Genomic DNA, 72,089 nt, shown 5'->3' with positions numbered 1-72,089 from the left:
TCTTTTGATGCCAAAGAAAACACCAACATTTTCAAGCTGTATTTTAGAGCTGTAAGTAGAAATATTTGCAGCCTTGGTAGGGATGACAACGCGACAATGTTACAATCGATTTGTTGAAGAGTTTCAAGCGAAAAGATAAAAAAATGAAAACTGTTACAGTGAATAAGAAAATATTTCAAATGATTATGGGTAGGCGTTCCAAAACACAAAAAAAAAAAACAAAAAAAAAAACAAAAACAAAAAAAACAAAAACAAAAAAAAAAAAACAAAAAAACAAAAAACGAGTTTGTAGCAAAAAGAAGTAACCGGCCTACATAGATTTTGTGAGAAATATTTTCTTGTACGAGGGTTGCTTTCAGGCCCGACGAGAGGGGGCGGGATCGAGCACTCTTTACCTCGGGACCGGAGTTCTCAGAGGAGCCCGGACTCGAGGTTATACGTGTTTATATGAACTAGACATAATTGGAAAGGGCCCGCATTTGCAATTTCCCCCGGGGCCCAGATATGCTCTCTACGGCCCTGGTTGCCTTTTATATTTTGCGCTTTGCAACACCAAGTGTGGTGAGCTGTAACTCAATATTTTTATTGAACAGTTAGCTATTTTTAGCGTACATTTACATATTACGTATTCACTCTTTTTATTCTTTTTTCAGTGAGTCGAAAAATTCATCTCGCCTCATGAAAATTTTCGGCAATGATTTATTACGATTTTCAACGTGGAGTATCGTCGTGGAGTATCGTGGCAGAAGTGCATTGAGATCAATTTACTTCGACTGTACGTGTTGAAGCACTATAATTAGCTACTGTAAAACGCTGGTACAACGAGTTTCAACATGGCCGTCGATCCTTGCATGTTGATTTTCGTGAAGGCCGTCTGAAAACGTTTGTTGTGCTAGAAACAATCGGTTTTGTGCGTCAATTGATAACACAAGATCATCATGTGGCACAAGACAAGACATCCTTGGATATTAGCGGGCCCAGCATAAAAATTAAAATAAAAATTCATGAGCATTTGGTCGTCCAGAAGATATGTTCTCGCTGGATACCGTATAATTTGGCAATTGCCCTAAAAAGTACTCGTGCCGATTGATGTAAAGAAATGTTGAAGAAATTAAGCCGCGGTATTTAGAAGCACATCTATGACTTAATGAATCTTTGATCTATGCACATCAACCAGAAATGAAACAATAATCGATTGTATGGGTGTTCCAAGGTGAGCTAAACCCGACAAAAGTTATGCGCGTATAAAGCACTTCAAAGCAAATGGTCGGCTGTTTTTCGGGAAATCTGGTCATGTCACAACTGTACTACTAGAGAAAATTTAAACAGTCCATTCCGACTGGCACATAACCAGTTACTTGCCAGAAGTTTAAGGAAAACCAACCGCCGAAGATAAATCATCCTTCGCCAAGACAATGCGAGTTATCACACATCGGATCACACATAAGAGTTTTTGGGCAGTCAATGCATTGAATTGATAGGTCATCTGTCCTATTAATTTCCTTTTCTTTCAGAACATCAAAAATGAAATATGAAGTCAACGTCAGTTCGTTTTGAAGGTATCCACTTCTAATTGCGCTCTACATCGGTTTGCGCAGGAGTCGAAATATTCATCACATTTTTTTACTGCTCGATGTAATTTATTTGTGTATTCAGAGTATGCCATAGGTATATGACATATGTATCTGAAAAGGAAAAATTTATTCGATAAGTGTTGCTAGATTTGGAATATTTCTATAAATGATAAGTTTGAAAATATTTGAAAAATATTACGTGAGAGTTTCCGTTCAATTTGCGGAAATCTGTAGAAACGTATGAATCTTCTATCGGAATATTCAATTGCCTTTATAATACGACCAAAATACATATATTTAAAAAGTGTGATTGAATTTGGCAGTGATCGGGTAAGGAATAATAATGTCAAATTGAAAAAAAGTCTAACAATTTTAATCCGTTCTTTTCTATTCCTTTTGCATTCTAGTCCCTCAAAGGAGAATCGTACTGAGCTGTCATCACACCTTGCATAGAACACAAACAAAATCTAAATTCCTTTGCGAGACAACGAAGGCGGATACATACATACATACATAAATCCTTTGCTTGGCACTTCGCTACTTCTCCAACTCCTGGTGTCCTACAAATGCGAGACTCTACAGTCGCCTGTGGTTGGTTTCTCATGAGAAGACTTGACATTGCCTGCCGATCAGCAAATCATTATGAGGAAAGTTTGTTTTTTAGTTCATCTTTCATTCCCATTGTGGGCAAATATCGAATGCAAGACCAACCGAATGCTAATCATTCACAAGCCAACTTGACCACGAGAGTTGCCATAATCATGAACCCTAAGCCAATATGGAATATGAGTTATATAAATTTCATTTGTATTTTATATTTCCGGGTTCTTATCAACAAAAGCTGCATTTGCAATGCGAAAATAAAAAGAAAAACGCCTTGCACGACATGCATTAAGTCTTATCAGTAATTTAGTTTGCAAATAATTTACGTAAAATAAATTTCTATAATATTTGCTAGCGTATTAGCTGAGTGTTCAATGACTGTGCAGCGATCGCCTTGAACCTCACTTGATTTGCCTTATCAGTTATTAAAATCTTACATCCAAATGCCACATTCAATTTTATACTCTTAATAATAAATAACTCAATAAATAACCAGAATTCATGTTAAATTTTAATAGGAAGATTTGCCTTTGAACTTGCCTTCATCTGCTTAGATAGCTGAAGTCTGTGATTGATGATTTTTTTAAAATAATGGAAGATCTCTATCGCATTCATGATTTAATTTTATTTCATACAGCAAAATTGCTTGTTTGTTATAATTTTTTATAGGCAAGCAATTCGGTGGAAAAACAAATGCAGTTAGAATTTTTTCAGTTGAGTTTTACTCAAGAATGATAGAAAGAAGATTGCGCCCATCAGAGAGTGCGTGACGTCACGTTTGCCAAATAGTGCAGTGTTGCCAACCATTTGCTCTTCACAATAAATTTAATGCTTTTTTATACTCAAAATGCGACAATTTTTAAGTTTGGTGTTTGTTTCTTTTTGTTTTTAATTTAAGGCTACCGAAACTGTAAGTTAAAAAAATTTATTATTAAACAAAGGAAGGTTAAAAAAGGTCGCTCTGAGAAGATTTTAGTGCTAATGAAAATTTGTTGATTCTTATAAAATTTAGTATTTTGAAAGTGAAAATTTAATTTTTTTTCCTTTTGAGGTTATGTCAGAATATTAAATCTTCTTCTCTTAACTCTTCTTAACCTTGAAAACCTTTTAAAAGCATTTGAATTTACTGAATGCGAATGGAGATGTAATCGTTTCGTCCGGTCCTCATTCCTTAGTGGGACATAGGGCATCAAGAGGTGTATTCACAGTGAAAATAAGCAACAAAATGCCAGAAAATACTGAAAAAACCATAACGACATTTTTACAAAAAGAGTACTTTATTTTGTTACATAACCTGAAATACAGCACATAAGTTATTTCCTTAACAAAAGAGTTCTTTTACCAAAAAAAAACTCATAAATTAAATTGTACATTTCGATAACACATTTATTTAAAACAAAATGCACATTTTAAAGACAATTTGTCACGCATACAAAGTTTTTCAAGTAATTCAATAAAAATTTGGTATTTTATTTTCTTTAAATGCGTTTTTATATCCAAAGCTAGGCAATACTGCAATAGCGGGACATAAATTTGAAAGGAGAAGAAGAAGAAAAAGTTGGAAATTAAAAATGTAAATAGAGCGAAAAATGTCATATTGGCACGCTTTATTGCGGTTCTTACTATCACAATTTTTCACTGCACATTTCATTTTTCCTTATTTTTCACTTATACACTTTCACGAATTATCTTATTTTTGCGTAAATATTCAATAAAACGTTTGGTTAATTAACGCACATTTCAAAAAAGAAACGAATATTCATAAACATCAACAATAACCGCAATCATGGGCAATGTGACCAGATCTTAAAAAAAAGTAAAGTTAAATAAAACTAAGTGAATTATTGAACTAATTTTTAAAAAATGTATATTTTACAAAATTATAAACATTACATTTTAATTAGACCATATCACAAAAATTTCATGAAGAAATAACTAAAACTCGGAGACTAAATAACAAAAAAATTCTAAATCAAGTTACGAAAATATTAATCTGGCCATATTGGCGCTAAAATCACGTCACTCAATGTCAAATTCGCTGAGAGCAAAGTAACGGAACCACGATAGGCGCCATCTCATTATTCTCTCCATCGTGAGTTTTACTCAGCTTCTGATGGCTTTGGTAGGAAATTTATAAAAGCAGAAAAAACGACGCTTCAAAAGCCAGTCCCAAGCCTAATTACAAACGGAGTAGACATTTTTTTTATTTATTCTTGGCTGTAAATTTGACGATAAGTTAGCAAATTCGAAGAAGTATATTGCTGGCTCTCCTATCCTAGCTTTGCAATACAATATATAAAAACTAACTACACCACCAAGCAAGTGTTGCCTGTTTTAGTCCGCAAGTGGTATTTTCTTTCCAAACTACCCTGCATAGCCTTTCCACCATGAGTGAAAACCATAATGTTACCTTAATCTGGGTCCCGCGACCTCGGAACATTGAAGGTAAGAAGGAAAAGGCAGATAAACTGGCAAGAGGGGGCTGCCATGAATCGCTATTTACACCATTAGGTCCAGTCATGAGTACAATTTCCCAAAAATGCCCCCGAATCGCGAATAGTAGATGGAGAGACCAGACGAGACGCAAAATTAGCAGAACGTTATGGCCCACCTACAACCTCAAACAATCATCAATATTGTTAAACATGAAACAACGGGACGCCTGGAGGCTAACGGGCTTTTGGTTTGCCGTAGAACAAGCAGCCAAAATGGGCTTCCCTCACAACACATACTGTCACAGTTGTAAACAACCGGAGAGAAAGGGAACAATCTTCCACTTCCTCTGTGAATGCCCCGCCCTATAGAAAGACAGAATGTGAACCTTGGGCAAACTGTTGTTCGATGGTCTCGAACAACTCTTTGGCTTAGATGTCAACAACCTAATAAGGTTCTTAAACTGCACAGACTGGATAGAGTCATGCCGTAAATAACTGGTAAACAAGTTGGTAACGAGGATGTGGCAACAAAATGGTGCGGAAGCGCTAATTGGATTCTGGATGAATCACCACTCTAACCAACCAACCAACCTTGCATATCTGCGGGGCGTTCCCCTATCCACCATCTGGGGACACGACCGATGAAAGACAGGCAACTCCACACTGTTAATGTATCACATTCTGTGAATTATGCAATCTTGTAATAGTTGCTTTAAATAATAAATTCTATGAATCTAATATTTTCTAAAGATGAAAATTCACTACTTATGACCGTAGACAATAGCATACTGGCCCTCATATCCTTGAAACTGGCCCTCACATCCTCCAATTTGTGGTGATTTCGTCCGACATATAGAGGGCATCGAGTTTTATGCCCACTTCGAATGGCAGAAGTTTTGTATGAAAATCATTTCTTAGCAAAAATGTAGTCGAAAGTTTTCCAAAGCATACCGAAATAAACTCGCTTTTAGAAAAAACTTCTCCGTTTTGGTGACAGGAGTTCAGATAATGCCCTCGGGATCACAACTATCTCCTAAGATATCAGCCAGAAATCCACCTTGGAAAAAAGTAGGCTGGTCTTATGAGTCTGCTGCCATTCGGAGGTAAGTAAAGTTTCTCTTAGAGTAGGGAAATCGTTTGTTGCCAATGGCTACCTAGTGGTAGTAAAGATCTTCTAGTAAATGCAGCGAATAAAGATACAGCGGCTCCACTGGCTCAATCATGTCGCCCAAATGGATACAAACGCTGTATTCGATGCTGGTAGTAGCAGAGGAAGAGGAAATCCTGCTTTGCGTTGGAATGGTTAGGTGGAGAACTACTTCCTTTCACTGTGCCGAATTGATGTCAGTTAGCATGAGTTAGAAAGAACTGTAGACTTTGTTAAACTCGATTAAAATTGCTTAAGAGATTAAAATTGCTTAAGGTTATAACGCCAATCAAGAAAAAGGAGATCAGCATTACTTTTGATAAAAAGATATTACAACGAGGGTAATCTGTAGTACCGAAAAAGGCACTTCTATGAATTATTATTGTACTTTAGCCTAGTTAAAAATTTATTGGTTTAAAACATTATCTGATCTTCAAGTGATTTTCCGCATCACAGACAATATACAAATTTTTGTTACTGTACTCAATCTTGTTGTAGCTCAACCTGACTTGACATTTGCCAACCTAAATTGGCATTTCCTACAATCACGATGGTGGTGCAGAAAAATGCATGCCCATTAGAGGATCACTGCGATCACTTATGCGAGATAGTAAGAGTTAATCAGCAACTACCTACTTAAAGTATTAGAGATTCATAAGATCCCCAGCTAAGGACAGCAAGGATTATCGACTAAGGGTGGCGGCATAGGTATTTTGAACCTGTAGCAATTTGGAGATTTTAAGCCTTCCAGGAAGTCCTTGAGTAGGTATCTCTAACTTTTTAAAGTGAACTTTGTGTCGTAGATTCACGATAATTTCGGCATTCTAGTAATTCCAAAACGTATTTTCATATACATTAGCAAACATTTCAATTACGGCCTGTAAAAATAACAAACTTAAAATTTCTATCTTTTCTTTCTATTCCACTACACGCGGCACTGCTGTAAAAACATCACTCAGCACAAATTTTTGTTTATATTCCTGCGAAAGAAAATGCTGCTGCAAATGAAATCCTGTCTCCGAAATCCCGGCGCAAAACAAGTGCGATGGGACACGAAGCAGCGCAAAGAAAACAAGTTGACAGCTGAAATTCCGGCACTACGCACGAGTATTTCTTCGCTGCTCTTTTACCCGCATGTAAGTAGATATTTTGAAAGAAATCAAAATAGGGGCATAAGAAAAACTGAAAATGTTATTTTTATAAACATTTAATAGCGTCGTTAAGCCCCGTCTTAAGCCCACCAGCAACTGCAGCAAACCCACAGTCTTTGCTATTCAGATTTGCTTCATTCTACTTTTGTATTGTTTCGGCCGCAATACTGGCTTTGCTTTTGTATTGCTACTATTGAAAACGACCTAATCTGTTTGCGCCTGTATGTGTTGTGCTGTGTCTGTCTGGCTGTTCGCCTGTCTGATTGTATGTTATGACAAGATCATGAGCTCCGACAGCATTTAGGCAGCTATTAGATTTAGTAATATGCAGCAGGTAGATAGAACGCCGAGCTGAGCGCACGAGCTCTCTCTATCCCTTGATTTCTCTCTCTCTCTCTGAAACCCTCGCTTTACCGATCGTGCTCGCTCTCTATTTGGAGGGGAAATGTCTCACACATACTAAGCCAGCGCACAAACACAAGCGCGTTCCAATTGCACGCACACATTGACAAATTTCGCTCGCCTACACTGCCGTCAACTAGCGCTCACTCGCTCGCACTACCCGGCCTATCAATTCTTTCTTGTGCTTCCATCTCATTTTTCATTGATCGCACTTTCGTGCACGCACACTTTTGTAAGTTTGCGCCTCAAGTGCGGCGCTCTGCCGCTCTCAGCGGTAAATTAGTGATCTCTATTAAAGTATTTCACACTTGGACAGCGTACAATTTCCGCTGCCTCGGTCGCTGCGCTGCCCGAGCTATTTGTCTCTCCTTGTATTATAACTATTGGATTGTGCATCTGATGGCGTAAAGTTATCTTGTTCTTGTTATTTGTTGCGGTTGAACTGCATTTTTGTCATTTCGAGGTAAAAAGGAAAAAATGCTGCGTCAACGATTTGTGGTTTGCGCTATGATGCGCAGACGGAAGAATAATAGATGGCGCTGGCAGGCGCGTTTGCGTGCGGGAATTTGCGTAAAGTTATGTTGGTTAGAAGAATATTTAATTCAGAATTTATTGATAAAGGTTGAAAATGGAGGCAAATAATACTAAATAATTTACTTTAGTGGAATTTGCTTAAATATTTTTTTTTGTTTTTTTGACAGTAAATGAGCGATCTTGGAAAATTATTATTTTTTTATTAAATTTGTGGAACAAGTTTCGTGCAGAAAACTGACTATCTGAGGAAAGCTGCGCTCACTTATGGGAGTAGGAGTTGGTAAAAGTAAAGTATCTGGTGTTTTTTTAAGAGCTTGGGAACCTAAAATGATAATACAAAACAGAAATATGAAAGAAATGAATTTCTTTTATTATAGTCTAGTAGATTTTTTCATGGTATTTATTTTATTTTTTGCTATAAATCTAAATAATAAATTAAAATGAGTCCAATCAGTAAAAATGCGACGCAAACGATGGTCGTTTGGCGTCAATTCTTGAGCGAGCTGTATTTTAAGCCAAGGTCGTGATCGTAAAACGTGAATAGGCCATTGAAAACGACCGAAATCGATATTTTTGCATTGTTGTTGTTGTAACGTAGAACCGACTGTCGTGCGCGTATTATTCAACGCTTCGCTCTATGAGCTTTGCAAACAGATTTATTTATTTATTTTTTTCAAAGAAAATGCCAACACAATTTGGCATTTTCAGCTGCCAAACCATAGTTATCGATATCGATAGTTTTCATGCAGCAAAAAAAAACACCCTATAGTGTCTATCTAAGATACACCCCGCGACAAAATGACATTGTGACTATTTTTTGCAAGTTTTGTTTTTAATTTCAATAATTTTTTTTTAAAGTGTAGCTCATTTTATAAAAGGGCCATATAAATCCAGTTTTCATATTTCAAAGATTACAAAAATTCCACAAACTTTTCATCACAATTCCGCCGTTATTAATTAGAAATTCTGGAAGGATTTTTGGACATGCTGCTTTAGAACTTTTTAAATTCTAGTACAAGAAAAAGCCAGTTTCAAGTTGCTAAAAATCTCGCTGACTTTTTTTTAATTTTTTCCTTTGCGGTGTTGCGCATTTTCGCCATATTAAAAATATACATATGACGTGCATGAAAAAAAGGAAAATAGTCAAAACTGGTCAAAATGTTGATGTACTATCTTTTGCCGCGCGCTGTAGATCAAGAGAGGTATGCTCTACATCGTCGTATCTACCTAGTCAAGGTTTAAAAAATGTGGCGCAAAATTAATCATAAAATTTTGTTTTTGAATTACTTTTTTACTAAAATCACTTTAAGTGATGGAAATCTGTATTTTGACCTTGGCGTACTTCATTGCTTCTCTACAGCAGCTGTATAGTTCACAATATTCAAATATGATTATTTGCAAAAATTATCTCCCGACAGGGCTATTAATTTTACGCCACTTTATACTGAGTTTATTTTTGCACAAGAGCAGGTCATTGACTAAAGCTCACTGAATATGTTTCAGTGTGTAAACTTTTCTACTGCAGGAAATTGCCTCTAGCTTTCCATAACGCATTATGAACCAAATTAACTGGCAATAACTGACTTTATTCGGCACCAGAGCTCCACTTGAGAGCGATTTCACTGAGCTTATGGGTTGATCACTTTTTGATATTGGCATCCGGTAAATACCTCCTGGTCAACTATGAACGAGACTGATTTAATAAAACACAAACGGTTAATTATTGTTCAATTTTTATTTTATCTCCTTCAAAGTAATCACCGTTGGAGGCGATACACATATGCCAACGTTTTTTCCAATCATCATAGCATTTCTGGAAGGCCGATTTCGGTATGGATTTCAGTTCCTTTCAGTTCCTCTCTTATTAAACTAAGAGCCAACTTTTATTACCAAATGGACAAGAGGGGTCAACTTTGAGCTTAATATTTGTATTCAAGCAGGGCGGTCAATACATACCGAACATAATCTTAAGTTAGTTTGTTCTCTTTTTATGCGAACATCACCCCGAGCACAGAATCATTCACGTTACAGTCGATTCGAAGAACGTTAATGAAATACTCCTATTTATATCTGTTCAAGCACTTTTATTTCAGTGCTTTTCCAAAAATATTATGTATGGAGAAGTTTTTATGCAAAGAAATGCTGTTACAACAACAACAACGTGCCAACCTCTCTCAAGCTATGTACATATATAGCACTACTTCAGTAGGGGGGTACTAGTAAAGGACTAGGACACAGCACAGTGGGCCACAGAGTTGTCAAACTACTTCACACAGCAAAGCAAACTGATGTCTTCTGAGGTCAGCAGAGTATCATATATTGAGGCACGTAAGTTTTAAGACGCAAAACGCAATGAGTCGCCGATGTGACTCTATCGTAGAGATATCCTCAGTAGAGATCAAACAGTCAAAAGGTGCCTCCTTGAACGCACTGACTAAATCTAGAAATGCATCCGAATGCTTATGAGTCTGATGGCATTTTGACAGTCCACAAATGATATTCATAGAGGGACTATCGCCACTTTTACCAACTCTCGTACCACGAATGCCGTAATCGGAAGTCAATCAGCATCATTTGCAAACGAAGTGCTTCAGTTGCCGCGATCTAAAGTGGAAAAATTACGGGCTGAATACTTTACCGGGTAAAACTCCTCCCAATCATGAGCTGGCCTTGACTTGAAAAACAGGTATGCTCTGCTTATGAATGAAAACCGCATGGCAATATGCACTACTAATGCCACAATATAATTCACTTTGATTAACATTCGGTCAACCTCTTTATGGCACATAATACGCAAACATACATTTTTTCAAATATGTAATAAAATAATATTAAACAACATTTTCTTTATTTTATTTGCAGCTTTGAAATAAAAAAAAAAACATATGCACTAGTAATTTTTGTAGACGCTTTCTAGTACGAAGTGGAAAACATCTGGTAGAAATTCTCATCACATCTGTAATATTTTATCGCTGATCAGGAAGCACAAACTGCCAGCACTTGATTATTTATAATACAGCAGCCATGCACATTTTTCTGAGCAAAAGCAGGTCTAAAGCTGTGTGCTGAAAGTTATATAAAACAGATATTAGTTAAATTATGAATACAAAATAATAAAATACGGACAGAATATTAAAGTTGTGATATTTTGACTAGTTTCGACTACTTTCCTTAATTTTTTCAAATTTCATTATTTTTGTATAAAAACATGGCTTATTCTATAACAAATACCATACAAATAAAAGTTTCAAACTTTGTACAAAATTTACAAAAATTCGATTTTGTAGCATATGGACGGCATTGTTATTGTGTGAAGAAAATACGCAACACCGTCAGGAAAAAAAATTATCATAAATCAACCAGAATTTTGAGGCACTTTAAACTTGGCTTTTGTTATCGCAGAATTTGATGCGCGATAAAAGTTCCTACTTAAAATTTTTCTAAAAATTGTATATAAAAAATTAGAAATTTTAAGGGGTAACACCACTGTACACGCGTAAAATAAACACATTTTTAAAGAAATTTTTTGTATAGAAGGAATTTTTTTGTATATAGGAAAGGGGAAACAATCACTCTGATTTGGGAAGTTATTACTTATAAACTAAAATACAAAACTACAAAGTTTGATCGAAAAATTTTACAAAATGGCGGCATTGGAGACATTTTTGTAATGTGGTTTCTCTTGAAGGAGCTCCGCGGCACGCAGCACAGAGGGTGCAAATTTTAATCTGGAACAAAGAAACATTTTTTTTCTTAATCTAGATAAGAATAGCTAGAGAAACACGTAGGGGATTTAAAAATATTTATTTTTGTGGAATTAGCAAGCATTTGAAGGAAAAAACTCTATTATAACAATCGTTTAAATTAATCTATCGAAAATCCTCTACGCTCTTCTCTTAAGAAGGTTATTATACAAAATATTTAAAATTGTTTGAGTTATGCTGCGTGCCAATTTCAGAAAACGTGTTTTGAGAAAAACGCGTTTAAAGTTTGGAAATTTGGAGAAGTCGTTAGGTAGCACTCACTAACGCTTGGTTAAAAGCTTAAAATATTTATGAAATAAACTTCGGTAACGTATAAAACTTTTTGTTCTGTATTTTAAAAGGTTCAAAGAATTTTTTAAGCTTATAAAAAAACAAAATCAATTTTTTGAAATTTCTACAGTGGTGTTACCCCTTAAGGAAAATTTGTTGATTTATTTTTGCTGGACATTTTGAAATTTGAATTTATTATTAAGGTTTTGAGGAGAATCTTCACAATTTTCATAAAAAATGTTTAAATTGAATAGTTAACAAATAAATTGTCAAAACTTGTCAATAGGTCCTTGTGCTAGAGTTATTGCATTGCTCTCCTGATCTCTTCGTGGAGTATAGGGACTGTAGATCGCAATCGCACTCTATTAGGTGCTGCACGACAAATTTCATTGCAGTTGCAATTTCCGGTGACGAGTTCCTTATCAATGATTCTGCAATGTTCGTTGGTACGTTGTTATAAATCTTTGTTATAATATTTCTTATTTTATTATGTTCTTATTTTTTCCGGGCATCTTATACGAAGTATTCTGGTAAAAGTTTGTTAATAAATGTGAAAGAATTTTCGATGCGGGGAGGGAGCCTTTCCAATATTATTAAACCCACAGTAACTCTTGAATGAAGTCGAGAGCTTTAAGAATTTATGTGAAGTATCGGTGAGTTATTTAGAGTAAACTTCAAAAATTTATTTACATCCATATAAATACATATTTAATGCTCATGAAATACATATAATATTATAAAAATTATTTTTATTTTTATTATTTGCTTTAAGCTTAGTTCACTCTTCTCAAAAAATATTTGAAAATATTTTCTTTATTTCGTAGTTGGGAAAATTTCTTGTCGAAATAATGGAATGCGCATTTTTTCCTGTCAAATCAGAGTTTCTTTATACTCGAATATTATTTTCAATAGAAACCTAAGGAAGAGGTAGTGGAAAAAGCAGATTATATCTGGAAAGCTGTGGCTTACCTTCAAAAAATTTTACATAAGCATATTTCTTGTGTGTTTCTTGAGAGTTTTTTTATGGGGTATTAAAAATGGAATGTGATATTTTTAAGGAGTTTACTTGCCATATCTTCAAAACGTTTAGTTTGCGGATACAAGTTTTCTTGGTCCATGTTTCGTTTGATCCATACTATTTCCTCCTGAAATATTTTACATTCCATTTCAACACCTTTTATAAGGACCTTTTGCTTTTATTGAGCGATGCCCAGTAAGCTTTAGACTCTCATGAATTTTTCATCGTGAACTTTTCAAAAGCACTCGGGTGTGAAATTTGGAGCAAAAAACCAAAAATTCCGGAAAAATTTTATAATTAACTACGAGAAGAGTAAAAAATATTTTGTTGCGGTATGTAAAAAAAATTAACCACTGACAAATTGATAAACCACTGAAGTGTATAAAATCAAAAAGCTCCAATAAAAAAAAACAAATTACTGAAACCAAATTGCAAATACCACAACTAAAAAAACGCAACGAGGGCAGGTGAGTTTACCAAAATAAAAAACAAAAATATGTAAGTACAACCACAAAACCAACAACAAACACAGGCGCAACTAATGCCACACATTAACCACCAACGGTGCAACACTTTTCCTCATTTAACTTCATTTTTGCTTAATTTAACACAAAAATGCAATTGCCGCATACAACAAAAAAAAAATACAAATAATAAATAAATAAAAATAAACGATATATAAAACCGCTTACCAGCGCTTAGTCTTGCGGTAAAACAAGTTAAGCAGAACGTGCAAAGCGGCGGCGTTGCAGCAGCAGAGTGTGCAACTTGAAACTATCGATCGACGTCGGTGATCGCTGCAAGTTGATTGCCTCGCTGCGACACGATCACATTTCACATGAAAGCAAAATAAACGACATTTTACGATATTGTCTTAATCAATGAAAGCCAAAACTAACAACAGCAACAACAACAATCACCACAATTACCAGCATTGTTAACACCAGCCAGCGACAAGCAGCAGAAGCGGCAGCAGCGAGTGCGAGAAGGAAGTGCAAAAAAAAATTAAAAATGAAAATCAGGAAAAAAGTTTGCGATTGCGAGCAAGAAATTCACACCATCCAACCGCTCATTGGCAGCGATAAAAGCTTAGCGCAGTAAGGCAAGCCAGGCAGAAGGAGAGCAAAAGCCGAAGAAATTAAACCTTAACCGCAAACAATAAAACGGACGAGAAAAAAACAACAAGTAAAGGGAAATAGAAAGAAGCGAATCGGAAAGGGGCGCTGAGTGAATCGAGTAACAAGAAATGGCAGGAGTAAAAGGGGCTTAGCTTTTGGAAAGTTGGGATATTGAAGCTGCTAAGTGAGTGGCTAACGGGCTAAGCCGTTAACTAGTTGGTTAGGTGATTGGCCAACTTGAATTGGTGCACTAAATGACCGTGCAGCCAGGCGCGCAACGGCTGACAGTTGTAAAAACAAGAACGGCAACACGGCGCAGGCGCCAAGTGGCCACCACGGCGAGAGGACAAACAAACGCAGAGGTGAATGAATTGGAAAAATCGGAGTTATAAAATAGGGAAGTTATAGAGTGGTAGAATAGCGCAATAAGAAATGGGAAAATAAAAACAAATTTATAGCGAAAAGCAAAGCAGAATGAATGAGAATTAAAGTTGCCAAGGAAAACCAAAAAAACAAAACAACAACACGCAGCCGAAACACAATGCGCCAGAAATTCGCCGCGCGGCTACTAATAAAGTTGCTAGAGATTTAATAGGCCCACTGATTGCGTAAACAACAACACTTACAACGAAAGCAAAAAACAGCAAATGTAGGCAGTGGTAATAAAAACCTGCAAAAATTACTAACTAAATTACAAGAGTTGTTAAACAGTGTTGAAAACCAATAGCACGTAATTTTTTTTTTTCGAACAGCGTTTATTTACAAACTGCGGCCTAAAAGGGCGTGAAAAATTTCTTTCACGAAAAAAAATTTTCCAAAAAAAATATTTTTAATCTAAAGGCGTCACAAAACAGGCATAAAAAATGACAAAAAATGTTCTTTTTTTCAAAAAAAAAAGAAAAAAATTATTTAAAAAAAAATGTATAATAACAAAACAAAAACGGTTTCTCAAAAAAAATTTTTTCAAGAAAATAAGTATTTAAAAGTTCTTTTTAAATAAACTGCACAGACAAATCGAAACAAAAAAAAATGTCTCAAAATTTTTTTTTAAATTTTAACAGGCGTAAAAAATTTAAAATATCAAAGAAAAAAAATTTCAAAACAAAAAAAATATGCATAATTTTTATTAAACTGCAAAATGCGGCCAAAACGGGCGTAAAAATTTTTTTTACAAAAAAAAGTTATCAACAAAAAAAAATTATGTTAATCTAAATGTGTCACAAAACAAGCGTAAAAAATTTGAAAAAAAAAATTTTTCTTTTTGCCACAAAAAAAAAAAATTATCTCAAACAAAATGTCGTAACAAAAAAAGGTTCTCAAAACAATTTTTTTCAAGAAAGCAAATATTTCAGAACTGTTTTTTAATAAAATGCACAAAGTGGGAGCAAAAAAATTTTAAAATTTATTTCTCAAATAAATTTTTTTTCATTTAATGCAAAACAAAACAAACGTAAGAAAAATTAAAAAGAAAATCTCAAAATTTTTTAAGTAAAATGCGGAAAAGACATAAAAAAAAAAAGTTCCTGAAAGAATGTTTTAAATTTAATGCGTCACAAAACAAGCGCAAAAAAATCTAAACTTCAAAACACTTTTTCAAAACAAAAAATATTTCGAAATTTTTGTTAAAAAAAAATTCATAAAAACTCGTTACAAAAAAAAATTCAAAAATTAATTTCTCGAACAATTTTTTTTAATTTAATGCGTAACAAAACAAGCGTAGGAAAAAGAAAATCTCAAAAAAAATGTTAAGTAAAATGCTCAAAAAAGTCGTAACAAGCAAAAAAACTAAAATCTCAAAACAACTTTTAAGTTTAATGCGTCACAAAAGAAGCGTAACAAAAATTAACAAAAAAATCGCCAAAAAAAATTTAACTAAAATGCAAAAAAGTCGTAACAAAAAAAATGTCTTAAAATAATTTTTTTAATTTAATGCGTCACAAAACAAGCGTAAAAAAAATCAAAAAAGATGTTTCCATAACAAAAAAGATGTCAAAATTTTTGTTAAAAAATGCGCAAAAAAGTGTAACCAAAAAAAATTCAAAAATTGATTTCCCAAACATGCGGAAAAATAAAAATAAAAAATCTCAAACAAAATTTTAAGCAAAATGCACAAAAAAGTCATAACAAGCAAAAAAAAAACAAATATAAAAAAAATTTTAATTTAATGCGTCACAAAACATGCGTAGAAAAATTAAAAAAAAAAAATTCTCAAAATTTTGTTTTAATAAAGTGCACAAAACATAGCAACCAGTGTATGGCCTTAAACTTGCCATGTGATGAACATCACGGAAAAAAACTATAAAAAAGCTCAACGAGATTTTTCAGAAACTTCAAACTTGCACTTGATATATTTATACAAAACCGCATACTAAAAATCCTTCTAGAAATTCTAATTAGAATCAAGTGAATTGGGATGAACACTTTCTAGATTTTTTCGAATTTTTGCAAAAAATCAAAAAATTTCATTTATACCTATAGGTTTTGTCGTAAAATGAGCTATACTCGCTAACAAAAGTATTGTGCATTCAAAAAACTGCAGAAAAAAAAAATGGAAATGTTGATGTACTACCATTTTGGGGCACGATGTATTTCTAGGCTCTACTCTACGCATGCGTTTGGCTCTGACTTTTCTAATCCGTGCACTCTGAAACTTCTAAGCACACAAGCACACAGGTATGCCCGTAAGGGTACATTTCTCGTTTGAGCAAAGGTGTATGAACATATTTGGAGTCCATGTACCGAATGTCATATTGTAGGGTTAAACGAATTAAAAAAAAAAACTTGCTTATTATTTGCTCCCCTTTTTTACGCATTGTTGAACAAATTTTATCTCACACTTCTAAATGTTTTTTATCCTTCTTAAATTACTTCCCGAGCAATGAAAATTTCAGCCATTGAAGATTCCTATAATCTGTATTGAACCTTAGAAGATGAATGCGTTTCGGAAAATGAAGTAGTCGACGAGTGAGCGAGGAAAGGATCTGAGACAGAATTGTGCGAATTAAGTGCAAGATCCCTACTATCTGTACTGGATCTCAGGAAGCAGTTGTGCCTTGAAAAATGAAGAAGCAGACCAGTATGCTACGAAAGGAATGTCTCAGCTACTTATCGTAGGAATCAAATCGAAATGTTAAATTCACTTTGAATTCTTGAAAGTTGAGTAGTGGTTCATACTAACCTCGACCCACTACCAACAGCAGGTGGACTAGGGGGAAATGGCACACTTGTTATTATTTAATCAAAGGTTAAAGGAAATCTGACACTCGCCTTGTTCAAAGAAATCACCTCGACAGTGCGCTGCCCAATTGGTTCATTAGCCTTGCAAGCCACTGCAAAATCGCCGTGAACTGCCGCTCACATCAGTTTGATGAGGCAGAAGTGCAGCGAGCAGTGATCACGAATTTTGTTCAGATGAGGTAACGCTTTTTCAAATGTGGTAATTGCGAGCTGAGATCAAGCGTGCATGCATGCTGAGTGTTTTTTGATATGCATTTTAATTTAAAAATTTAATTAAGTGAACAAAAAATTCAACCAACGACCTTGATGTAAAGATTTTTCAGATTGCATTTTATTACCGTAATATTTTGTGTGTGAAACTAATTTCCTGCAACTATTTGCTTTGACCTTTTTGTTCAAAATTTGAATAGAGAACTTAAAAAATCAGCTAACTACTTTTTGGAGCATTTCATAAAATATGCAATTCGTAAGAAAGGTTGCTTGAGAAACTAGCATCAATTAATTTTGTTTACTATACAATTCACAAAATGTAATAATATTTATTGTTTCATGGAAATTGAACAAAAAGGCTCGGTAAATTCATTGTCATGACAAAGCATTTTAACTATTCATAGTCAAATATTTGACGTAGATTTCAAACAGTGATAAACGGCATTAATGAAACGCTATGTTAAGCGATTTTTGGCAAAGCCATTAATACCAGTCAAAAAAATAAAAAAAAAACAGTTAAAAACAAAGCAAAAGCTACAACTATATGAAAAAACGAAAAAATCCAGAAACTGAAATCAAAAGTGTAAAAAGGTGCAAGTAAACATTTTACAAGCGAATCAGCAAACAGCCACATAAAGTCAGTCCAGCAGGTAGCAGATAAAGTGAGGCGAAAAAGCAAATAACAAAATAAGCAACAGGTAATGCCACGAAAAAATTAGTAGCCATCGCAAAAGCACAGCCAAATTCAAGGAAACAATAAAAATGTAAACAAAAGACTTTTGTAAAACAACAAACTTGGACAACTGGCCGGATAGCCAGCTGGCAGCGTGAGCCACACCGGCCAACTGATGGCCAATAAAGTTTTTATAAAGCACTTGTTTTATTTTGTACGACGCCAGAGACGATGTGAAAAACAATTCGCTTAAAAATATGCAGCGCTGAAAATGTTAAATGAAACACCTACAAAAAGTGCCAGCGTCAGCGAAATTAATTGCAATTTATGAGGCCCCACACACACACACCCAAACGTAAGCGAATAAAAGGCAGATAGGCAATGAAACAAAAACAACAAAACACAAAATAACGCAAACCAAAAATTCCCTACAAAAATAAGCCACTACAACAACAACAACAACAAATTGGCCGAAAACGTGCTGACGCTAATTAAGTTGTAAAAAATCGCTGCAGCACCGCAGCAAAGTCTTACAAAATCAGTCGATGACGAGCTGTCGATACACGGCAGCAGCAAAAATGTACGCTGCTATGCAATGCATACACCGCCGGCTATTTGTTGTTGTTCTTAGTCTGCTTAAAGCTTTTATAGCCTTCGAGGAAATCATCGATTTTGTCGTCGACTAGCAACTACAACTAAAATGCAACGCATGCCGCCAATCCTTATGGGGAAGTTCAAGAGCAAAGCTTTTCGTTGCTCATCGTCCCCTCTCTTTTTTGTTATGTCATTGCAATAAACTAATTTGTTAATTGACACTGCCCACTGCGTAAACGTTGACAATGTAGCTGCTGCGTGGCAATAAAATGAATTAACTTCGTGATGACTCTTTTAGGTAAATGCGCGAATGAGTAGAGCGTGAGAAGGTAGCGTTAAGCGGCTGGCATCGAGAATTGTGTGGCCAAAAGTTGTAGGTGCAAAAATGTAATGAGCTGCAGCTCGTAAAAACAAATTTCGAACGGGCAACGAACAACGGAGTGCGGGTATTTGTAATTTCTTGTTTTTTTTTTTTTTTGTTTGAACGTAAGAAAACAGCAAATTCTTAGGATGAATCAGAGATTCGTGAAATTGTCTCAAAGCCTGCCATATTCCGAATTCTTAAAATGGTTATTTGTTTTCTCGTTTCTTCCCACAAAATGATCGAAGCACGATTTAATATGGTTCTACATCTCCAGGGTATAGGTTTTAGCGGCCGCCATAGCCGAATGGGCTGATGCGTGACTACCGTCACGAAGTGCGTGAATTCTAAATAAAAAAAATTATAGAAAATATTTTTTCTAATAGCGGTCACCCTCGGCAGGCAACGACAAGCCTCCGAGTGTATTTCTGCTATGAAAATGACCCTAAAAAAATCATGTGCTTGGACCCTCCTTCCTTCACATCACAAATAGGAGGAGGAGCTTGGCCAACCAACCAACAAAGGATGGAATGTCTTCTCAAATGAGAATAACTTCCATGCCTTATCTCTTTTCTTTTTACCTTTCTGATGTGTCCTCATGTAGAATGATGGTAGTTGCTGATGATTCCATTAAGTTATTTTGGTGCTGTGCGAATGGGCTATCGGCAAATCCCGCCAAGACTGGTATTGTCCTCTTCAGCAGAAGGAGGAAGCTTGGTGGACTCGTTATTCTTAAGCTAAAAGGAGTCACAATCCAGCTATCCAAGGAAATTAAATATCTTGGAGTAATCGTCGATGGTAAGCTCCTTTGGAAATCACACGTTGAAACAAAGACATTCAAAGCACTGACAGCTTTCTGGCAGTGCAAGGGTGTCTTTGGGAAAACGTGGGGTCTTTTTCCTAGCAAGGTCCTATGGATCTACATGGCTATGATAAGACCTATTATTACCTATGCATCAGTGGTCTGGATGAGTAGACTCTCTCTCGTGGGAGTCAGGAGGACCTTATCGACCTTACAATGCACTGTAGCCATCTGTTGCCACTTGATGCTTTCATCCAAGGAGAGGCCTTGAAGGCCATCTGCAGGCTGAAACAAAATGGAAACTGGTACAGCCCCTGTCCGCCATTGGAAAAAAAGAGAAGGTATGGACGTCGATCCAACGATTCTCTCCATGCCCCTTGACTCCTTCCCATCAAGAGTCGTACTTGAAAAGAGATACAGTGTAGTGCTGCCAGAGGCTCAGTTGTGGTCAAACTCAGAAAATGAGTCCGGCAAACACTGTTTTCGCATTTTTACGGATGGCTCTAGGACCTAGTATGGCTCCCGCTCTGGGGTCCACTTGGAATCCAGCGGGACAAAACTGCACTTTGCTCTTGGAATGCATGCATCTGTGTTTCAAGCGGAGGTTTATGCAGTTCAAGAATCGATGAACTTTGTTGTGGAAAACCGATGGAGAGGCAGATCTATATGTGTCTGCAGCGACAGCCAAGCTGCACTAATGACCTTAGACAGCCCCCCAACCGCATCAGGGGTAGTCGAGTCCTGTTAATCCAGGCTAAACTATATCGGTAGACATAATAGCCTGATGCTAACATGGGTCCCGGGACACGTGGGTATCACCGGTAACGAGACCTCTAACTCCTTAGCTAAGATGGGCTCTGGGCCAAAGAAGTTGGCCTCAGAACCCATCGTAGCTCATCAGAGCCCGTTTAGGAGTTGTTCGCTTATGAGAAAAGTGTAAAAAAGTTAATAATATGTTGAAAAAAAGTCAACGTGTTATGGGAGGGTAGCCCGCAAAAGATTATAAACATTTTAAAAATTCTTAAGGCGTGTATTGAGATGCGTTGAAAAGAGTGTCCGCTTATGGGAGGTATCCGGTAGGAGAAAGCACACTGTATTGACAGCTTAGTGGAATTTAAACAAATTTTGATACTTCAGAGACCAAAAATAGTAAATATCTAGTAACAAATTAATCAGCTGCTCTACTGCTATTATTTGTTCAATGTGCCCTGGATAGCCTACAAGCCTCAAGAAAAAAACACTAATTTTTCTGCTATCTTTTTTAAGTCATTAAAGAAATAAATGCACGCTCTACTATTCGGATAAAAGGATTTTAAAGGGTACGATATAGTGGAGGTTTTTTCTTGCCTGTTTTCTTCAGAGGTGAGGACTAAGCTTATAGCGATAAAAAAATATCAGGTCAGTCCATAAGTTCGTGCGTTTTTTAAAGGTGGTTTTAAAATTAATAAAAAAGGTGTTTAAAGTATTTATTAATAAATAATATATTTTCTTTCATTACTTACAATGTCTTCCCAACGTTTAGGCAAACAATTTTTTGTCCTTGGAACCAAAATACGCTACGATATCCCTTTTTATAGCTTATTTTGAGGAGTAGTTCTGGTTACTCATATGGGATTGAAGTCGACGGTAAAGGTGATAATCACAAGGTGCAATATCCGGAGAGCATGGGGGATGCGGCATTAGCTCCCATCCGAGCTCGTTCAACTTGCCTAATGTTTGCCTTGCGGTATGAGGTCTTGCGTTGCCGTGGTGAAACAACACTTTGCGTCTATTCACTAAACACGGTCGATTTTTGTTAAGTGCCTCATTCAGGTTTGATAACTGATGGAAATATTAATCAGCAGTTATCGTCTGGTTTGGGTTCAGAAGTTCATAATAAACAATACCGGTCATATCCCACCATATAGACAGGAGAATATTCTTGGGGTGAAGGCCATCTCTATGGGTCGGTTCTGGTGTTTCATCGTTATCTAACCATTGGCGTTTGCGAACATGATTAATGTAAAGGACCCAATTTTCATCACCAGTAACGATACGGTACAAAAAACTTTAATTTTCAAGTCGTTGCAGCAGCTGAGAACACACATTCACTCTCTGCTGAAGGTTGGCGACGGAAAGTCTATGTGGAACCCATTTTCCGAGCTTTGAAACCTTTCCCAACTGAACCAGGTGCCTGTGAACTGTTCCATGCGATGAATTTAACCTCTGAGCTATCATATCGACTGTCAAATTTGGCTCAGCTTCCACGAGTTTGAGCAAGGCGTTGGAGTTGAAGACTTCAGGACGACCAGCGCGCGGGGCATCCTTCACGTCGCAGTTACCACTTCGGAATTTTGAAAACTACTTTTGCGCAGTCCTTACACTCACGGTATCCTCTCCGTGAACAGTGTTTATTTCTGCAGCAGCAGTTGTTGCATTTTTACCACTTTTATAAAAAAAAATACAAAATATGCCTCTTATACGCGTTCGAAGACTCCATTTTATTTTTTAACAACACGTGCTTCTATCTGCGATTAAAATCACTTGTTGAATGCGTAATATATCAAAGAAAATATAAATAGTTTCGTTATATTCCGCGCATAATTTTTTGTAACCAAAAATCGTACAAAAGTGGAATTATGTGTAAAATACGCACGAACTTATGGACTGACCTGATATTTGCTGAAAATGGTGAAACTTCTTTTACTATAATTTTTTCTTTTATCTTAGCTCAACCTGACGTTTAAATATTGTATTGAATTGTGTTATGTCATATAAGCATCATATCGAGCTTGTACCGAGGCAACGTCGAGTCGAAAGTTCACCCAGCAAATTGAACTCAGTCCAACCATTTCTGTCAACTGATTCCTAGTTGAACAAATTTCATTAATGACTAGAAAATTAAAAAAAAATTGCTCTCTTCCTCATTTCTGTTGAAGTTACTCCATTTGGGTGCAGGTGTCAAACCATTCAAGCAACAACAGCAAAGCGATTCACTTCTCACGCTGGAAACTAAATAAAAACTTAAATGCAATGCATGAGATGCTGGAGCTAAATCCTTTGAAGCGGCGCCGATTTCAATGAAAGGCGCTAATAGCAGACATTAAAATACCACCAGAGCCCATTAAATTTGATTAAAAATGCTGACACCCAAGCACCACCAAAAACAAAAACAAAAAAAAACATCGTAAACGACAGTGTAATTAAATTAAAAGTGATAGGATAGAATGCATTTCAAAAGCAAATACTTGTAGTTACAGCACAAAAGCAGACCACAAAAGGAAAAAATATCAAATAAATAGAAGTAAAAAACAAATATTTGAGATAATCCAGCGTAGAAGTCAAAGATTTGGCTCAGTTATTTGAAAGGCATCGTAACTTAAAGGAAATAAAAAAAAAACGAATTATTGTCAAACAACCAAAATCAGGAAGCCAACTAAAAAAAAAACCCTCTTAACACTGAAAATACATACAAATGTGCATACAAACATGCTCGCACTAAAAACAGGGCAGTATTTGACAAGTCACAGTAGTAGAAAGCTGCTTGTTGGAGAGATAAGAAGATGCTGGGGATGGCACAGAAAAAAATCATCAAAGAAACAGCAATAAGAAAAACTCGTACTGATAAGCAAAGAATAAAACCATGTGATAATTTTCAAAAAAACAACAACAAAACAAAAAACAATAAAAAAATTAAATGAAATAAGAACAGGATGCGCGTAAATTTATTGTATCAAAGAAGAGGTAAATCAAAATGGGAACGGGGTAATAGGTGTAATGCAGCGTATGGTCAAAGGTCTCATATGAAGAACTATCAGGAGAAAAAACCCCTAATGTGTATAAAAAAAGAATAATAGTGAATATGTACATATAAATATATGGCAGAGGTATAGTAGAAGGCAGTCAAGCTAAGAACATCAACAAAATGTATCAAAGCACCAGTAGTTAGTTGCTGCTATAAAATATACAAAAAAGCAGGCTAAGAGCAATTTTCTCACCTTACCGATAGGGTAGCTTTACTTACCGCTACGATGAATTGTTTCTCACTTTAAAACGGCCTTTGCGCATTCGTTGTATGAAGGAAATGTATAAGAAGCCTCCAAAAAAATTTTTTTTGAATATCAAGAAATCTACGCGATTTGTGAACCCCTTCACACTTTCGCATTATTATACCAGGCTACAATGGTAATAAAGCTACTCAAAATTATAACCGAAAAGTTTGCAATGTTGATGAAATTTTTTTAATTTCTGTTTAATACAATATTTTTTTTTTAATTTGCTTAAAATTTGAAACCTGGATTTATTTGGTTTTTGGAACATAATCAACTTATATTTTTATTAATAAAATATTAAAATTAAATAAGAAAAAAAAGACGGCAGCCATTTTCTTTCATATAAAATAATTTTCAAGCGTTCTTTGTATGGAAGAAAATGCGCGACACCGTCAGCAAAAAAAAAATTCTCAAAAAGCAATGATATTTTGTAGCAACTTGCATTTTATCCATTCGATTTTAGTCCAATAAAGTGGACTAAAATCAAATGGATAAAAAAACTGCATACAAAAAATTATCCTGTAAATTCTGATTAAAAAGTTTGAAATTTTGGTTGAACGAAGGCCAACTTACTACTGTGGGCAAAAAGTAAGATGAATTTATTTGTCAAACTTCGCGGGATTAAAATTTCGCTCTAGTTATTTTTTTCATGAGTTGGCAGCACTGTTAATAACATCTGGACCAACCTTCATGTGAATGTCATTATCAGTAATATATTTACGCTTGTGTTTACCAAACGACCAAGAGTGCATTTTTCGATTTTAACATTGTCTGATTTGATTGAGCAGAGAAGTGCGATCAAATTTTGTTTGCGGAATCAAATTTCGGCTGCGGCAACGTTTAGCATGTTGGAGAAGGCATTTGGTGATTCCACCATGTCGCAGAAAAATGTTTGTAAGTGGTACAAAGACTTCAAAGAGAGTCGAAAACGTGTTGATTACTTGGAGCGCTCCGGACGACCATCGACGTCAACAGATGACCAACACGTCAATAAAGTGAAGGAGTTAGTGCTCAAAAACCGTCGGTTGACTGTTAAAGACCTTACTGATATGATCGGAATATCAGAAGGATCTGTGAAAACCATTTTGAAAGACCATTTGGGCCTACGAAAAGTCAAATCTCGTTTGGTACCGAAAACTCTCAATTTCTTGAAAAAAAGTCGTCGCGTTGATGTGTGTGAAACAATGCTTTCAGACTATCAGGACAAGCTCAAGTGTATCATTACGGGAGATGAGGCTTGAATTTATGCTTACGACCCTGAAACAACCGACCAATCAAGCGAATATCGTGCTAAAGGCGAGGCCAGACCGAAAAGAGCACGTCAAAGTCGTTCAAAAATAAAGGGCACGATGACAGTTTTTTTCGATTTTCGTGGTGTGGTGCACTATGAATTCCTTCCACCTGGCCAAACTGTTAATAAGGAATATTATTTGAGCGTTATGCGTCGTTTACGTGAAGCACTTCGTCTAAAAAGACCAGAATTATGGGCCAACGACTCTTGGTTTTTGCATCACGATAATGCACCGTCTCACACTGCACTCGTTCTTCGTGACTATTTCGCCAAAAATTCCACGCATATCGTTCCGCAACCACCGTATTCGCCTGATTTGGCTCCGTGTGACTTCTGGCTATTCACAAAACTCAAGAGACCACTCCGGGGAACGCGTTTCGAGTCGATTGAGGAGATAAAAGCTGAATCGAAGAAGGTGCTGATGGCCATACCGGAAATGGACTATTTGGCATGTTTCGGCGATTGGAAACATCGTTGGCATAAGTGTATTTCATCGAGAGGGGATTGTTTTGAAGAGGATGAAATTGATTTACAAGAATAAATAAAGATTCATTTTACTACCAAATTCGCCTTACTTTTTGTCCACAGTAGTATAGTGTACAGAGATGGGTCTCATTTTTTGACTTAATGGCTACGTCAGTAAGCAAAATTGTCATATTTGGGCTGAAGATCAACTCGAAGAAATTCAAGAAGATTATGGGTCTATGGGTTGGAGGAATCATCGGTCCATATTTCTTCAAAGACGAAGCTGTCGCCAATGCAAAAGTAAATGGTGAACGCGATCGCGCCATGTCAAATGACTTTTTGATGCCGGAAATTGAAGTTCGTGATCTCCACAACATTTAGCTTCAACAGGAGCTACTTTCCAAGAAAAACATTTTTCTAATAGCGGTCGCCCCTCGACAGGCAATGGCAAACCTCCGAGTGTATTTCTGCCATGAAAAAGCTCCTCATAAAAATATCTGCCGTACGAAGTCGGCTTAAAACTGTAGGTCCCTCCATTTGTGGAACAACATCAAGACGCACACCACAAATAAGAGGAGGAGCTTGGCCAAACACCCAAAAGGGTGTACGCGCCAATTATATATGTATATATATATACTTTCCATAAAGCCCTTGCAACAATGATTTACTGCACAGCTGATTAGCAGTTTATCTCTCGTCTCGGACCAGTAGATTGGCCACCAAGATCGTTTTATATCACAGCTTTGGAGTTTTATTTGTGGTAGCATGTAAAGTATAAATGCTCTGTGAAGGAACCTGCTTGGATTGAGGCATCACTAAGCTTTACTAAAGTTTTTCACGGTCGAAGCCCCCCCCACGAGTCATTCAAAATTGGTGTTTATGGATGGCCGAATTACGGTTCAGTTGCGGCCAACTTTTGAAAGAGATTATCTTTAAAAAGTAAATGTCATAAATGGTTTTACACAAAAGTAATAAATATTGGCCAATTAATTTGAATTTTTGTGTTTTATTTGAATTTAAAATCCGATACCTCTAAATTGATCACCCTTTCCTTTTCTTAATCGCCAATTCTGATCACTGCTGGCCAATTGCCTCCTTCAACCTAGTGAGTTGATGACAGTCTTCTCGGCGCTTAAGTTAAATTTGGCGATCAATCGGTCCGTAATTTGACTAAGATCTTTTGCTGCTATTCTTCTCATATGTGAAATATTTTCAAACGCCAGTTACCAAGTAACTCACAAATGAGTCGATTTCGTTACGTTACAGCCAAGAATCACAGTTTCCAATTTCAGGTTCAGAATTTTCTTTTGCGTCAATTCGTGCGGCATCTATAAATCGCGCTGCCTCTTGCGACAAACCTTAGGCAAATGGTTCCAAATGGTTTTCTGGCTAAAATCAGTACTTGGTTATTGGAGTAAAAGCCCACCTGCTGGTAAGATTCCACGTGATTCATGATTTCATGATTTTATCGGAATTCCCGTTGAGTGGCCTTATTGCGAACCATCATATTCCCAAAATAAAAAGTTTGAACTGAAAATATTATGATATTGCGTTCTGAACTGCATTTTGTACAAAAATAAGACACCTTTTTTGGCAGCCTGCTATAACTTTTCATCTTGGTCATAGAGATACTGAAGATTATATCGAATTTTGCCATTTTTAGCTAAATTTTTGAGCGCTGTTATACGGAAGTGGCTTCATTGTATTCCAAACTAGCCAAGACCTGTTTTGGAGGCATAATATCACCTAAAAACTTATTATAATATAGGTACGCTCAATGGAATGTGTATACCAAGAGATATGGTTCACTAAGGGCAACTAGCGAATAATGGCCAGAACTTTTTACTTTGCCTATTTACTTTACTCAACATGGCAACAGAAGAGGAACACACGGATATATTATATTTTAAGAATATATTTTAAAATCATGAAATGTTTCTTTGCTTTTTAGGTTTCTTAAGTAAATAAACGAACTATAAATGAATAACATAAATATATCCTTTTATCCCTACTTTAGTAGACTTCGAAATTCATTTCTTTTCCTCTACATTTTCAGCTATTTTATGTGTCTCTTCCAGCTGACTGCCAATACAAATTTTCTAGCCATTCAGTAGCTAACGGCTAGCAAAGTAGACCAACGTACATTAAAGGACGGACAGGCACCTAATGATTGGTAAGGCGCAGTAAAATTGAAGCACGACGCTGCGCTTTCATGCACCGTCAAGCGGAAAGTGGTAGACCAAAACGGCAGCCACCAAGATAATAAAAAGGACATTTGCTACCACAAAAAGAATGATAGCGGCATTAAAGGATACACTGAAATTGCAGGTTGCAGAGTGATTATATTTTTTTCTTTTTTCATGTATACTCCGCTCAAAAACCATGAATGGAAAGGCGGCGGACACAAAAACTTTATCCATATAACAAAAACCTTGATAAGCAAGCAATAAAAAGTGGAGTGAAATACATATTTATGTATGCATGTAGCCATAAAAAGGCTAAATTTGGAGCAGCATTAGATTACTTGGAAAAGGTGTTGCTGTATAGGTGCGTGCATAGTTTGCCTTTGTGGTAATAGAAAATTTTCCTACTGTCCGAAAATACCATAAAACGGACATTGCGTGGCGGCCGCTGTGCTATTGTCGCTCTCGGCGCGATTAGATAACTCCTGTGAATGTGTGGCAAACGCTGCATGCTGCAGCAACCGTTTTTGGATTATTTGGTGGCTGCTGGTAGTGCTTGAAGTGCACAGGACCTAAACTAGCCGGTTTTCGAAAGGGTGCTAGTGATATCTTAATTTCAGTTTATATTTTCCTTTGCTTGAGATATCGACAGCATCCACTTTTAGCTATGGGTCAGCATTAGCTGTAGAAAAAAATGTTTTTATTTCCTTTTTTATTGTTTATGTACGCCTATTTGCCTTTTTCGTATTACTTCTCGGCTGCTTAAATTGAAGTGGACCTTGCATTGCTATACAGGTGGCTCGAGGGCACCAGAAGACTTTGGCGCTGGAATAGATGGCTCCAGAACCAAGCGTTCTGTGACGATGGATAGTTTTCCAAGCAGCTTCCAAGCGGAGATATACGAGTATGCCATCTGTCTATGTGCAGATATAAACTTAGACAAAAATTTCCGGAATAAGCGAAACGCCCTTCTGGGTGACAGTGAGGCGGCACTCAAGGCTTTGCCATCTTGTGGGATTAAGTCCTTACTGGTTTCTGAGTGCATTGAGAAACTGAATCTACTAGCAACATTCAATCGCACCGTGCTAATTTGGGTACCATAACACAGAAGTATAACTTGAAACGAAGTAGCGAACGCAATAGCGAGAGAGGCGGCGGTCCCACCATTAATATGACCGAAGCCCTGCCTTGCTAAGGGACAAAGCACCATCAAGGAGAGGCCTAGGAGTGAAGAGCTAAGACTAAGGGAGGTTAGCTGGTACCAAACGTAGTCATCGGCACATGCTCGAGATGTGGTCTTCTGATACTTCTCATTTTTGTGAGCGACTCCTAGATACTTCAATGCACTTTCTTCTTGAATGCAGCGTTATAGCGCGGAGAAGGTTGATATATCTCGGCTAACTGCAGCCAGTAGAGGGGCACATATGCTCAATGAAACCCAGCTCTATCTTGAGTTTAATAAGGGAACTATGTGTGGATGAGGTACTGCAATGAGTAAGGGGCACAAAAGACCATGAGGTCTTATTTAATAAGTTATAAGCTTAAGGACGATCTGGTGAGCTCCATGGGTAAAACGATCAGAGACTCAAAAGAATGAAGCCGCAACTAGCCTGAAGAGCAGATTCCTTTTGCAGTCGCTCGCTCGAAGACGGAAACTGCCCACTTCGGGCGGCCCTCAAATTGTATGTGTCAAGGCAGCCCAGGAAATGATGATGATGATATGGTTTTGTAGAAGAACGAACGATATTTTCATAAAAAAAGAATAAGAGACAAAGAAATTGTCAAAACTCGTCAATAAACCCTCGTGCTCTAGTTATTTGACTCACTGTATGTGCATGTGTATGTGTTATACATTCACTTATATGCATATATTTGTTTCCATTTACTCACTCACCTTACAACAGCAAACATTTACTTAATAGCTACGCCTAGTTTGCAGCAAATTTCACATATTAAGCAAATATCCTGTTAAAATGTAGTTATCCTGCCGCCAGCAGACTGGACTCATGTTGCTGAGCTTCAAATACGAAATAGTATAAATATGTATAAAAATACCAACATCATCGGTGCACTTGAGATTTTCCGGCACGCTCAGGTCGCAGGTTCCTTGAACACACAAACATCTGCACATCTGCGAGACTGTTTGTTTGTATATTTTTTTTTTGACAACCTTAATACAGCGACGGAATGCCTTTTAATGATGCAGAAAATCGCTATATTTGCTTTGGCTGCCGACAGCGTCTAGCAAGATCAAAGATATTTAAATTTGTGTGCGCACACACACATACATACATATGCAAGAGTATATAGATGTGCGCTCGTGTGTCAATCGCTCCAAATAAAGCAATTCAAGCTGTCATACATTTTCATTTTAATCGTTGTTGTTTATATGTATGTATATATGTACAAGGGCAGTTATGGGCAATGAAGCGTTACAGCTGTTTGTTGTTGTTGCATTGTGCTGCATACTTATTTGTTTTCCTTTCCGCCCGCTTTGTCGTTGGTTGCTGTTAGTTTAGTCAGCTACGCGTGTAATTTGTGTGTATGTGTACTTGTGTGCGCTTGTATGCATGTATGCATCTCAGATCGTGTGCTCGCTTCTTTAGTTCTCGTTGTATCTACGCTCATTCCTCTTCTCGGTAATTTGATATGAATTTTCCTTTTTTTCGCCACATTGACTTTTTCTGCAAGATGGAGCCCGATCAATTGATGCAGGCAATTGAGCAGATGTAATGAGCATTGCACCAGGTAAATTCATACATGGGTTTGTGTGTGTGTTTATGCAGTGCATTACTTGATATGCAGCCGACTTCCAAATAAGCTGTATCCGCATTTGGCAATATAGATTTTATCCTCGAGTCCTGGTCGTGAAATTCTATACCGGCCACTTTAGATCCTCAAACGATAAGCGTCTGCTCTAAACTACTGCCAATCATTAAACTACTTCCTTCCTTTTTATTTGACATTTCTTGTGACATTATTTTTCAAAAGGAAATTTACTGGAGCATTATTAAAAGTTGAGAGTTGCCGGCAAGGATCTTTAACTGCTTGAAATAGAAACGAAATGTAAGAGAATCGCGTAGATGTCAGATCACTTTCATTTGTAATAGGAAATTGGAGGATTGCATACAATAGGTAATTATGCCTAAATGAAATATTTCAACAAACAGAATTATATAAATAAGAGAGCTGATCTTCAAATAAAAATGGCTGACGAATGCTGAATGAAGCAGAAAAATTATAGCACTATTTTCTTCTAAAAGCGATAATCTTTCAATAGGCAAACTGCGAGTGTAATTCTGCCTTGAAAAAAGCGACTTAAAAAAATGTTGAACATTCTTATTCTTCCCCCATAAATATAGGGCAAATGGAAAGGATATCTCGAGGTAGCCCCACACAAACAATGCATAAGAAATGTTGAGGTTTGAGAGAAGTGAGTCGATTATCCCGGTACGCGCACTCCAACATAGAGTTTACTGTCAGTCCAGGATCATATATGCGTGATTGTAATCGATGCTGGGAGTAACTTGAATCTGCTGGTGTAAGTTTAGCAGCTTTCTATCGAAAAGTCGAATAAAGGGACTTTCAAAATACGTGCTTAGATGCTGTTGTAGAATAAAACATGTAAAAATCTAGATTCTTTCAAGTTTCACTAAATCTCAAAAATATTCAAAATACTGCTCTTAAAAATTACATATTAAAAATTGCTTCATTTCAATGGCAAATAAGACCATGTCTACAGGAGAAATCCACTTAACAGTTGATTTATGAATTCCTAATTGCTGAGAACTTTGAGATATCGACGTTGAAGATTGCTCAGCAACACTTTGCGCTGCATCCTTTGATACATCCAATGAGTTTTCGATAACACCAGCTGAGCTTACGTTCATGATAGCTTCTACTATTTGAGCGAAGCACCATTTATAGTAGGAAATACCCTCTGCGAGGTTTGAAACCATGTTTTATGTTTATGTTGGGAGTCCTGTTAGAGTAACGTAGTGGACCATGCAAATTTTACTATCAGAACAATGAGTTGCCATCTCATCTACCCTTTCATTTACTAGGTTCGGGAATCTAGCAGAGTATGGCACTAAAACAATCAAGTGACATAAAAGAAGTGGCATCCATCGTTTCTTCCTGAGTTCATTACATTAACTCTTATTGATTTACATTTTAAACCCCCAACCATATGACTTGTAAAAGGAGAGGTGCCTTCTTCATAGCATCAAAGACCCTCATCTGGAAAACACTGCTGCTACTTGGCTGAGCTCGAGTAAGAGCTCGAGTATATACTGGCTCTGTTGTTACTTTCATCAACAAGTTATCCGTGTGCACCTCTTTCTGTTGGCAAACTCGCCTATCGTTCTTTTCAAGTCGGAAACTCAATAGGCATTATAGTCATTTAATCCGCGGTAGCGCCCAAATTAGAGGTATAAGTTACTGTACCTGGAATTATTAAAGCTCCATAGTATTTCACCTACAATCCTTGTAAAGATTCTGATACTATTTATTTCAGCAGAGTAGTTCACTTTTAGGACCATTGGGTGAGACGTTATTTGGAAGTTATAGTTTGTAAATGATTCTTTAAATCTTTTCGTTTTCTGACTCTCCTGCTTACATGCTGAGTGCTTACCACTCTAGGGTTTCCATCATTTTAACTACATACCAGAGTCTCTTCCATCATTTCCATTTCTTTTTATTATAATTACATACCAGGTTATCAGAGCCTCTTCGACGTTTATATTACCAGCATGGAATATTTGGAGTCACCGCTTTCCTCTTTTATTCGATACTGTAATGGGTCAATAAACACCACAAATTTGGCAGGATGCTTTGACTTTTCCGTGAACTATGTAGTGGTATTAAAGAACGAGTTTGTTTAAGCAAAAGACAAAGACTTGATTACTCCGATGCTGTACAAGTACTAAATTTATTGAGCGTCTCATTTTTCAATAACTGCTTAAAGCTAACTGTTTAAAGCTAACTGTGCATAGATGAATTCGAAGAAATAATACCAATAATGCTATAAATTGAGGTGGTGCCAGACTGGACGAATTGATGAACATCTTAAGGTGGTGCCAGACTGGACGGATTCTGAACATCCTGCCCGGTTGAGGCGCTGGCCTCAAAATGCTCTGCGTCCAGAAGCCGGCACAATTTCTGTACCGCACGCGTCATCATACCGTTCGCCGTCTGAAGCGTGACATTACGTATTAGACCATTGCTGCCCGGATGAACCGCAGTTACGCGCCCTAAGCGCCAATATGTTGGTGGTAAGTTCTCATGTCTTACGATGACTATGTCTCCGATCTTTACGTCTCTTGATTTCGTCTGCCACTTGTTTCGAGTTTGAAGGGTAGATAAATATTCCTCGCTCCATCGTTGCCAAAATTGTTGATGTATCTGACGCAGCCAGAGCCAGTGCTTAATACGGTTCGACGGAATTGTTCTGATGTCAGCTTCAGGGACTGCAACCAGTGGAGCGCCAACCAGAAAGTCGGCAGGGGTCAAAGCTAACTTATCATTGGGATCATCGTATATAGGTGTTAGCGGACGAGAATTTAGGCATGCTTCAATACGTGTCGCCAAAGTCTGAAGTTGGCTATACCATAATGACTGCGCTCCAACGAGGCGCACCAAATGATATTTGGCAGATTTTACCGCAGCCTCCCAGAGACCACCTTGATGAGGAGCGCTGGGAGCGATAAAGTGCCAATGAGTACTGAGATTCGCCAAACTTTGTTGGTTGTTGTCGTTCTGCCAAGCAGCCAAGTCTTCTTTAAGCAAACGGTTAGCACCTGTGAACGTAGTACCGTTGTCACTATAGAGATCTCGACATGGACCTCGTCTACTTGTAAATCGCGTAAATGCATCTAAGAATGCAGGTGATGAAAGATCATCAACAACTTCAATATGCACGGCCTTGGTCGCCATGCAAACAAAAACAGCTAGATATGTTTTGATCGTTGTACGCGATCTTTTTGTGCCGATGCGCACTGTAAAAGGCCCGCAATAGTCGACGCCTGAAGATATAAATGGCCGTGCTGCAGTAATGCGATGCCTGGGTAAGGATGCCATCTGCTGAGATAACGTTACGCCTCGATGTCGTCGGCAAATAACACAAGTCTGCACGAAGCTTCGGACTGCTTGCCTTCCGTTCAATATCCAGTACCGTGCGCGAAGAGCTTGAAGAGTGATTTGCGCCCCACCATGAAGCGTGGTTTCATGTGCGTGTCGGATGAGTAAGTGTACCAAACTCCCATGCTTCGGTAAAATTATCGGAAAACGTCGATCTTCTGGAAGGTCAGCGTGACCAATACGACCCCTGACTCGCAATATGTCGTTACAATCTATGTAAGGGTTCAATGACCTTAGTTTGCTGGAGCTGGATATTTCCGATCCCTTCCGAATCAGAGACATATCAGTCGCAAAGGTATATTGCTCGTTTCGGATTAGCACGTTAAGAGCATCGTCCATTTCTGTAGGATTGACGATCAGTCTTCGCAAATGTCGGCGAACTGGTAGCCACTGAAGTACGATTGCCACGGTACGAAGAAGCTTTTGCAATGAACTAAAGCGTTCGCTTAATGGAATTATTTGGCCGTCTAGACGTCGAGTTGTAAGAATGCTCGCGTGGGCCGTCGTTGCTACAAATGATGACACTCTCTGTTCACCACGTACAATGTCAAGCTCGTCATCTTTTAATTCGATCCCAAAGGAAATTGGTAGCTGTTTGTCCATAAGCCATTTTGGCCCTTGCCACCACAACTGATGTTCAACCAGCTCTGATGCTCGGATACCTCTACTGGCACAGTCTGCCGGATTTTGTGCAGACCGTACATAATGCCAACGATCTGGTGATGTCAGCTCTTGAATGTGACGAACACGATTGGAAATGTACTGCTTGAGAGTAGTTGGAGGTTTACGTAACCAACATAACACGATTCGCGAGTCGGACCATAAATGATAAGAAGCGTCCGTTAGACGTAAAGCAGTCCGCACACTGTCAAGTGTGGATGCGAGTAAATGTGCCGCACAAAGTTCTAGGCGAGGAATCGTTGCACCCTTGAGTGGCGCCACTTTGGTGCGAGCTGTTAGCAATGATACAGTTGACCGACCTTCACCGTCTGTTGTCCTAGTATAGAGGACAGCCGCATAGGCAAGTGGACTTGCATCACAAAACCCAAGTAGCATAGTAGTCTTACCCTCAGCCAAACCTAACCATCGTGGTACACGGATACGGTTTATCACGTCAAGTTCTCTGTAAAATAAGACCCACGTATTTTGAAGTGCATCTGGGAGTGGTGCATCCCATTCTAAGCCAGCAGACCACAACTTCTGAATAAATATCTTCCCGGCAATAACAATTGGAGCAAGCATGCCAGTAGGATCAAATAGTTTGGCGACCTCACTTAAAACCCGACGTTTTGTGAGACATCCGATGTTCTGGTTTAGATTCGCTTTGAAAAAGATCTCATCTGTTGTTGGGTCCCAACTTAGACCAAGCACAGTTGCCGTCGATGGTTCACTTGCTAACTCTACGATTGAGGAATTGTTACTAATTAAACGCTTTACAACCTCACCACTATTAGAATTCCATTTTCGTAAACGGAATTGTCCGGCCGACAAAATCGCACTCACATTGACAGCGAGTTCGAAGGCTTTATCCTCAGTGTCACAACTGATAAGAAAATCATCTACATAAAATTATGACAGAATCGCATCGCGCGCAACAATCGACTGATGGCCATCTGCGACTACGTTGTAGTTATCATAACTGCATTGATTGAGTGCGCGAACTGCGTTGTACGGGCTACAAGCCATCCCATACGTCACTGTAGTTAAACGGTATACTGCTAGGTCAGTGTCTGGTGATTCTCTCCAAATAATGCGTTGGAAATCCCTATGTTCGGGAGTTATCAGAATTTGACGGAACATTTTCTCGATGTCTGCTGTTAATGCTACGCGAAAACACCGAAAACGAAAGATGATATTCACAAGTGGTTCTTGAATCGTGGCTCCCACCAACTGGACGTCGTTCAGTGAGAGGCCGCTCGTGGTCCGCGCTGAAGCATTGAACACAACGCGGAACTTTTCCAGAACCGCATGGTGAGGGATGTAGTAGTTGACCCCCCCATCTCCAATGTGACTAACGGGTTCCATATGGCCGAGGTCCGCGTATTCGCGCATGAAGGCAATGTATTTTTTCTTGAGCTCACAATTCGCTGCTAGTCGTCGTTCAAGAAGGTGAAATTGTCGTAAAGCATGGGCGTATGAGTTGCCCAAAGCCGGTGCGTCAGGATGAAATGGTATATGAACCATGTAGCGCCCTTCCCTTGTGCGGGAGTGTGTGGTCAAAAAGATTTTCTCACATTCATCTTCGCCGTTACAATCTTGTGAAGGCACTTCCTCTAACTTCCAAAAGCTTCGTACGAGCTCCTCCAAGCGTGCGTCCTCTTCGCCTTGCTGGGTGCTGAAGGAAAGAGTTGGCGGCGTTGCTGGCTGCGCTGCTGGCACTGGACCGAAGACAACCCAGCCGAAGCGGGTTCGCTGGGCGTGTGGCTCATTGAGGCCACCGAGTCTTATGTCCCCTTCGACTGCTTTTCCCCATACATCCGCACCAATAAGAATGTCGATATTGCTAGGAATGCCGAACTGCGTATCGGCCAATTCTAGACCATTCAAATGCTGCCACCGTGTCATGTCAATATGCACTGTTGGGATGACCTTAGTAATTGACTGCATGACAAGTGCAACGATTTCCAAACTGAAACTGGAATATAGCGATTTTAACGTGAGTGTGACACGCCCACGTGTACGTGCGTAGGAGTAAGCTCCGATTCCTTCCACCGAAACTTCGCATTTGCTCCTATGAAGAGACAAAGAGTTAGTTAATTTATCTGTTATAAAACTGACCTGTGATCCGGGATCACAGAGCACCCACGCCAGATGTCCATCGGTAGAGTTGCCGCATGCGTATACACGCGCAGTTGCCAATAGCACTGTTGAACTCGCGTTGGCAAGGCAACCTACCACAGCAGGCTCTAGTCAGAGATTCGAATTTCTGGATGCAATAGCAGTGACGGCTCCTTCCGGACACGTTGACACTGACTCTGATGGATTCTTAGATAATGATTCGCGGCAAAGTAATGAGTTGTGCTTACGACCACAGTGACGGCAGTTCCCCCATGGGCATTGTTTTGCTGAATGACCTTGCTTTAGGCAGTTAAAACAAAGCTTTGTAGCCTTTGCAGCAGTAATTCTGTCTTCGTATTTCATCCCAAGAAAGCGTGCGCATTTCATAATACGATGTGCACCTTGGCAGTATGTGCATTTACCCTCCTCTGCAGATACGACGTGTGATCTGACAGCTCTTGACGGACCACCAGCGCGTTGATGACTCTTGGACGTAAATTCAACCCCATTGCTCCATGTGACAACTGTTGTGCTGAGGCTATGAGCCCGCTGACCCAAAAACGTAAGCAGCTCATCGAGGCTCGGAATTTCGGTGGGTGAACAGCTCATGTTCCATTCGCGCTGTGTAGTTATCGGAAGTTTCGAAACTATTATCGGTACGACCACAGCATCCCATTCGGCCACTGGTAGACCCATGACATGTAAAGCTCGTAGTGATTCATGTACCGTGTCGACGATGAACAGTAACGCAGTTGGTGTGTCCTCAGTTGTCGGCTTGATATTGAGTAAGCGTGACACATGAGTCTCAGCCAGTTGCCTTCTATTGTCAAAACGTTCTTTAAGCGCCTTCCATAAATCAGCGTATCCCCCAGAATATACACTCCCGACGAGCGGTACAGCACTTGCGCTTACTGCCTGCCGCAACTTGCCTAACTTGTAGGCCTCAGGATAGTCTGTATTGTGGACAAGCAATTCAAAAACGTCCTTAAACGCCAGCCAATTCTGCATAGTTCCATCGAACGTTGGAATTGCAAGCGGTTCTAACTTAACCTCACACTCTCGCACAAACATCACAGCAGACTGACTCGGTTTTGCACCCATGATTGCACGGTTCAAGTGGGTACATGCATTGTTGTAAATACCTTCAACCTCTTCCCATAACTTCTCGTGGGCCTCCAACTCGGCGTTTGCTGCATTGCCCACCAACAGCTCATGGTTGGTCACGAAACGTGCATAATGTGCTGACAATGATTTCAACTCTTGCTCCAGATAAAATTCATCAAATGCACCCTGCTGGAATCCACTCACCCGATCGTGTATGCGTTTAATGGCCTTTATTGCCGAAGCGCGCAAATTTAATTCTGCCATTAGCTGAACAATAATTTAATTAAACGGTTCTATTTCACAATTTAATTATTTGTCCTCACAGGAGGCACCAAAATGTTTAAGCAAAAGACAAAGACTTGATTACTCCGATGCTGTACAAGTACTAAATTTATTGAGCGTCTCATTTTTCAATAACTGTTTAAAGCTAACTGTTTAAAGCTAACTGTTTAAAGCTAACTGTGCATAGATGAATTCGAAGAAATAATACCAATAATGCTATAAATTGAGGTGGTGCTAGACTGGACGAATTGATGAACATCTTAAGGTGGTGCCAGACTGGACGGATTCTGAACAGAGTTGAATGTTTTTTTTTTCACCTCCATTTCGAAACATTGTTACCCACATCTGGCTTGACCAAATATAAAGCCGTATAATAACTTTCAAGCGTAATACCACCTCTAAGTCACCGTATGGAATGCCCCGACACAATTTGTACATCGTCTGATATGCCTCGCTGAAAATATCTTGCGGAAAGCACTCAGCACTCAACACTCAGCACTTTTTACTTCTCTTAATACTATCCATCGTCTTTCTGGGCTGACTAACTTCTCTTGTGATCTCGTTATGGAATCTGTATAAAACTTAGTATTTAAACCTTAGCGCTAATACTCTTATAAAACTTTCGATGTGCTATTCTACTAAGCTCACAACTGCTATGATGCCGGTTGGCAGTGGCGTTCGTGTTCTTTCAACTCACCGGCCGTGAGGCGAGGCTTTTATCAACTCTAGTATTCAAGCCTTAATGCAATATACTTAATAATTCATAGCGTTTAAAAGCAGCCGTCAAAAACGCCAAAGTGCGAAACAATTTCCAGCACTCAGCGGCAACTCTGCGCTTCGCTTTTATGAATATTACTCAAAATGAGTTTCTAATGCTTCGCGGACCTGCTCGGACGCTTTTAACTGCATTGCATTCACAATTCACAAAAATAGTTGCAAATGCAAATGCCAGTATACAACCGGGTCGGTTCATGCAACATGCAGCAACTCGCTACTGTTTCGCTCCACTTGCGTATTCATACATACATAGTTAATTGCAGCAACAAAGTCGGCAAATTATGAGCGAATTTTAAAAGCCATACGGCGTGTTGAAGAAGTGAAGTAAGCAATAAGGAAATGATGGGCAGTAAAATTACAAACAAACACACATAGGAAGGAAGTCAAGGCGTGATGGCGTGATGACGCGCGCTACCAGGAGGCCTTTGAGGGCATTAAGGTAGAATGATTCCATACAGTGAATGCCAATCACTGAAAGGCCATTTGCACGCGTGCTAGCAAATAATAGCAAAAGGAAAAGAAAAAAAATAAATAAATAAATAAAAAAAAACTAATTGGGTTAACTCGCTAAGTTGCTGAGCTTATCTCGAAGGAAAATTACTTAAAAGCGCTAAAGTGCCTTCTGGTATCGTGGCGTACTTTCAGGAGGATGGATTTTTTCCATTTTTTTGTTTTAATTTTTTAGGTAGCTTAGTGGCCTAAGTACATTCAAATGCACCTGCGCTAATATTACGCGAACGCATGCAAATTTTTCGCTGTTGTACTTAGTAAAAGCTGCGCGCCTAAAGCAGTTCTCGTGCAGCCTAAGTAGGCGCAAATCGAAAAATTCCGCTTGTTTTGCATATTTTAGCATTTCACCCGCTCTACACTAAAGGCTGGCGCCTAATCACAGTGCGCGTCCATTTTCCTAAACATATTTTTCTTGATATTTCCCATTACTAAAGGGTCTTTCAAGCGTGACGCCGAGCTGCCAGTTGCGAATAAGGGTGCGAGCAGAGTGAGCGCTGATGCCGAGCGGAGCCGAGCCGAGCTTATTGACGCTTATTTTCATGCGAGAAGAAAATTTGTATATAACACAGTGAATGCGAGAATCAGCGCTGAAATTCTGTTTATTCCATGTGTTTTGCTCTTATGCCATTTAGTTTTGTTGTTCATTTGTGTTTATAAAATTGCTGTACACGGTAATGGATTCATCTGATGAAGAGTATTTTGCTTCTCCTAGTGTGATTAATGCAATTATTAACACAAAAGAGTTTGGAAAACATCCAATTACACTAAAAAGGAATGAATTTGGTGAATTTCATCATTTATATAATGATTTAAGAAAATATCCAGCTAAATTTCAACAATATACCCGAATGAAAATTGAAACATTTAATTAGATAGGTGTGAAACTAAAAAAAAACTGGACACATTTTATTAAGGTGCCAGCAGGGCCGTAGAGAGCATACCCGGGCCCCGGGGGAGAATCCGGGCCCCGGGGGAAAATTGCAAATGCGGGCCCTTTCCAATGATGTCTAATTCATATAAATACGTATAATCTCGAGTCCGGGCCCCTCTGAAAACTCCGGGCCGGGGGAAAAAGTACCCGATCACTTGGAAGAAGTTGCAGCGCAATACTGGAATTTATGGAACTTCCCAAATTGCATTGGTACTATTGATGGAAAGCACATACGTATCAAGTGTCCAGTAAGTTCTGGCTCAATGTTTTATAATTAGAAACATTTTTTTTCCATTGTGTTACAAGGTATTTCCGATGCCAACTGCGAATTTATTGCGATCGAAGTTGGAGGGTATGGAAAGCAAAGTGATGGTGGTACTTTCAGTTCTTCTCAAATTTATAAACTTTTAAAAACTGGGGAACTACAGGTACCACGAAGCACAAGTCTACCAAATACTAAGCAAACTTTGCCATATGTTTTTCTTGGTGATGAAGCCTATCCCCTTTTGGAATGTTTATTACGGCCATATAGCAGAAAACACTGCACTGAAGACCACGAGTATTTTAATGCGCGCCTTTCAAGGGATAGAAAGTGCATTGAATGCGCTTTTGGACTTATAAATGCCAAAATTAGAATTTTATGGAAACCGATAGAAACCGATCCTTCCCTTGCCGAAGTAATTATTAAGGCAATTTGCCTACTGCACAATATTATCATTGATCGAGAGGGTTTGGATGAAAACTTGAGAGAAAAAGTTGAGAAGCAAACCACAAAAGAACCGCAAAATGAATTCAATAAAACTAGCATCAAGAATGGTAGATTAATTTGAGATCACTTTTGTAACTATCTATGCCTCAATAAACTCAAATAATATGTAATATTACTTACTTGGTACTTTTATTTCTGCTGCAACCGATGTCCACAGTTTTTCCACACAAACACGATTGTGATACAATTTGTTTTTTTGGTCCCACAAAGCAGGCCGGGAAAAAATTTCACTTATTATTTGATCGACATCCATTTTTTTTTTTTTTTATTTTTAAACCATTAAAAACCATAACTGCACTCTAAAAAGTAAACATCAACAATGCTGAAAAGCGCGCAAAACGCTTTGAAACTGTTTTCTCGCACTCATTGGCTTTGCTCTCTGCTCTTGTCGGCGTTCACTGTGTTATACACAAGCTTATTTGTATTGACTTGTATGTAATCAGTTTTATCGCACTGACAATCTTTATCGCACTGACAATCCCGGCTCGGCTTTCAGCGCTCACTCTGGTCGTCACCTAATTCTTAGACGGTGCCTTTTTTATGCTATTTTTGACATTTATCAACTAGGCAGATGTACAATTTTACACAATAGAACAACTTCTTAAAATTACTGAAACTTATTACGAAAATTGCCGACTTTTAAGAACAGTATACCACGAAATTCGTTGGGTTTTTGGCGGAGATAATCGTCCGAATGAGTTGACAAAGCAAAGGTTGGTGAAAAAGTTTCAGCAGCTGATTCTCTCGAGTAGAGGAAATGGACTGGCAGACCAAAAACGAAATGTGCTGTTGAAAATATTCCTGCTATAGCGCAAAGTGGGGGTGATCAACCTTCAACATTCATATCTCGACGTCCTCAACAATTCATGACATTCACGAATCGACTGTTTGGCGGAGTTTACCTATAACGGAGTTTCATAGTGGACATTTAAATTATGTCAGTTTTCACAAATAATTGTTAAGAGCCGTATTTTGAATCAAACTTGTGAAACCTTAAAGAATCTAAACTTTTACATTTTTTATTTTAAAACAACATCTAGGCGCGTCCGTTAAAGGACCCTTTATTTACAATATTCATATGTTGTTATATGCATAAATAGTTCCCTGTGGCACGTGGCATAAGGAGAATAGTCACTTGCGTGTCAACGTCATTGCTAGCCGTAGTTAGATTTTTTTTGCTTTTTTTGAGTTACTTGGCGTCACTGTCGTTGCCGGCGTCTGTCGTTGAAATTAGCATTTCAGTTAGCAAGCTGCTAAAAGGCGTCCATTATTCGTGCCACTTTTTAACGCTCGCATAAACAAATAATATACAGGCTAACTGTACACAACTACATAGTCGTCCTAGCAAAGTTATTCATACTTTTTGTTTTCGCATGACTAAGCTGTGTGCACATGCATGTGTGTGAGTGACAGATGTTGTTGCGCTTTTCCACAGTCGTCAACACATATCCTTTATAATTTATGAGCCATTTGTGTCGCCATATTTCATACATTAACCAAATGACCAAATAACTGCATGTAATTAAAAGGAAACTATGCGGCAAATATCTTTTGCAAATCTGTTGATGAAGGACCCCATATACTTTGGCTTGTGGGCATAGCTACAAATTTAATTAAAACAAAGGTTAACAGTTTTTGTTGTCAAATAGCTTGAAAGAGATTTTTGCATTTAGAGTCCTTAGCGGAAACGGAAATCTACTAAATCTACGAAATTATTAGCAGTCTTTACCGCATGCCCTTCAGACTTGCCCTAACCACTGCTAGTTCGTGCCCCTATAATTGGAACTCATATACACCGCGTTGCAAAATTTTAAGCACAGTTTTTTTTTTTGTTTTTATAAAAATAAAGCTCATACTACAACAAAAACATATACCTCCTTTAGTTACTGTCATTCGATTAAACTCTGTAACTTTCTTGTAGTTCTCGTCTCAGTACACCAGGCCGTTTCAAACTTCACTTCAAATATTTTATTATTAGAAAATTAATGAAAATAAAATTATTGTTAGCCAAATTCTAAAAGTAAAAAAAAAAATATTGACTTGGGCAGATAAACACATGTGAACACCGAGTTAACCCCAGAACCAAGTTGCGATAGTAAATTGAAATCTTTAAACGCTAACTTGCACGATGTCTCATTTGAATATCATTAACCGGGCGGTATGCAACAATCAATCGATGTTGAGGCTTTTCGGTTCATGCCGCATGGTGCACTATGGAACAAATTCAGACAAGAAATCAAGTTTAAGCGAATTTGACGACGGTTACTATTACCGCAATGGCGAGGAGCGCTACGCGCAAACGTTGCGCAATCGACAGGCTGCAGTATTGCGCTTCGACGATCTCTATTACAAAATGACCCGCAACAAACGTGTCTTCAACAAAACCCACATAGACTTTCCGAATTGCACCTGTGCGGAAGATTTGGAGGTGTACGAAAAATCACAAGCAAAGTTGCCACGATCGGAAACTGCTGCTCCAATGAAGGACTACACTCGCCTGCATCATCTCTAAGCAGAAATCGTTTAAATGCTGTGGTAGAGTGGAAAAGATTTGAAAGAAAGAACAGAGCTCTGAAGATGTTCGAGTACTGGTATGATGTTTAAAGGAAATAATCGTCTAAGAAGGCACACAAACAGCAAAAGTTTATAGGCGAAAAAAAATTTTGTTTTTTGAAAAGTATTCAAATTTACTGTTTATGTCAATAAATCAAAATCTGTTACAAGCAAAGTGAAAAATATATGGACAGATAATGAGAAAAAACAATGAATGAAAAAAAACGATTTTTTTTTGTTGAACGGGGTAGACTTGTATTTGCGCCGAACTTTAAAATGATTTGCGGACAATCCTTATGGAGTGTCGCATGATTATTTAAAAGTATTCATACACAAGTCGCTATAGAAAATCGTATTCCTTCTTTATCAAATTGAGACAAAATTAGGCAGATAGTATCAGATATACTGTGAGCGTCAAAATAAAGTGTACAAAGCATTTTGTTATAGTATGGATTTTATTTCAGTCTTTTATAACAAAACAATATATTTTAAGTTCATGTTTTTTAAATTAGTATTTTGATTCTCTACTAATTACTAGAAAACAACAAATAAATAAATTACAACAACAAAAGTTGTAAGACAGAAACAAAATTTAGTGCATATTTTACGCGTCAAAATAAAGTGTACGGAGATATGTATATTTACAAAAATTATATCGATTTAATATTTTGTTGATTCCCCTTTTGCTTTGATAACGGAAGACAGTCTTCGGGGCATCGACTAAACTAGTTTTTTTGTCACATCAGATGAAATTTTATCCCACTCTTCCTTTATAGCGAGTTTCAGCATATCCATATTGGTGATTGTCCTTTTCCGGATTTGGTGGTCTAAATGCTCCCACACATGTTCAATAGGGTTTAAGTCCAGTGACTGTGGAGGATGATCCAATGTCTTAGGAGTACGATAAAGCAGCCATTCTTTTACTATTTTTGCTGTGTGCTTGGGATCATTATTTTGTTGAAAGATCCAAGAACCCTGCAAGTATAATTTCTGTGCACTGGTTAGTAAATTATTTTGTAAAATATTCAGATAATATGTTTTGTTCATTGTACTTTCAATAAAAACCAAATTGCTAACTCCGCTTGCCGCCATACATCCCCACACCATCACCGAACCCCCACCGTGCTTAACTGTGGTTATCAAATTTTGGACGGCATACTCTTTATTTTTGGTTCTCTAGACTTTAACCGGTTTTTTCTGCCCAAATACCTCGAACTTACTTTCATCGGTAAACAGGACATTATTCCAGAAAGAAACATCCCGATTTTCGTATTTTTTTGCATAATCGAGACGTTTTTTTTTATTAACTGTCCATATTAGCGGCTTTTTCCGTGGGCGACGACCTACATGGACCCATTTGCGTGCAACGTGCTTGACCTATTGTACTGGCACTTACGCTAGTATCTGATGCAATTGAAACTTCTTGTGATATTTTGACCGCAATTTTAAAGGGATTTTTCTTCACATCACGCACTATAAACCTTACTTCAGTCTCATTTAAATTTTTTGGACGGCCTGCACCTGGGCGATTTGCTACTTTGCCGAACTTTTTGTATTTGTCAACTATTTTTTTCACAGTATTATGGCTTCTGTTGACAATAGAGCCAATTTCACGAAAGGTTTTACCTTCATTGCGAAGCTTTAGTACCAGTTCTCTAACATCAGTCGAAGTTTGTTTACCCATTATTAAAAAAACTAAATAATAGAATTTAATTTACACACAAACTTTTCACTCTGCCGATCACAACCAATTAAAAAACAATATGAAAAAAGTTGCAATGCATCGAAAAAGGAAGTAAACAACCAAATATAACGATATTTTTTAGCGTAAAACATCCCTAAAATGCTATTGATGTACGCTGTACACTTTATTTTGACGCGTAAAATATGCACTAAATTTTGTTTCTGTCTTACAACTTTTGTTGTTAAAATTTATTTATTTGTTGTTTTCTAGTAATTAGTAGAGAATCAAAATACTAATTTAAAAAACATGGAATTAAAATATATTGTTTTGTTATAAAAGACTGCAATAAAATCAATATTATAACAAAATCCTTTGTACACTTTATTTTGACGCTCACAGTATATAGATTTTATTGGCGCGGACACCCTTTTTGGATAGTCTCAGATAGAGAAGTTATAAATATAATCTGGTTTGTTTAAACTCTGCTTGGAATTATTGGAGTTCCTGGTAAGTATCAGCTGATTTTGACATTCAAAACGCGAATTCGCTAAAAAAAAAATTCACACATTTTGTGACTTTTTTCAATTTTCGTGCAACAAGTTACACCACAACTTAACTTCACGCGCCGCAATCTACTCAAATTGCGCAACTAATCGGAACGTCTGAGAACCACTTCATATGTCGTCCATGTTGTCTAAGAAAATATAGCCAAATATTTTTTTGGTAGAAAAAAGCGAAGCTTTTCAATTTATTGGCTAACTTTGTGGACCTATAAAAATAGTTAAAATTATTTCTTTTATATGTAGGTATTTTTCATTACCCAATAATAATAGGTTTGCTGAGTAAGAAACTTTCACGTTCCCTGTTGACAAATTCGCTCGCTTAGCAAGACACTGTGTTCCAGAAATTTTGAGTAAAAGTGGAGGAAAAGTAAAATGTGTAAAAAGAACATTTCGCTTTCAGCAAGAAAGCTTCGCTTATGAGCAAGAACCTGCTCGGTATTTCCAGACCCAGCACGGTAAGGAATATATTCTGGCATACATAGCATAACTAATTCTTCCACATTCTTCATCCTTCTTAAATGCAACCTTTTGTAAGGCGGTACCAAAACTCAAATGCCATAAATGAATAAACCATTAATAATTGGATCAAGGCGAATCTATTAAAGGTGGTATCGGCAGACCAGCTGATTTGTCAGTTTTCTTTCGCCGTGTACTTCCGGATGACAGCATAAAATGAATTGACGAAAAGCGCTTCCATTCGCACCTTCGTCGTATGCTTCCAGCTCCAACTTTATGTCGGCTGTGCAACATAGTTCGTCCTTTTCTATTCTACTTCCTTTTGTCGCAATATTTCTATGTACCAAACCACTTCTAATAAATGCGCCTTGAATTGAATCATGGATATTCTCGACTTTTACTTCATAACGCCTCAGATCGTACTTGCTCAACGGCTCAAATTATCAAGGAAAATGAAATGTTATCTCAGTAGCTAGTTCAAAAACAAAAAAACTTCAATTTTAAAATCCTAAATTTATTCTAAAATCTAAAGTTTTCTTTCACATTTATAAAAAACAAAAAAAAAACAAAAAACAATATAAAAAAACGAAATTATTGCTTTGAAACCACGAAATTCAAAATTTTAACGCATCTCCAGCTACTGACTAAGTAGTCGGCATTCATATTTGAAATTACTTGAATAAGTATTAAAAATGATGCTCTTCCGCACGATTGGCAATAATCTCTTACAAACCATTAGAACTGCAACAGTTTCAGATTCTCTGACATGTTCTCTGGTACGTTCATTGACCACGAAGTCCCAACATCCGGGATATCGCTCTAAGTGTGCTTCCGAAGAGCCCAGGTGTAGCGAAAAGAGTCTTCAAGAAAAGAAAGACAAAGGCGAATGTGAAACGAATAAGCGTCCATCTATGTGGCTAAACCCAGAATGTTGTCTGGATCCATGTCCTGACATAATGCCGCGTTTCGATGATCTCTACTACAAACCGTCCGATAAAGCAAAGCGTAAGTATACGCAGACCTGGAACGAATGTCCGGATATCAAAATAGCGCCAAAAAAGATTTGTTGTTTTCAAAAAGTTAAATTGCCACCGATGGAGAAACGTAAGAAGACTGACTGTCCGAAAACAGCCTGTGCACACATAACCAAGGAGGACCCAAGATCCTGTGCAAAAGGGAATAAGCGTTGTGTAAAAATTCGTTTGCCTTGCTGTCTACGAGCACGTGACCCACCCAAATGTAGTGTTAATAAATCACCAGCCAACTGCCGCAAGATTTGTACGCCGTACCCAGCATTTTCTGAATGCAAGAAACCCAAGGCGAGACTAATACGTCCGATCGAGTGTACTTGTCTATATGTGGGTCCAATTTGTCCATGAAATTAGCGCAACAATTAAAGATATGGAACATATTTTTGCACGATGAATGCTTGATGTTTAGCGACTGTTAGGATTGCTAATATGACGTATGTGGGTGTGCACCGAAAGTTCTTATCTGGAGGATTGCCCAACTCCATTGAAAGTTTCATCTTTCAGTTACTTGCTTGAAGCTGATCATGACATTGAAAGCTGAAATTATTCAAGCAGATTATTGAGTTGACGAAAAAGGCAAATGAAAAACTGCATTAAAATTACAAAACAAAAAAACAAGTTCAACCATTCAGTCCGGTTTCTAAATCATTTCCAAACACAAAAAGCTATGTAAATATGTATATGCGAAAGAATGGGAAACGCTAAATTACATAGATAATATCAAGAAGCCACAATGAAGTGATGTTTGCCTACTTATCTTCTTAGAGTACAGTAATAGATTTCCAGACGTCAGCATGCTCGGGTACCAAAACTCGATACAGGTCTAGCGCTCTAAAATCTACGGGTATACATCTACAAATCTGGTTGCTAAAATTTTCACCACATGAGAGGCTAGCAAGATCAGAGCCAGCACTGTGCTACAATAATCAACAATCAACTTTTTTTGTTATACAGGAAAAATTTCATAAACACGAGAAACTGTAGAATTTATGTAGTAATACTGAAACTCTGTTCTTCATTTTCACATCAACAAAAACTTTTAAATGGCTTAAAAATTTCAAAAACCAAATCCTTAGTTTCCATTTTCATATTTAATTTTAAATTCAAAACATACAATTTTTGGCAAATTTTCTTTTATCAATTTTTATTTTTTTAAGTTTTTAGGATAAAATATATATTAAAAAAATAAATTATGTATACAAAAAATTTATTTTTGAAAAAAAACTTTGTATGTATTTTTGTTAAAAATTTTTGTGAAAAAAAATTATTTTGGTTACTTTTTAAAATACAAATCATTCAAAAAATATATTTAAAAAAAAAAAACTATAATATATATACACTTATATATTTTTTAAAACCTTTGGTTTCAATTTTTATTACTTTAAATTTTGAGGGTAAAATATAATACAGAAAAATAAAATATGTATTCAAAAAAAATATTTTTGACAAAAAAAGATACATATTTTTGTTACAAATTTTGTAAAAAAATTTTTGTTGCTAATTTAAAAAAAAAACACCACATATCTCGAACAATATATTTTTGAGAGGAAAAAATTATATAAATAATGTATTTGTTAAAATTTTTCGGGGAATATTTAAAAATTATTACTTTTTTAATCTATAATTTTGTAAGTTTTTTGGATAAAATATACATTCCAAGCAAGAAAATTATATAAAAAAATAGAAAAAAACTATGTTTCCTTGTTTAAATTTGTGTAAGAAAAAATTATTTTCGAAAATTAAAAAAAAACATCAAATATCTCGAAAAATATATTTTTGAGAAGAAAATTTTATATATTTTTGTTAAACAATTTAGTAAGTTTTTAAGACGAAATATACATTCTTGTTAAAATCTTAGTAAGAAAAAAATTATTTTGTTAATTTTGGAGAAATACCAAATATGTGAAAATGTATATTTTAGGCGGTAGAAAACAGATTTTTTTTTTTAATTTTTTAAGTTTTTGGGCGAAATGTATATTGAAACAAATAAATATAGTTTCGAGAAAAAACTTAATATTTTCGTTAAAAGTTTTTTATTTGTTTTGTTTTTCTTTGGTAGTTTTTGAAAAATAGCAAATAGCTCATAGCACATAAAGTGTGAGAAAAAAATTATATTGAATAATTTTGTTCAAAATTGTGGACAAAATTGTTGCTCATATCTGAAAAATTATTTTATATATTTACTAGCGTCCCCTCGCCCGCTTTGCTAGACGATAAATTCAATGATTTGCTGAAAGAGAATAAAATTAATACGAAACAAAGCAAATTCTTTGATACAATTTCATTCGAACTTTATTGTAACACTTTTTGGTAGACAACGTTTTTGGTTTTTTCATCTTTCGCGTGAATAATGACGATGGTTTGCCAACTCGTGAGCAAGCTGCATACAATTGTCCATGAGAAAAAATTGGGTATTCTAAATTAATACCGCACATATGTAGAGACTGTCCTTGCGCCTTATTAATTCTCATAGCGAAGGCAAGGCGAATAGAGAACTGCAAACGTTTGAAATCGAATGGTAAATCCGCCGGAATCAGTGGAATTCTGGGAATCAAAACGTCTTCTCCTTTGTACTTCCCTTTGAAAATTGTTTCTTCGATAATGTTACCCATTAGCTTCTTCACAGCGAGTCTGGGACCGTTGCAAAGTCGGGGCACATTACTATTGCGCAGCATAATAATCGGTGCTCCAATTTTTAATCGCAAATTATGAGGTGGTAAGCCTGGCAAATCGAGTGAGTTTAAGAATTCAGTTGGATAATTTACGACCTCATCTTGATCAGTAATAGTGTCCATTGACTTATACGCAACTATGTCACCAGGTATTTGATCTAAAATAGCTGAATTTATATCATTGACGTCCTTATTTTTCCCAGCTAAAATTGCTCTTTCGCTGAGTCAATCATGGTTTTTGTAATGTTGAACTATGTTTGGAAATACACTCTGTATCAATGCCTCTTTAGACTGTGCAAAAGTGCAGAAATTGTTAGGCAATGTTATCATTCCTGTTGTTTTTGAAAAAAGGTTTATTTTTTTTGGTTAAAAAGTGTTTTTTGAAGTTTTGAAAAACACTTTGCTCTAACAAATTTCTTCTCAGTTATTTGCTGAAAATTAAATATTTTGAAAAAACTATTTTTTTTTAATTTAACGTTTTTGAGAAAATTTTGTTCTTGAAAAAATTTCATACTTTTGTAAAAGTTTAAATTGATTGGTTAAAAAAGATTTTTTTCCGCTTTGAAAAACACCCCCTCGAAAAAATGTATTCTCTATTAATAGTGGAATATGAAATGCTTTGAAAACACCATTTTTTTTTTTTTAATTTTGTTTGGTTTTGAGAAAATTTTGTTTTGAAAAAATTTCATACCCTTGAAAAAGTTTTATTTTATTTTATTTGTTTAAAATTTTTGAAATTTTTTTTTTGTAATTTTAGAAAAACACCTCTTCGAAGAAATTTCTTTTATCTTTTTGAGGAAAATTGGGTTTTGAAAAAATTTCATGCTTTCGAAATTTTTTTATTTTACTTTATTTCTTCAAAATTTTTGAAAACAATTTTTTTTATAATTTTCGAAAAACACCCCTTTGAAAAAATGTTTTCTATGTGTCATAGTGGTATTCCATTAACTTTTAGGATTATAGTCAAATACTTACAAATATCTACGCTTTCACAAATAGCAACAATAAACAAATTTCCTCAAAACCAAAAAATTTACTTTTTTTTCTAAAAAAATTCTAAACAAACAACGTAATAAATTTAGAATTTTGTGTTCACGAGGAAACAGTATTGTTTTTATTGTATTAACTGAAAACCAAAATGTTTCAAAAAATCAAAACAAAACTAAATTATTTTTTTGTGTTCATTTGGTCCATATGTTCCATAAAAAGTTGATATGGTAAATAATATGCAGGGTCTGATACACGCAAATTTCCATTGACCATTATAGTGACAAAATTATCGATCACCAATTCCAACAGGATTTCAAAATCAGAGTTGGAATGAGTTGTTGTGTGGTGTACTTCTGGAAAAATGAGAAATAAACAAAATAAATCTAAAAATTCGAATTCTAACTTTATCTTGTGTATGTTCTTATTACCTTTGAATTTTTCCAATGAAGCAGTTGAATGAAGCATTCATTTTAAATTTTCCAAGAATTTTTTTTATCATTTCGCGTTTCTTTCCTTTTTCATTCGATTCCAACATTTGTTCATAGCCGAAAACATCGTTTGCAAACGCATTCATTTCCATATAGAATTGGTCAAAGAAAGCATTGCTCAATTGAATTGAAACATTATTTTCATAAATACTTAGGACCTTAACTAATGCACCTTGGTACATACCTAACGCAGATATTCATCGCTACCTTGACATCGATACTATTGATGAAACAATACAAAGCGCTAGCAGAAGACACATAAATAGACTATTAACGAATACAAATCCTATGATGAGAAGACTACCAAATAAAGAAAAATCTACCCAAAGTCGGCTTAACCGTCAAACACCAACAGATCTTGCAAATTCCTTGTAATCAATTGTCAACTAATCGTATATGTCATTGTTTGTTAACCACTTGTTTTTAAATTATATGTATATATTTCTTCTAAATGAGCTTGGGGGCATTGGCCCTTCAATATCACTCTCATTCCATCTTTTTGTAAATCAAATTACGACAGGTGTAATATTTTATGGAAGAAATAAAAATAAAAAAAATTTTCATTCATTCAAATCATTTGAAATTTCTGTATACAATAACGAAAAATTCAAAAAAAGTTGTAGACATAAAATGAATGTCGATTCGAAACTTACTTTAATCTAAAAATCTAGCAAGTTTTGTTTTGTACAATATTTTGATTTTTTCTTTTTTTTATATGAAGAAAATATTTAAAAGAAATTTTTTTTTGCTAAAAGCCTTCCCCTAGTGCATCCCTATAATATGAAAAAAGAACGAATAAAATTGGCCTCGTATCGGCCCAAAAAAATGCGTACAAACGAACATCATTTCATTTTTATATACATAGAAGAAGAAGAAGATAGATAAATAATATATATTAATATTTTTATAATTGCTTCGACTTTGCCAGCGATCCTTGCAAATTTCATTTTCCCATAACTTTTCAAGTAATGTATTCAAATACGTACAGCGAATCATTTAAATGGACCTCTTTAGTATCCCAAATGGCATATACTCGTACAGTTGAAAATGTTTGGATGTGGTGGATAACTTTGAACAGTGTAATTTACCAAATTTTTTTCATACAAACAGGTAGAGATCCAGCCAAAATAGTACGAAGTTTCCAGCGACGTTTCGATGGTTCCTCTGAAATCCTTTCTACTATTTCTAGTAAAGAAAGGGCTCCGATGAACATCTTTTGGTACTCAGATACAATGTAAATTTATAACTTTCTTCCAAACTGCACAGTTCGCCAAGCTTCGATCTTTCATAATGATAGCTCAGAGGGTTGGAGTTGGTACCTCTTCATATACTTCTGTTTTCGGTTACCAGAACTTCAAAGCTGAAATTTCGGACGCTATAGCTAAAAAACAAAAAAATAAATAATTGACGCGTACACTTCTGTTAGGTGTTTGGCCGAGCTCCTCCTCCTATTTGTGGTGTGCGTCTTCATGTTGTTCCACAAATGTAGGGACCTACAGTTTCAAGCCGACTCCGAACGGCAGATATTTTTATGAGGAGCTTTTTCATGGCAGAAATACACTCGGAGGTTTGCCATTGCCTGCCGAGGGGCGACCGTTATTAGAAAAATCTTTTTATTAATTTTGCTTTCACCGAGATTCAGGCACCAACCCATTCGTCTACGGCGGCCGCTATAGCTGCTGCGTGGTAAATTGGAGTCGTGCGCTTGAAAGATGTCTCATTCCCACTAGAGTGATGTAGAGCTTTTAAATTGTCAGAACTGATATCTATTGAAGATGTCTAATATATAAGCTTCCACTGCAGTTGTGCCCATGATCAGAGGGAGCAGCGGGAAACTATAAGTCAGATGATTTCATTCATCGACCAAGTAGTGCATTTAAAACATATTTTTTAATATGAAAAACCTAAAAGAAGCGCTTCTGAATTAAGTTCTCTTTCAAAATTAACACGTGTCTGTTTATATGAAAATAGTCAAAAAAAACCTCATGCACTTTCACTAAATAATTTCATAAAGCTGCTAAAAAAAGTCAGGCAAGTGTGCCAGGTAAATAAAAAAAATAAGCTAATAACACTGTTGTTGAAGCAGACTTTTACAGTCGAATAAAATTCCCAATTCTCGCCACGTCCTTGCACTTGCATTTCATTGCTATTCAAAGTATTGATTTGTCGACTAACGCTGAACTGCACTGCACTGCTATATATTTGTTTTTTGTTTTTACTAACGCCAAGAATGTGATGCTTTGCCTTCGACTGCACCGTTCTGCAAAGGGTTAATAAAGTCATTACACTTGATTGCAAGAATAATGTCAATTTTTATGGCAAAAGTCGTAGCCCCTTGTCACTTTCGCTTCAGCTTTCTTCACATCAACTACTACATATCTACTCGTACCTCCTGCGGAATGCTATTTTGAAATACTTTGCAGTCATTCAGTGGCTGTAGCCGCCACTTGAGCAGAGTGTAATAAAAGCGATAAAAAAGGCGAACAAATAAAAAATGAAAAAAAAAGAAATGAAAACTAAAGATATTTTCGTACAAATTTTAGTATGCAAAATTATGCATGTGAGCATTTGTTGATACATAAAAATTTACATACGTATGTATGTATGTATGCACCTTGAGTTTGTTTGTTGCTAAAAGAGTGCGTCATTGGCGTGTTTAAAATGCGCCAAGTGTGTCGTTTCCATCGCCGTCGACGTCCTCATCGGTGGCATTGTTGCTTTTGCAGGCGTTGGTGGTTGTGGCATCACGTCCTTCAACGCAAACATTCGTCGTGTCGTAGCTTTGCATATTTACTGAAATATCATTTTTTTACTGGATTTTATTCCTTTACCTTTGCATTGAAAAGTCAGTTCAATTGTGTTACCAATTGCTTTTTCATATGAATATTCATCTCTGCACATATTTTCGTTTTTTTTTAATGTTTGCATGACTTTTTACGCAATGTCTGCCTAGCTTGCGTTTTTCCCAGTCTCCTTGAATTTTTGCTTCGTACTTTTTTTGCCATGGCAGTTTTTATTGCATACTTTTGATAGCGGTTCAACGTCCTCGTTGTTCGTCCTTTGAATAAAATATAGGAAGCCTAACTTTTACTAATTTTTTACTAAAGGTTCTGTCGCATTTGGCATTCAGGTCGTTTTCGTCCTGAAGATACCATCGTTGCACCAATTACTGTCAGCTGTGCTAAGTTTTTATGTTTGGCTTGACACCGAACACACTGCTCAAGACAGTCCTTGTAAATCACTAATACTCTCTGAATTAGACAAGTCACTGAATGTCTTTTCCGTCCTGCTATAAAACCCGCGTTCACTCTAGTTCTACGCTTGCTGCCTTTACTACACTTTAAAACTTAGCTGCACTCGCCGGCGCTGGCTCAACTCGAAGTGTTTGAAGTTGCATTAGCAGACTATAACCTTTAGGATAATTTTCTCAACTTTTATTTTTTTATATACATAAACCAGCTGATGGACAGGTACAAATTATTATCGTTGGTGGTCTGTTTTATATATATTGTTTTATATAAATAGGTCTGCTTATTTGAAGTAACCTCAGAGCGCCGTATAGCAAAGACTTCTTTTCGGAGTCGAGTAGACTGTTTTGAAGTCTACATACACGAGGCGTTCATTAGGAGATTTTAATAAGTGAAATCCTTTTTCTCACATAATCTGAGCAGGAACGAGCGCCGCAACTCAAATCAGTACGAAATGGTAAATTATAAATTTTTAAAAGCAAAATTCCTTAATTTGACTTTTAATTCCCAATCAGTTCTTTGCATTACATCGACAAATTTAACTGCCCGTTTTATGATTCTTACATTAACAGGCAGTTGAAAAATTTGCGCTTATTCTATTTTGTATCTATTTTAATGCGCGGTGAATAGAGTTCAGAAAGTGTGGCCAGCATCAGAACGATCAGTGAGTTTAAAGGATACAGCTGATTTCCTGACGAAGCAGGTGATGTGACCACGGTTTGCTTACAACGAAACTGAGATTGTATTGGTAATATAAGAAAAAATGAATGCAGCCATTGGCCATGTTACTGCGTTATCGTCTGGGCAATGACTAAGTGGAAAGCGTATGTATAGGATGGCATGTAGTTGAAATCACTCTCACAATTTTGCTTCGGGTGACCAAATCTTATAACCTATCTCCTTGTGTGGAATATGCCATTCTCACGATTTCTTTCAGTTTAGCTACAGTCGCATCATCAAATGTTTCAAATCTATGTTCCCGAAGCTGTAACTATCGCTTTTGATATTAAGGCTGTACATAAAACTAAAGTTGCTAAACGCATTCCTTCATTAGCTTAACTAAAATAAACTTCGCATTGTACTCTGTTCTGGCCAGTCATAAAATAATAACTTGAGCTGTAAGAAATAAAACTTTATCATCAGCATTTGAAGATCTTGCTCGCGTTTATTCATTAGCCCATCTTTGCCCTGACACCCTTCGGTGGCATTTTGGATTTTGCGAATTGCACGGCTTTGGCTTTGGATCTCTTCTGACTAGAAGTTGGTATCAATGAGTGTGTATTTCATTCAAATCTGCACTGAAATTATATCTACTGCTGCTGCAGGTACATAAATTTCCGTTTTCAATTTTTAACCCCAAATAGAAGGGCATCTAGGCTATCACATAACTCTAAGATTAAGTGTTCGGTTCGCTCAGAACATAAGAATTAAAATTAGAGTACATAAAGCATTTCGTGCTTTGGTGCAAACTGAGCTTCTTCTTACTTCATCTTATGTCACCACTGCGACCCTCTCATCTCGTTAAACTTCACACACTCGAGACATCGAAGAGCTCTGTGCCATTAGTGGCTTAAGGCCTTTCGGTGTATGAAAAGTATACGCTTCATGAATCCTCGATGTCCAACCTATTGGAAAAAAGAAAGTATCATTAATATATATAACTATGTATTTATATAATTGGCACTTACATCCTTTTTGGGTATTTGGCCGAGCTCCTCCTCCTAATTTTGGCGTGCGTCTTGATGTTGTGCCACAAATAGGAGGGTCTACAGTTTTAAGCCCACTCCGAACGGCAGATATTTTTAATGAGGCAGAGATATACCCGGAGGTTTTCCACTGCCTGTCGAGGGGCGTCCGCTACTAGAATCAATTTTTTCTATCGGCTTGGAATTTCATACAAATTTGAACCTACCGACTTTTGAATGGTAGTCACACACCAATCCTTTCAGCTACAGCGTCCGCTCATATATTAGCTTTTTAAGTAATTCGGAAAAAATTTAAAAGTATGGTTATTCTGAATTGGCTTACTCTCAGAAGTTCACTGAATAGGTATGCCACTCTCCTTTCAAATATGTAAAGTAATCGGTATGATGTTTCGAAGATTTAGCCTGATCTATTCTCCCAATTTCTGGACCCTTCTACAGTTTTTAATTTTTCTTCCTACATCAAAATTATGCCAGACGAGGAACATAGCTACAGATATCACTTCTGCATTTGCAGCGTTGTAGTCGTATGGGACCGGGAAGGCGGGAAAATATTATTTTATCAAGTTTTGTTTACTCTGATTTCTTTTAAAGTTTGCCCCTCTGCGATCATGGTTGGTTGTATGGTTGTACATACTACGAAATCAGTATGTGGCCACATCTACGGTGATTTTAGATGAAATCGGACAGTTTTAGAGTGAGCTCTTCTGTACACACCTGTTTGGATTTTCTGTCTATAGAAAACTTATTTCAGGCTGACTTTTGATTACCGAGAGACGGGCCTTAAAATATGAAAAATAGTTTTCTTCTGTGATGGATAGGAAACGTTTAAGCTGTGATGCGAAATCGACTCCGCTTTCGTGTTAAAATACTGAGCGCCTAGCAGGTTCAGCCACAGTGATCTGAACCTCTTTCGAACCATAAAAGTACTGGAAATTTGATCGAGGAATATTCGAGCTGCTGTTACGAGTAAAATGAAATTTAGCACAAATGATAACTGTATCGTTAACTCAGGAATTGTATACGTGAAATACACACAAAAATGTATACACATACGTATATGTGGTATCTTCGTACAAGATCGCTACATATCCATAGTTGAGCACTTGGAAACACTTGATGCCACACGTTGAATGAATTGAGGCCGACATAAAGAAGAGGAGGATATGATAACAGCAAAATGCGTCAGCGTTATGAGAAGTGAGAAATTCAACAGTTTTCAAGATGACAACCGCACACGCTTACACTCACTCACACACGCACTTACATGGGCATGCAATGTTAAATTACTTACTTACAAATAAATTCATTCGACTATTTTTGGGAAGAAAATCATTTTTGGAGCTAAATTTGAGACTGAAACATTTGAAATAACAATAACGAAAGCAACAACAACAACAACAACAACAACAACAACAAGTGAACAACAACTTTGTAACGTATGTTGGTGGCGGCAACAAATTACTTTAACAACATACTTGAGTGTCCAGCGTGGATTCACACATACACAAGCATTTCGAATGTTGTGGAGTGAAGGGTTAAAATGGTGGTGGGCTATGAAGGAGGGGAAGTGCAGTGAAGTGGTGTGGAGTGGAGTGTTGTGAGTGGCCAACGCAATTTATTACAAAACGAAATTTGTTGTCAGTTTAACTGACATTACAAACTAACAACAGCGACAACAGCAACAACAATACACGCATACATAGCACGAACAACAATTGTTGTCGCTTTTTGTTGGCTTTATGATTAAGCGAGTGTCTAATAATGAGTTAACGAAAAGTATTTACAATTTCAGATGAAAAACAAAGGCCAAGGCGAAAAGTGCTAGAGAGCGGTAAGAGCAGAATGCACAACAACAACAACAATTGTCATGCAGTTGCGGCAACACTTTTGCCTATGTAGTGTGCACCGGGTACTTGTTATATATCAGTGATAGGGACTGGGACAGGGTGGCTTGTTGTGGCTTTTCGGTTACTTTATTTTCGTTTTTTTTGTAATTCTTTTTTTTTCTTCCAAGCGGCCTATTTTCCACTCGCTTTGTCTTTTGACCCCTACAACGCCAGATTTTACATATTCCTAGGAAAGCAATGAAGTTCACGTTCGTTTTTAGACTAATGTTGTGTTTTTTTTTTTTGTTTTTTTTTTTTTGTCGGACGCCTTACTGTGGTGTGATGTGTCGCTCTGTTTGAAATATTGCTGACAAACCACTCGAGCTGTTGTTTGTTAGTTTGATTTCAAATGAAACGCCAAATGCACCGTTTTTTTCTGAAATTTTTGTTTTGTAATCCAAAGCAAGGCAAGCTATGCATATTTGTTGTTTTAGCTTATGCCGAAATTATACCAGCGCGGCAATTGCTGTTGCATGCAGCATGCCCCTTACAAAGCGAGCCAACGCATGCAACAGAACTTTCAAGTACGCATAGACATACGTCAAATAGCATCACTCGCCACTAGCACTTCATTGCTGCCGTCGACGCCTGACCCGCTTCCTCCGCACACCCTTCTACCGTTTCATGAGTTTGTGTAGCAAGTACATACTTGCATCATTTCAACACTTTGTGTGGCAGTCACTTCAGCAGCAGACAGGCTGGCTGTCAGATCCACTGGGCGCAGACATATGCAGATAAACATGTGTTGCACTACATACAAGACATGCATATGTACCTATTTGAGCACTTTTGAGAAAAACGCTTAAGTTGACTTATCGCTTTTTACCTGTGAGCCACGACAGTTTTGACTTTAAAGAACATTTGGATTCTGAGCCTTACTCCAAGCTGTCATGCTAAGAAATGTTCGTTCAAATACTAAATTTTTCGGCATAAAATAGGAATTTCTGCCTTCCAAGAAAAATTTGCTTAAGTCACTTAAGTTTTTTTATTAAAAGTCCGTAGCTATCTGCATGCATGTGTGTATAGAGGTCGCTTAGAACTCTGCGAATTCAACCGGGAGTGCTTACGCATTTGCATATAGTACATACAGCTTTACATATACATTAGGGTGCCTCACTCGCCAGCCAACAAAAAAACAAAACAAAAATCGGGACTGTGTTTCCATCGGAATTATAAAATGTATTATATTTTAAGGCTACAATCAAAATATTTCGGGAAACTATCAAGTTTTACGTGAGCTGAACCGATTAGAAAGTACTTCCAAAAACCTCATGATTTTGCTTCCGCTGGTAAAATTTTTAAAAATTTGTATGCTGATCTTGTAAGCATAAACTAGTCTATCGTCGGAGGTAATTTCTTGAAAAAAATATTTTTAAAGGTAAAAGTAAAAGTTTTTATAAAATAAAAATAAATAAATGAAAAAGATAGTTTATAAAAAAAACAAAATCGCTTCAGTTCCCTTGAATCTTAATATTTTGGCGGGAGTCTTAAAATATTATATAATACGTTTTATAAATTCAATTGAATAAACGAACCGTTGTAGTGAAAATTTTGGTGTTTCTTGCAAAAAAAAAAAATCAGTGCTTTGTGCCCCACAATATTTGGCACACAAACTTTTCTATGACTTCATATAGTTCTGAAGATGCACATGCACGTATAATATACAAATTATTTGTTTAACAACTTTTATAAATTTTAGTGCCGCTTTTTAATTTTTATATTTTATTTCCTTATTTATTCTTATTTTTCTATATCTTATTTTATTTCGTAAATGCTTTACTCGAAAGTCTTTTGCGCCGCCTTTGATGGCCGAGCTGTCAGAATTTAACACCTTCCAAATATGCAGAATTTTTACTCCCTCATGCATTTATGAAGAACTGCCTATTTTTGGTGCTGAAATTGCCGCACGCTTTGACGTTTTCAAGTTCACTCTGCTGCGTAGTGAACACTTTTTCATTGCTGGATTTAAGTGGTGTATGAAAGAAGTAATCAACACCAACTCAAAATTGGACGAAAATGAATGAATGGAAATCAATCTCATAGCACTCGAAAATTAAGGAAAAGTAGCATTGCGAAGGAGAGATGTGTTCACATGATGTTTATGATCACAGAGTATTATACATTTTTACATTGAGTAATTCTTTGGGGAATTCAGTTTCACGCAAGTAATATTCTTTGTGGCTCAAAGAGTTGATACTGGATCCCACACTAGCAATCTGCCATCTAGGCGCTTTCTTCTATCAAACTGCTTTCGATGATATAATTATCATACTACCAGAATTACTGCGTTACGTTGCCAGCCAAGTCTGTGACAATAAAAATCGATAGACCTTGTCTCATTAGATATTTGAATCGTCTGAAAAATATGATGATGTACTGCGATTTTTTTTTAAATTGGCAAACATTTAGTAATATGAAAGAGGTGTTTATGTGTTAGTAAGGTTTGAAAAGTTTTGTAAATTCCAGAATATACAGGTGACTAAGCTAGGTAGGGATTTTTAAAAATAAAAGGCCATTCAAAAGTGACGCCTAGATGTCAGAGGTGAATATTTCCTAGACGGTATCTTTTTTAATGATATCTTTGACATTTGCCAAGTAGACAGTTATATAATTTTAGACCATAGAACAACGCGTTCAAATTATTGTAACATTATAAAATATGGTCGATCTCTAAGAACAACATAATTTACAATTTTTGCGATTTTTTGCGTGATTTTTTTTTGGTTGACAAGTCAAAGGTTGTTGAAAAAATTTTAAGAAAAAGGACTAGCAAGTCGGCAATTGTACGTTCTGTTGAGAATATTGCTGCTGTAGAGCAAAGTTTTGCTGAACAAAATCGACTGGTTGGCGGATCTTACCATTTTAACTGTGGGTGTGCTTGAGGTGGATATTTAAATGATGTAATTTCTACATATAATTGTTAAGAGCCGTGTTTTGAATAAGGAATCGAATATTTCACATTTTTTATTTAAAAACAACATCTAGCGGTGCCTTTTGAAAGATCCTTTACAATACTTCTGTGATATATCAGGATCCCTAAAAGATTAATGATCTTTTAGTTGAATTTTGGCTTCTATGTCTTCCTGATCTATGATCTTTTATACAAAAAAATTCGAGCATTCGTTATGTGGAGAGAATGCAGTAGACTGCCCGCAAAGAAAAATTGTCAAAAATCAGCGCAAGGTTTGAGCCACTGAAAACTTACTTTGCGTTGCATCAAAATTCAATGTGCTATAAAATTGTATAAAGGAAATTTTTCTAAAAACTCGTATTGAAAAATTTCAAATTTTTACGAAAATTTATTGAATTTCTTTTTTAATTATTACATAGTAATTTGGAACATTTTTTGTATGATTTTTGGAGGAGAATTAGCTATGTTTTGATACACGAATTCTTCTTCTTCTCAATTGGACACACCAAGTGAAGCCGAGTCCTTCTCCACCTGATCTTTCCAACGCAGAGGAGGCCGCCCTCTTCCTCTGCTACCACCAGCTGGTACCGCATCGAATACTTTCAAAGCCAGAGCGTTTGTATCCATTCGGACGACATGACCCAGCCAACGAAGCCGCTGGATCTTTATTCGCTGCGCTATGTCTATGTCGTCGTAAAGCTCATACAGCTCATCGTTCCATCGTCTGCGATATTCGCCGTTGCCAACGTGCAAAGGTCCAAAAATCTTACGCAGAATTTTTCTCTCGAACACTCCAAGCGTCGCTTCATTGGATGTTGTCATCGTCCAAGCTTCTGCGCCATACGCTAGGACGGGCATGATGAGAGTCTTGTAGAGTGTTAGTTTTGTTCGTCGAGAGAGGACTTTACGACTCAATTGCCTACTTAGTCCAAAGTAGCACTTGTTGGCAAGAGAGATTCTACGTTGGATTTCAAGGCTGCCATTGTTATCGGTGTTAATGCTGGTTCCTAAATACACGAAGTCTTTTACAACCTCAAAATTATGACTGTCCACAGTGACGTGGGTGCCGATACGCGAGTGCGCCGACTGTTTGTTTGAAGTCAGGAGGTACTTCGTTTTGTCCTCGTTCACCACCAAACCCATTCGCCTTGCCTCCTTATCCAGTTTGGAGAAGGCAGAACTAACAGCGCGGTTGTTAAGGCCGATGATATCTATATCATCGGCATACGCCAACAATTGTACGCTCTTATAAAATATTGTGCCTGAGCGATTAAGTTCTGGGGCTCGTAATATGCTCTCCAACATCAGGTTAAAGAAGTCACACGACAGCGAGTCACCCTGTCTGAAACCTCGTTTGGTATCAAACGGCTCGGAAAGGTCCTTCCCAATTCTAACGGCGCTGCTGGTGTTGAGCAACGTCATCTTACATAGCCGTATTAGTTTTGCGGGGATACCAAATTGAGACATTGCGGCATACAGGTAACTCCTTTCCGTACTGTCGAATGCAGCTTTTAAATCGACGAAAAGGTGGTGTGTGTCGATTCTCCTTTCATGGGTCTTTTCCAAGATTTGGCGTATTGTGAATATTTGGTCGATGGTAGACTTTCCAGGTCTGAAGCCACACTGATAAGGTCCAATCAGTTGGTTGACGGTGGGCTTCAATCTTTCACACAATACGCTCGCTAGAACCTTATATTCGATATTTAGAAGACTAATCCCGCGGTAATTGCCACAAATTACAGGATCGCCCTTCTTATGGATTGGGCAGAGCACACTTAAATTCCAATCGGCAGACATGCTTTCATCCGACCATATTTTGCATAGGAGCTGATGCATGCACCTTACCAGCTCCTCGCCGCCATGTTTGAATAGCTCAGCCGGCAGTCCGTCGGCGCCCGCGGCTTTGTTGTTCTTTAGCCGTGATATTGCTATTCTCACCTCGTCATGATCGGGTAACGGAACGACAATTCCGTCGTCAACGATTGGGGTATCGGGATCTTTACATTCTCTATGACATGCGCAGCTGCCACCGTTTAATAGGTTCGAGAAGTGTTCTCTCCATATGTTAAGATTGCTCTGTACGTCAGTCATCAGATCGCCGTCTTTGTTCTTACCGGTCTTAAAACCTTCTGTAAGCCGCCGAACTTTCTGGTAGAATCTTCGGGCGTTGTTCCTATTGGCCAGCATTTCAAGCTCCTCGCACTCATGTATTTCGGCCTCTCGTTTCTTTTTTCGGATAATACGTCTCTCTTCCTTTTTCAGCTCTCTGTAGCGATCCCACATGGCTCGCGTTGCGCCCGATTGCAGCGTGGCTCTATAGGCAGCATCCTTTCTTTCTGCGGCAGCATGACATTCCTCGTCGTACCTATTGTTTTTTCGGGCTCGCCGGAATCCGATTTCTTCTTCGGCGGCGGTACGTAGGGAACGAGAAATGTTGCTCCATTGCTCGCGCATGCCGGTTTGTTGGGCAGTGCTCTCTGAGAGCAGGAGTGAGAGTCGAGTGGCGAATCTTCTGGCTGTCTGTTGTGATTGCAGCTTTTCGATGTCGAACATTCTTTGCGTAGGTAGATGTACGTTTTTTGCTGCACAGAGGCGGGTGCACAATTTGGCTGCAACAAGGTAATGATTCGAGTCGATGTTGGGTCCTCGGATTGTACGTACATCTAATACACTAGAAGCGTGTCCTCCATCTATCACAACATGATCGATCTGGTTTCGCGTTTTTCGATCAGGAGACAGCCAGGTGGCTTGGTGAATCTTCTTATGCTGGAATCTGGTGCTGCAGACTACCATGTTTCGGGCCCCGGCGAAGTCGATCAGCCTCTGTCCGTTACCGGATGTTTCGTTGTGCAGGCTGAATTTTCCGACTGTGGGACCAAAAATTCCCGCCTTGCCCACCCTGGCGTTGAAGTCGCCAAGCACGATTTTTATGTCGTGGCGGGGGCAGCGCTCATAGGAACGTTCCAGGCGCTCATAGAAGGAATCTTTGGTCGCATCGTCCTTTTCTTCCGTCGGGGCGTGCGCGCAAATTAGCGAGATGTTAAAAAATCGCGCTTTGATGCGGATTATTGCGAGACGCTCGTCCACCGGAGTGAACGACAGTACTTGGCGACGAAGTCTCTCTTCCACAACAAATCCGACACCGAATTTGCGCTCCTTTACATGGCAGCTGTAGTAGACGTCGCAAGGTCCTATGGTTTTCATACCTTGCCCCGTCCATCGCATCTCTTGGATGGCAGTGATGTCAGCCTTTACTCTCACGAGGACATCAACCAGCCGGGCAGAGGCACCTTCCCCATTAAGGGACCGGACATTCCAGGTGCATGCCCTCAAATCATATTCCTTATTTCGTTTGCAGGAGTTGTCATCAGTAAAGGCAGTTCTCATCCGAGGCTTTGCAGTTCTTTTCATTGGGGGGGATTTTTATGTGGCGGGTCCCAAACCCTGCGCACAACCAGCTATCCTGGAATGCTTCGCCTTCTCACGTTAGCTCACTCCCGAACGGGTGTTCGAAAGCTACCCAGAGGATACGTGGACTAATCCCGGTCGTTGTGAGCTGCTTGAACCATATGTAGAAGAATCGTCCTGGCCACTCCCAAGTGAATGGCGATCAGTAACTTTCCCCACTTGCGTGGACTTCTACACATGGAACCATCCTCCACGAGTTACTAAAATTAAATCAGCAGCAAATGAATTGTCAATAAGTACCTATGCTCCGGTTACTAAACGCACTGCAGTTCATATTAGGGGCCTACGGAAAAAAAGATGCTATTTATTACTACTTTTGGCTTGCTAATACACTTTTTTATGAAATTTAAAAGTATTATTGCAAAAATGCTTGGGGAACAGTGTTACACTAAATGTTAGTCCATGTTTCTTGTTTTAGTTTTAAATAAATGCGCAAAATAAATCCATACAATGAGAAATTAACTCTTTAAATTTTCAAAAATTGTTGTCATAAAATATATTTGGTCACTCGTCCCATTCAGAAAACTTTGATTTTCGAATTCTCTGCAATTCTTGGCGTTTATGTAAAAAAACACTTTGGTCTAAAACTTTCCAGGATGCAGAAATATAAGAAAAATCTAGATGGGAAAACCTTGATAAAAAATCATGACTCCAGAGGTTTGAGGTCTGCACCGAAATTTCTCTAGCACAGAGCGTTTGCCACCATTCTATAGATGCATAATTGTTGAATTGCGATATTCCAAATAGTTGTGCAATTTTTTTTTTTTAATTTTCGAAGCTTTTCTATGAGATATTTCTCAAAATAATTTGGTTCAATATAAAATACTTTACTTTTAAAATAAAATTAAAAATTGTTTACGACAAAAGAAATCAAATAGAATAAAATCAACCCAAAACAGAAAAAAAGTCGTTCGCAATTCATTTCTTAGTTAACAACTTTGGTGGCGAAGATAGTCCTTGAAAACGCGCAGCACCGCTTTACATACGAAACAAGCGCACGTACACATACATACATTCACGTACAACGCCAAAGCCATTACAACAGTTCACACATTTGACACAAAACAACTGTCGAACTTTTTTATGCGTGTAGTAATAAGTGCTGCCATCAGCAGGCGTGCCGCAAAAATGCACAACACATTCAAATGGAAGAAATGGGCGCAGGAAAAAACTCTAAAATAAAAGTAGAAGCGGAAAAGTTTACAAAAAGGACGTCGAGCGACCTGAAGCTGATCTACAATGGAAATCTTGTATTTGTACTATCCGCATGCAGCAAATAGTGAATAGAAAAGACACGCATGAAGCGAAGTAAGTAAATACCTTCGTCATCTCCAGCAACCGCAATGAAGATTTCTGATTTTTTGGTTTTTCTTTTTTTCTACTCAAGTACTTTTTACCAGAGAAAAAGCTACATCTGTGCACGCATCTGCACGCACTCAATCATCGGTGTGTTGCACAAGGTCTGACACTTTTGATAGCATCTCTCCGCACGCAGCCGACGAGTGGAATGGAGTGGAGTGGAGTGGAGTGGAGTGGAGCGGAGTGAGCGCGCAGCCGGTCCTTTAGTTGTTGGCTTCACCTTCAGATGGTCAAATGGTCAGCAAGCGGCGAAATTGAAAATTTTTTGAAATAAAAAAGGCCATCTTGGCCGCATGAAGAACAAAAAAACCACGTTAAGTCAATGCCGAAAGAGGTTGCACGCAACAGTAACCAGTTTGCTTAGCCCAGTACCCCACTAGGCGCACGTGTGTAAATCTAAATCTGTGTAGTTGCGGTTTAAACTTAAATTTGATATGGCTGACGCATTCTGAGAATGTTTTTATATGTGAACTGTAGAAGCTGTCAACGCAGCTGCTTCCATTCTTTTAATCGGTCAGTTAGTTTACTTGGAAGGCTACAGTAGGGTATGCTAGACTTATGTATATTAATTAATAGTAATGTTCACATAACGGTTATTTGTAGCAGCATAACGGAATTCAATTTTGTCTACTTGGAGGCACCAATAATGATAACAGTCCTGAAGTACGGTGAGAAGTCTCCTTACCCAAAAATGACTACTTTTAAATGAGCAGGGAATTATGAGGTAAAGTCCTCTTATAATGAACCAAAAACAGAGTATATGAAATCCTCATCATGCCCGGGTATTGTGTGAGTATAAGAAAAAGCTTATTATTTTTAATTTTTTTTAAGGTTTGAAGTTTTTTTTTTATAATTTTATAGAAAATGAATAAAATCTCAAATGATAACTAAATTTCTCGAAAACTAAGCGGTGATCAGATTCGACGTACTTTTTACAAAAGGGTTTTTTGACAGATCAAGCGTGAATACTGTGAAACTAAATACCTCATTTTTTTCAGTATTCATTGACATTTCATCATGGGAAGATTAACGCCCCAACAACGTTTACAAATCGTGTAAATGTGTTACGAAAATCGACGCTCTCTCATCACGTGCTTTTGCCAACTTGTGGTGTTAAGCGATGAGGTCCATTTTTGACTTAATGGCTACGTGCATAAGCAAAATTACCATATTTGTGCTGCAGAGAACAGCCATTACATCCATTGAACATAACGGCTTGATGCGGCCTACGAGTTGGAGGAACCATCGGCTCGTATTTCTTCAATGACGAGGCTGGCGCCGATGTAACAGTGAATGGTAAACGCTCGCGCCATGATAAACGACTTTTTGGTGCCGGAAATTGAAGCCCGAGATTTCCACCACATTTGGTTCCAACGTTTCAACAGGAGCTTCTTGCTATACAGCCCGTGAAACAATGTATCTACTGGGTCGTCATTTAGGTGAGCTATTTATCGCTCGTCTCGGAATAGTGGATTGACCACCAAGATCGTGTGATATCACAGCTTTGGACTTTTATTTGAGGTAGTATGTAAAGTCTAAATGCTCTGTGAAGAAACCAGCTTCGATTGAGGCATTGGAAGCAGCCAACATTACTAAAGTTATTCACGAGGTACCGACAGTAGTCCTCTAGCGAGTCCTCCAAAATGGTTGTTTACGGGTGACCGAATTACGGCGCAGTTGCGGCCAACTTTCGAAAGAGATTATCTTTAATAAATAAATGTCATGAGTGGTTTTATACAAAAAAAATAAAGATTGACCAATCAATTCGAATTTTCGTTGTTTTACTTCAATTTAAAATCCGATAACTTTAAATTGATCACCCTTTAGTATAGATGGACCCAAGATGAAATTTCGAGAATCATCTTTCATTTAACGTCAATCTGTCTCTATATTTGTATAGACAATCATTTTTTTCGAATTTTGGTTCCAAGATGAAATTTTGAAAATTATGTTTTTTATACTTTCTTTTCATTTCGGGGTTTTCTTTAATTTTCAAGCTTTTCGAATCTGGGTCTAAAACAAAAATTGGAAAATTATTTTTTTCACTTGAAGTCTATATTTTCCCCCGATATCTGTATTTCTTTCGCTTTTATATGTAGATCAATAAGAAAATTGCGAAATTTGAGCTCAACATGAAATTTAGCAAATATTTTTTTAATTTTTTTCTTTCGTTTAACGTCCATATTTCCGTTTACGAGTACAGGCTTATAAAAGTTTTTCGAATCTTGTGTTCAAAATCCAATTTGGGAATAAGAAAAAAAATTTCACTTGGTGATAGTGAGTGGTAACGCGTATTTACTTCGGTAGAACTTTATTTTTAGGACTCATATCGATTTTCGCATGCGTGTTAAAAAAAGGTGAATTGTGTTGCATAGTGCATTACTAAAACTGACATCTTTTCGTACTGAGCTTTTCTTGCTCAGCTAAGATGTCTATCTGCACTTTAGTGAAAAACAGCATTTTGTGACACTTTTTAGAACAAAATATATAAAACTTCTGTTTATTCCAGTTTTCAAATGCGTTCACTCGTAGTTAGGCCAGGAGCTTTTCGGCTTTTACTTTGAGTTTTCCTTTTACGCTTACATTTTCCAGATTTATTTATTTTTTTCTTTTGCCAGCAATTAATTCCTGAAAACTATGTAAGCACGTTCACACATTTTTTTTGTTTGTTGTTTTTTTTTTGTTATTTGTTTTTGACCTCTTTTCCTGTGCCGCAATTGTTTTTGTCTTTGACAACGTCAAACTTGGTTTCGGCGCACATTTTCGACAAGTTCTTTTTCATGCATGTAAGCATGAAGTAGTTTTTATGGCTATCTGCCTGTGAGTGCTCTGCACTTACCTATGTACAATATGTATGTATGTGTATGCGCATACATAGATTCTAAGCCAGTGACCACTTTGAAGTCTTAAGCTTCATTTGCGGCCGAAGATATGTATTTTTCAAAGACTTGCCAAAAAAAATGGAGAGTATTGTTTCTGAACGCTTGACAGAACTTGTTACAACACGCAACATAAAGAAGGCATGAAGAGAATAGAATAGCAGGAAGAAGAAAAACATTTTAACGAAAATCTATGTTGAAAAGCGAAACAAGCTATGCGACGCTTGGAGTGCACAAAACAAGTAATAATACCAAAAATGAGAAAAAGTAACTTAAAAAAAATAACAACTGGAAGAAAAATGCCATTCGACATTGACGAAGTGGCATTTCAAATGAAATTGTCATAATTTCGGCAAAGCAAAGCCGCCACAAAGCGCACTGCCGTTTAATTTCCTCGCTGGCTGCATCTGTGCAACATTTTTCACTGTAACAACTTAACCCATTACGTGGCAATAATCATCAAAGCATATGCAACACACAGCGCTAAGTATGTAATAATGAGCGTCTCTTGCACGCCTTTGGTCGATATTCATCAGCGACAATTGTGTCTCTAATACTCACACACTCTACTTACTAGTCTACTAACACTTGTGGTATTGTATTTACATATGTGTGAGTAGATTTAAACGCTTCATCTGACAACGCTGATTACTCAGTGTCATGCACTTTGTCAAAGGTGAGCGCTTTTGTTGCTGATGTCTGCTCACCGCCCGCCTGTAACTTATCACTACCCCAAACACAGTTTAAGATCTCTTTCCAATGATCTATTGCCCGAAATGATCTTTGTTGTTGATCTGAAAAACAAGAAGTGAACAAATGTTCTATGGCCGTGCTTGGCATATCAATTTCATTTTCGTTATCATTCATCGCATGGCTTAGACGATGTAATCTATATGCTTTGGTTTAAAAATAACGGTTCAAAGTGCGCATAATAATAGCGTGACAAATTATTGTCCCCTCGATGAATGATATGCTTTGGGTGTGTATGTGAAGTGATTGAATGATCGCAAGCGATCTGCTGCTGATAGCGCTAAATTACATTGAATTTCACATGCGTATGTATGTGTGTACGAGTAGAAATATCTTTAAAAATGTGTGCTGTGCTATTAGTGAGTCGGTTTGGGGGGCTGTCAGCCAGTGCTTTTGATTGATGGGCACATTTTATCGGCTTTTTGTAATATATGCAAGATCGGTTTTCCATCGCCATGCGATAAAGGGTTATTTTTAAAATTAATTGTTGTAAATGAATAAGCTTTTATGGGTTCTTAATTAATGAGAACACATTATTGTTGTGTTATACACCCGCTATTAGGAAAATCAAACAAAAAGAAAACAAGGAAATAGAATTTTTACAAATAGCAAACATTGAGGCATATTTTGTGACAAATGTTTTTTTTATATTATTTTTTTCTTTATAAGTATATTCGCCAGCATGGAACTCGAATGTTCTTATGGCAGGAAAACGCATTCGCCAATCACCAACAAGCTCCAGCTTTTTAGCGTGAAGCTTTTTCTTTCGTAAGCAGTACCTTTCGCTTTCGTAAATAAACTATCATAGCCAAAGGATGCATTCGAACTGGAGGTGTTTTATTGGCAACTTCATTGGATACCTGGGACTTAAACTATTAATCGATATGATCATCGTTATGTGCTTGCTGAGTTCTGAGAAAGGGTAAGGAGAAAATAGCCGAACTACACGGACGAATCAGAAGTTCTTCACCAAGACAATACAACAGTTCATTCTGCACTATATGCCAAGTTTTTTCTAGTCAAGTATAGTATTCCGATGCGTTAGGTCATCATACAGTATTAATCATCCTTTCACTCGATCTTACACCGTGAGACATTTAATTACTTCCGCGAAAAAATCGACACTAAAAGGAACTAAATTTGATTACTGGAGTTGGGATTAGGGCTTGAACTTGAGACTTAAGTTGAAGCTATAAAATACAACGTGGGACGTGTGTGAGTTAACACAGAAATACTTCCAGTAATATATCGAACAATAAAGATATTCGGATAGAGTGTTTTAGGAGCAGAGAAGGGATGTGTATTGACTAGAACGTATAAACTAAAAAAAAATAAAATGTTTGATGGATTCCGTATCTTTATTCAATAGCCACATTTTGCATATTATATTACTATTAAATGCTCCGAGAGGCTCTCTCCTATCTTTTCTTCAATTATATAGACTCTGTTTGTTTAAAAATTTTACGCCTTCAAAATGGAACTGAAATAAGCTATGGAAACGCCTGTGAAAACCCACTAAACCACTTTTCATAGTTCCTTAATTATCTCTATAATGATTTCGTTGCTATAAACAAAAATGTAATTACTGCTTTACTAATAAACAATTTTTCAGAAATTGCTAACTGTTACATATTACAAAAGCCACTTTACAGAAAGGAGGAAAACACAGTAACAAAAAATTAACAACAACTTTTGCAAAAGTCAGCAAATAGAGTACTTACTTTTATTATATTCGTAGACTTATGTGGTAGTAAAGTCCGCAACAAAAGTAAGGCAATGTGAGTAAGTTTTAATATACCCGGCAGGGAAACCTTAAAGTACTGAAACGAATTTCTGGCTCACAAAATTTGCTTCTTGTATTGTAGATTGGTGCGAAAACTTCTTCGTCTCTTTCTTGAGCTAAATGGCGTTAGTTGGATAGACCAAGTGGAGCCAAGCAAACGGGCCTTCCTCTTCCTCTGATACCACCAGCTGGCATCGTATCGATTACTCTCAGAGCTGGCGCGTTTGTATCCATTTGAAGGACATAACCTAGCCAGCAGAGCCGCTGGATCTTTATTCGTTTTATTATTCGCTCATACACACAGAATCTTTCTCTCGAATACTGCCAGGAACGCCTCATCGGATGTCGTCATCGCTCAAGCTACTGTACCATACAGTCAAACAGGCATGACTCATAAAGTGTTAGCTTTGCTCGTCGTGGCTCAAAACTTGTGAAATAAATAACCGGTTCCAGTTGAGAACCACTTCAAGATTCCTGTTGTGAGTAGTAGAGAATTTTCTTTTGAGGATA

At 37.3% G+C, this 72,089-nt stretch overlaps 2 protein-coding genes and 1 long non-coding RNA gene across 3 annotated transcripts; 2 read left to right on the top strand and 1 right to left on the bottom strand.

The window, feature by feature from the left end:
• Nucleotides 1–32,930: 32,930 nt before the first annotated feature.
• Nucleotides 32,931–38,147, bottom strand: LOC129244389 (uncharacterized). Its single transcript, XM_054882010.1, has 3 exons — nt 36,976–38,147; nt 35,695–36,732; nt 32,931–35,544 (listed from the first exon to the last, which is right to left on the bottom strand). Exons 1-3 carry the CDS (start codon nt 38,145–38,147, stop codon nt 32,931–32,933), a joined length of 4,824 nt encoding a protein of 1,607 aa, XP_054737985.1.
• Nucleotides 38,148–46,909: 8,762 nt separating this feature from the next.
• Nucleotides 46,910–48,600, top strand: LOC129246089 (uncharacterized). Its single transcript, XM_054884624.1, has one exon. The coding sequence runs from the start codon at nt 47,101–47,103 to the stop codon at nt 47,785–47,787; it is 687 nt and encodes a 228-aa protein (XP_054740599.1). The 5' UTR covers nt 46,910–47,100; the 3' UTR covers nt 47,788–48,600.
• Nucleotides 48,601–65,853: 17,253 nt separating this feature from the next.
• Nucleotides 65,854–66,843, top strand: LOC129246314 (uncharacterized). Its single transcript, XR_008582456.1, has 3 exons — nt 65,854–66,116; nt 66,196–66,712; nt 66,774–66,843. It is a non-coding gene; the product is annotated as an uncharacterized LOC129246314 (long non-coding RNA).
• Nucleotides 66,844–72,089: the final 5,246 nt, after the last annotated feature.

This window comes from Anastrepha obliqua, chromosome 4 (assembly GCF_027943255.1).
Source record: "Anastrepha obliqua isolate idAnaObli1 chromosome 4, idAnaObli1_1.0, whole genome shotgun sequence".
Lineage (NCBI taxonomy): Eukaryota > Metazoa > Arthropoda > Insecta > Diptera > Tephritidae > Anastrepha > Anastrepha obliqua.
This window is presented reverse-complemented; position numbering and strand designations above follow the sequence as displayed.

What these genes read in the sequence shown, in the direction of transcription:
- LOC129246089 (XM_054884624.1), top strand. Translation starts at nt 47,101, where the DNA reads ATGATGCTCTTCCGCACGATTGGCAATAATCTCTTACAAACCATTAGA.
- LOC129244389 (XM_054882010.1), bottom strand. Translation starts at nt 38,147, where the DNA reads ATGGCAGAATTAAATTTGCGCGCTTCGGCAATAAAGGCCATTAAACGC. An exon ending in TTATCTAAGAATCCATCAGA is followed by an intron (nt 36,733 to 36,975) that starts GTCAGTGTCAAC and finishes GTCTCTTCATAG; the next exon opens with GAGCAAATGCGAAGTTTCGG. An exon ending in TACCGTTTAACTACAGTGAC is followed by an intron (nt 35,545 to 35,694) that starts GTATGGGATGGC and finishes TTTTCTTATCAG; the next exon opens with TTGTGACACTGAGGATAAAG.